We start from the raw sequence: 72089 nt of genomic DNA, 5'->3' as shown, positions 1-72089 counted from the left end.
ACCCACTAATCAAATGTTGTTCTTTCAAAGCTGAGAGCTTTGATTTTACTGATGGAGTCAGCTTCTCTGTCACTAATGGTGATCTCCTCTCCTTGTAACTGCTTCTGGTACCTACTAAAGACCATACATCAGCCAGAAAAAAGCCTTCATAAGTGAGAGCTTTTTCTCATCAAGGAGCAATTCAAGAAATCAAAGAGGAATGCAATAAATGTCGGAATTTCTCTCTATTGAGATGCGTAGCAAAGTTGCGTTGCGTGCTGTGGAACGGAGAGTATTGAGCGAGCTGTGTGTGTGTGTTTGAATCTTTGCTAAGATTCTACCTTCCCTGCAAATTAGTCAGACAGAGACTTTAAGCTTTAAAATAAGAAGCAACTACTTTATTCTGGAAGTACATGCTTGATAGGAAAGAGTTCTATATCTAGCTTAACTGGCTATGCTGGAGCAGCGAGCACTGGTTCCAGTACTCGCCCTCATCCTGGTTGAGAGGAGAGACAAAGAGAAGATGTCTGCTCCCCTCTCCAGAGAAAGAGAACACTGAGAAAGGCAGGAAGGAACTGAGATCAACATTCCTTTGCTTATCAGCCTAGCAGAAAGGGGACGGCAGGATCAAAGGAATAGGTATAGCCTCAACCAGCAAGAGGTTTATCTCTCTAGCTACCCCCTTATTAACCCCATGCAGCCTCAGCCTACCAAGTTGGAGTTGAACCTCATACATTCCCACAATAAACCCACATGCTGCCTTCTCCCTAGACCTCTTTAAGAAGAAGACTAGAGAATGCCAGGATACAGAGAAGGAAAACTCTGTCCACCTGACCTCAAAAAGCTTGGGGAGTGCAACAAGGCAGCAGAAGTTAGCTTCTGTAATATCCTGAAGTTCTCTGGATCTGAGACCTGATGTGTGGAAATATGTGCTCAGCCCTGGACCATGTGCCCAACTACACTGACTAACTTACTTGTTGATCTCCATGTAAGATTACACCTGTGGACTCCATACCACATCTTGAACAGAGGAACAGAACATTTTTACTTGCAACCCTCCTTTTGAATTGGAAGAGAACCAACAAACCAGACTTTTTGGCCATATTGATGGATGCACCATCTGTGATCAAGGAGGATACATGCATGAAATGCCTAGCTATCACAGATCCAAATGTCTTGCTGCTTGCATCCTCGACTGCATCCAGTACTCCTTTTGTACCACAACTGCAGGGTTCACTGGCACCTAGATCAGGTCCTCATCACCAGATTTTATAATGAGTTTTGCCTTTACATAAATTTTGGCACTTCTGGCCCACAGTGCCACCACACCTCAGGATCAGTGCCAATGTGTCAGCAGTCGATTTCTTGGTGAGGCTGTCTCTGTCCTTTTCTATAACGCAGTGTGGAGATTCCGTATGGGCAGCTGGAGTCAAGTACTGAAAGTCCATCTTGAGCTCACATACCGATTCTGTATTGTTAAATGGAAAAGCTGATGATGCTTTACTCACAACCACTCTTGGAGGAAATGAGTACATCAGCCTTTCCCAACCAGTGTGCCTCCAGATGTTGTTGGATCACAACTCCCATCAGCCTCAGCCAGCATTGCCAATGGCCAGGAAATATGAGAATTGTGGTCCAACAACATCTGGAGGCACACTAGTTGGGAAAGGCTGGAGTACATACTCAGAGTCAGTTCCTTTATATTGGGATATGCGTGCAGCAGGAAGGTGCTAACTTTGCTAGTTTTTCATTTGCCTTGGATATTGTTTTTCCTATAGAAGAAGTCTATAGGACTTCTATAGTTTTCCTATAGAAGACAGGTGTCAAGGTTGACAGTCAGACTGTAAATACATAAGTCACCGGATCAAAGCATTTCCATTAGCCAACCTGGAGGGGGAAGGGGTTGATCTGTTGATCAGTTGCAAAATCTCTTTGAAGCTGAATTTAAAACAAAACAAAACACTGAAGCTGCTCCCACCAGGTTTTACAGTAAAAAGGGTCAGGGTTTGACTAGTGTTGTGTGCCCCCATTTTCAGAAGAGAGGTGGAGACACACTGGAACTGGCAGAATAGTGAGTGTGTTTCTATCCTCAGAGTGTTTTAACACTTTCACTGTGGTAGGATTGCTCCAAATGCTTCTCACTTGTCTCCTTCCAGTAAGCAATTCCACATTCTTTTGCTATGGAGAGCACTTGGAAGCTGATTTATAATGCCCTTATGTCCTGATGTTCTGCCAGTTGTGGTTGACTTAGTGCTTCCAGCATTTCTGGCAGTGTGAGCTTCCCCAGCTTCCTCTTAATTGTTGATGGGGGCAGGCTCGTATTTGAGTGTTAGTGCTACAACAGTAGATGCTGCATCACTAGATTCTTGATGTTCACCAGGAGGTGCAGATGAGAACATGGCTGCAAATATTGTGTTGGCGGGTGGTGGATGAGGTACATTGGCTAGCATAGCCGCAGTAGGTGGCGGTGGTGGTGAACTGTTGGATGTAGTGCTGGAGGGGAGTTGGTTTTGCACCAGCAGTCTTGGATTGATGTTTTTCATTCTGGTACAAAGTGATACAACAACAGATTTGGGAAAAGGAACGTTTAGGTTGAAAAGATATACAAAAGATGAGTAACTAAAGTGGTTGAATGGAACGTATGGGTTCAAATAAAGCAGTAAAAGCAATTTTCCCTGTGTCCTATCTATTGTACGGTAGAAGAGTGGAATAGAAATATTTTAAACAAACAAACATCCCTACAGATACAAACATTCTTGTCCTAGCCAGCGAGGAACTCTTTCCAAAGGCAAAATGGTGCAATTTAGCATTCAGCAACCTGTTGTCCAAAAACTGTCTCTAGCAGCTATAGTTCTCCTCAGGCCTTGAAGTGCCTTCTTCCTGCTCGGCCCTTCAGTAGGCCTGGTAACACAGTTAGTTCTCTCTCTTTCAACAGAAAGCTTGGGAAACTACAGGACAGGCCCCTGACTCTTCTTTCAGTTCTTCGTGCAAGCTTCTTGTCCCTCCTTCTCCAACCCTACTGGGTTTTTTTTCTTAATTATAAGTGCTGCCGCAGCATAGGGCAGGTCTGTATTGTGTCATACTACATTTCCCAGGATTCCTGAAGCTTGTTGCTGTTTACCAGTATTAGTTTATCCTTCACCTATCCTGGAGAACTAATCCTTGAAGAAGACTCATATCATATGACTAGACTCCTAGAAAGTTCAGTTCAGTAGTAGACATCATCTCAGAGAGACTCACAGATTGAGACAAAGGCCTCCCTTCACTAGGCCCCATGGATTGAAAAGCTTTACACACTGAACATGGTCCTCAGAAGTTGATGGGCAGACAGATATAGTGGTATTAATAACTTTCTGTCCTCAGACGTATTCCAGACAGTGTTGTAAATAATACATGGGTTAGAGGCAACATGTATGCAGTTTTTGAGCAGCCATTTTGTGAAGACAGAGCCAGCGCTAAAGGGCAGCCAGGTAGGGCCCTGGCCGAGGGCCCTGGCCCTTGATAGGATGGGGAAAGAGTAGCGCCCCTCTTCCACAATCTGCAGCAGAGTAGCTGCCATGGATCACAGGGAGACAGCTTTCCAGCCACCCGCCTGTTCACTGGCTCCACCTACCTGTCTCTTCTGTCTTTTGCAACTGCGCAGGTTGTGCACTCAGGGTGGTGGCCAACGTTTCCCTAAGGTGCTGATGCCCCTGACACCATCTTGGTTGAAGGCAGGGATGACTGCGCATAGCATGCATGCATGCCAGCAGCCAAAATGGCGGCGGAGGTTTCAGCACCCTAGGGAAACCTCATCTGCCATCTTGGTTAATGGCAGCCCTGTGTGCACAGTTCACACAGCCGCAAAAGACAGGAGAGACACGTAGGTGGGCCACACACATGTGCATGTATGCACGCACGTGCCGGGGCTCGGGGCAAGCTGGTGCTCAAGGGCCCTGGCATGCCTGGCGCCAGCCCTCACAAGTCCCCTCTAATTCAAAGCTTTTATAGCTATGTATAGGGGGCTTTCAGACTTAATAAAAGGTTGTAGGAAGTGGTGCCTAGATATGTAAATTTTCAATTTATTTTTATTTAACAACATTTATATAAAGATTGATTGTGAAAAACCTCTTAGTGGTTTACAAAAACATTAAAATTATCAAGAAAAACAGTTAAAAACAAATAATTATAAACATTTTTTTAAAATGAATAAAAACAAAAGTAGACTAAAAAGTAGATTAAGACACATCAGCATCTATGTGTCTGGATTAGGCACATCCAATGAGAATTATCCTCAGCAGTGCAGTTAAGATAATAATGGTCTTTCAGAGGAGCCCCCTCTTTACATGGCAATATGTATTACTCAAAATGTGGCAAGCCAGTCTTGGTTTTGGAAGCCCTCCTGCTCATTCTGCTGAGTGGAGCCCAGGACCTCTGCCCCAAAGTCCTATTCTGAGGCAGCACTGATTACCTTTCAACCCTGGGTTAACCATAGAGTTAATCCTTAGCAGGGATGCAGGGCATATAAAAGAGTGGACTACACAGTTCCAGAGAGAGGGGGAATCCTGAGGTATGTGCAGCCTTCTTCCATCACCCAAGAACTGTTTACCACCCTGGGCTTCTACTGGAAGGGCAGGATATAAATCAATTAAGTAAATAAATTTGCAGTATATCCCATTGTTTTATAGTTCAGAATTTGAATTTGAGGTTATGATTGCAAGTGGGACAAAATGTCACAAAGTGTTGCAAAATGTTTAGTGTTCTACTCTGCCATCCATCCACCCATGCTCTCTTCCAGGCTGAATTTCTATTTTGTACCCCCTACCACTCAGGTTTAATGCCCCCCTGTTAGCAATTAGTCAGCATTCCTTAGTCATCAGACCTCACTTTGCCATCTGGAATAAGATCTCCCTCTTTTTTTAAACGAGATTCTTTTGTACAAGGTGTTTCTCAAGGTGCTCAGATATGGGAAGCTTTGAGTCTGCTGTTGTGTACAGTGTTAAGTTTGTGCCGTTTAATATTACTGCTTGATTTTAATATTAATAGTGCTTCATCAATTTTTTGTAAAGTGCCACATGATCCTTTTGGATGCAGGGCAGTTTAGAAGTTTAGTAACGAAGTATATCCATAACTTTTTTTTAAAAAGTCTTCTGCAAACCTTTGGACTTCATTGAGCCTGCTGATATCACCCTTTTGTGAATTGCTGATGCCATTTTAACTACAATAGCCTTGGCACCAGTGCCGCCTAGGCATTGGAAACAGAATGAGATACATGCTCTGTCACACGCTGAGCTGAAATAAAAATTTTGACAACCATTTTTGCAATATTTTAATGTTCTGTGAAAGGGAGCAAAAATGTTCTTTCATGGCTGAAAGCACTGCTCTCACTCTGATATGGCTCCATATAGCCATATCTTATTAGCTGTATAGCACCATGATTTCATCATGCTGACTTCACCATATCTAATTGCAGTAGCAGCCAGTGTGGCTGTGTTACTTACCTGGCTTCTCAATACCACACATCATGCATTGCTGCCAGTTGCTGAGAGGGGGCAGGGCCAGAGACCTAAGTGTGGCACAAGTGCAGCAGGAGTGGCAGATTGGCTCTGCTGCTACACCTGCACTGTGCTGAGCTGCCTCCCCCCCCCCCCCGATAACCAGCAGCAATGCAGTGTTGAGAAGCCAGGTCAGCAACACAGTCCTCTCTGCCACTACTGCCTAACTGGCAGGATCATATAGCCAGTAAGACATATTTGTCCAGGACCAAAATAGAGCATATAGTGTAAAAAAGAGGGTGCATGCAGGGAATGTTTCAGAGAGTGTTTTGGCCCTTCCAAATCCCCCTTTTTATATGAAAAATGTTAATACACACCCAAAAATGGTCCAGACCTAACTTGCCTTTTACTGCTTATGAGCTTTCTTATTTGTCCTCATAACAACCTTGTGATGTAGACTAGACAGGAAAATAAGAGATTTCTCCAAGGCTGAGCAACTGTTTGAACTTGGGCCGCCCACATTCAAACTCAGCATACTATCCACTGCAGTAGCCCTCAAGTACTTCCCAGTGTGGAGGTGGCATAGTCCACACCTGGCATGGTCCACCAGCTCTTAAATATTGTGAAGGATATAAAAAGACAACTTTGAAAAAATAGGATGGTTCTAAAGATACAATGTAGCTTGTCTCTCAAAATGAAGGATTAATCCATGTTACTACTGTGTAGTCTGTGAATCCAATTTGCACAAAAATCTCTAGAATACGTCTTGCACTCTGAAACATCCATAGCACCTCTGAGAGTGAAAGCCTTTTTGAAACCTGCTTAGCTTTTATTTTTATCTTGGCACCATCTCTTGACTGATAATGGGATCCAAAAGCAGCTGATGGAATTGTTTTGAGTAGGAGATAAATGGACATAGCATGTGGCTGTGAAAGTCCACGAGTGGTTTCAGATTCAATGTTCCTATGTGCTTAGTTGGCACACATTCACACACTTTTTTTTAACTCATCATCTTCATTGCTATTCCATTGCTTGCCGTCCACACATGGGTGGCGACTGACAAAAAAATCCTGTATATTGGTCCTCCTCTATCCTCCATTACCTTTTGGACCCTGGGCATATGCACAGGTATTTCTGAACCAATGCCTTTTTCCTTTTTTAAAGGCAAGTCCCCTCCAAAATATACAAGAGTAAACATTTCCAGCATTTTTCACAATGGGCAAAATGGAGTGTTATTTTTTTTTGGGGGGGTGCGCATATGAAATACTGTAGCACAAATACATTCATTTCCACCACAGTCTGATGTGGCTGTATTCAGTTATGTGCCATGCATTTCACTGCTTTTGTTCACATTAAGGTGGACACATATCAAAACCTAACAGCTGGTTGAGGGACCTCCTTGGAGGGAGTCATTCCAAGTGGGCTGGCTACCACTCTGTTTCAGCAACTCGGTGACCTTGCCAGAGCCATGGGCCTGACAGCATTGTCATCCTTTTTATTGTTTGCTGTCCTGCTTCTTCCTGGAATGGTCAAGCAAGGGGTTGCTTACTTTTTTACCCTACTCCCATATCTGATAGGTTGTTATATCTTAGTGTTTATATCCTGATGGGCCAATATGTATGGTATTTATATTTGTGTAATACATATTTAATATGGACGTATGTGGCAAGAACAGTAAAAACTGTATATTAAAAATATGGGGTGGTATATTATTATTATTATTAAATTTATATACCGCCCGACTAGCAATAGCTCTCTGGGCGGTGAACATAGAAATACAATAACATAGGAAATACAATAAATGACACAATATAATACAAAATAATACAGTCTAAAATCAATACAATAACATTTTTAAAATTAAGTCAGTTTAAATTAAAATGCTTCAGAGAATAGGAAGGTTTTAACCTGGCACCGAAAAGAAAGCAGAGTCGGCGCCAGGCGCACTTCCTCGGGGAGACTGTTCCATAGTTCGGGGGCCACCACTGAGAAGGCCCTAGATCTTGTCACCACCCTCCGGGCATCCCTATGAGTTGGAACCCGGAGGAGGGCCTTCGTAGTAGAACGTAGTGTACGGGCCGGTTCATATCGGAAGAGGCGTTCCGTAAGGTATTGTGGCCCCGCACCGTATAAGGCTTTATAGGTTAATACCAACACTTTGAATCTGGCCCGGAAACATATTGGCAGCCAGTGCAAGCGGGCCAGAACAGGTGTTATATGCTCGGACCGCTTGGTCCTTGTTAGCAGTCTGGCTGCCGCGTTTTGCACTAGCTGTAGCTTCCGAACTGTCTTCAGAGGTAGCCCTACGTAGAGCGCAGTGCAGTACCACAGCGAGTGAGTCCTCCAATAAAATCTGAAGGGCACAGGACACACCAGAGTGGATCTGTGTACCCTAAAATGGAGGAGAAATTATGCTATAAATGTGGTAGACCGGGGCACCTACATTTTCAATGTGGGGTTGCCAACCCCATTAGTAATCCTGCTCAGGGAAGGGCAGTAAAAACAGAACCAAAAGAGCTGGAAACAAAAAAGGTTCAATTCTGCCAGATAAACTGGACAGAAGTAAAAGACTTTGATACGAGTCTAAGAGAAGAAGTGTGTGTTCAAGGGGCAAATTATTGGGCATTGCTTGATACTGGTGCCGCTCAGATGTTACTGAGGCCAGATTTAATAAAATCTGAGGAAATATTACCTCAGGAAATGGTGACTATCCAAGGAGTGAGGGGTAAACCAGAAAGCTTACCCATGGCCCTAGTGAAAATGCAGTGGAGAGGCAGAGAGGGAAAATATAAAGTGGGTATTAATGCCCAACAACAAGAGCCAGTGATACTGGGAAGAGATGTAATGGGGGCGCAAGGAAAAATATATGTGGTAACCAGACAACAACTTGGCAGAGAAACAGAAGCCATGTTAAAAGGGGCTGAAGGAAACAGGGTGGAACCTGTTTTTGAGCCTACGGTCACCATAGCAACCCCTGGAAGGCCTGCTGAAAGAAACAACTTGTATCAAATGGTCTCTAGTGAAGAGGCAGAGCAGTTCAGGGAAGAACTGAATAGGGATACAAGTTTGAAGCAAATAAAGGAGCAAGCCCTGACACAAAAGATTCCCTTTACTGACAAGCTGAGGAATCAAATTGTGTGTGAGAATGGGATTTTATATAGACTGTGGATGCCTGCTGAGAGAAAGGATGAATGTGAACCAGTGAAGCAACTGATAGTACCTAGCAAATACAGAACCAGATTGCTAGAGGTAGCCCACGATGTCCCATGTGCAGGACATCTGGGAATAAAAAAGACCAAGAGGAGATTGGCTGCACACTATTATTGGCCAAATATCTCCAAAGATGTAAAACAACATTGTCTATCTTGTGGTATATGCCAAAAGGTGGGAAAAAGTGGAGTAAAGACTAAGGCACCCTTAAAGCCCCTTCCTATAATTGGACAACCCTTTTATAGAGTGGGAGTAGATTTGGTGGGCCCTTTTTCCAAACCCACAGTATAGTCCTATTCAGAGTTAAAAGACATGACTAACTTAGCTTCATTAATTTTGATGGGTCTGCTCCATGTAGGACTTAACTGAATATATCCCAGTAAATTAAAAGACTGGGATATGTACTGTGATCATGCCTTCAGCATACAGCAACAGGTGGAAATAGGCACGTTCACATCATTTGGGCTGCCAGAAACAAGATGGCTAGGTTGTGCTCAGGCAAGAAGCAAATGTAAGTAGAGATAAAAAACATCACCACACACAAGACAAACCATCCACCCAAAACAAAACAAAACATGCTAATGAGCATTCACACAGTGACTGCTGATGCATAACAGGTTGATTTTACTAAATGGATTGACTGTGGCAAGGTGAAATCTGGATTAAATGACAAAAAAATAGGCTGGCATTTTAATATCATCATCATTGTGTGACTGCTGCAAAAAACCTCCATGAGCAGCACTCCAATTAACTACTGTGTGGAATTGCACTTATTGTCATTTAAGCGTTTTGACACATATGGCTTTTTTTCTATTTGGAGACTAAATGTACGCCAGGCAGAGGACACAGTTCTGATCCAAAGCTTCAACTTGCTTACTAAGCTGAATCATTTCTATTACAATCTTCAGGTCTTTGAACTATTGGTTTCAACATTTGGTATGAGGACCCCACAACTGACAAAAGGAAATTAAAAAATACTCTGTGTTTAAAGAATGCAGGACCAGCTACCTTACTACCATATCCACATTTTTTAGTTTGGATAGCATGGGGATGAAGCTTTAGGTCTGTTAACAAATATCTATGCTTTTCATTTTGCACTTAGGGAGTATGACAAGAATAAGGGCACCAAACACGAGACAGATGAAACAAGGGTGGGGAACCTTTCCCCTCTGGAGCTCCAGATTAATTTGGGGGAAAGTGATGTGATATATTGAGAATGTACCATCTTAAAACAAATCTACAAGTTTGCAGGAATGAGTTTAAGAAGGTCAGGAGCAGTACAAGACCTACAATTTATTTTATCAAAATCAACAACGGTAGCATAAACTGAGTTATACTTCTAGTCATAATTAGACTCCCCCCCTTAAAGCAGCCACTGAGGTGAAAGGAGTTCCATTTTTTTTCTATAGCAGCAGCACTGGGAGAAGATGCATTTTTCCAATTGGAATCACTCCCTCATAGCTCCAATTAGCCTCACTAATAGGTATAAGTATTTGGGGAGAAAGGCAGATGCCGACAGAATGTCTTTTTTCGTCAGCAGATCGAATAGCAAGGGGGGATGAAAGAAGTGTACCATATATATTAAGAACTATTTCAGAAATAAGAGCAAAAGGAATATAAGCGATTCAGTTGGTTTTTCTTTGATTCAGGGTGTTTGGGAACTTTGCATCAAAAAATAATGCTTTGATACCATTCTAAAAAATAGAACATAGTAATTAATACTGGTTATTTGGAACCTGCTTGTTAAGGACTACAACTGTTTACACAATAATCTAAAATAGATAAAGTATCCAAAAACCATGCAAAACCAAACAATTCATGCAAGGAGATACTTTCTGCTAATTAATTTTGTTAGTAACAATTGCGCTTGCCCTACAAATTAAATATGCTTACATTAATTACCGGATTCCAAGTTCATTCAGAATATTTTATTTAGATTACAGTGTTACTTATCAATCGTCAGTACTCCGAATCTAGGAAGACACACCTAATCTATTTCATAATACAATACTGTGTGTGTGTGGCTATTTACTTAGCAAACCATTTCATTACATATAAGGTAGGAATAACTTTTAAACATGCATAAAAAGTTTTCGCAGAGCTCCAGGTAATATTAGATTTCAAAACATTTGAAAACGTTTATATTGTAAATTACTTATAAAAGGTACAATAGTATTTTTCACAACATAGAAAAAATTACAAAAGACTACAACTTTATCAAATTCCATAACATATGCATAAAAATCCTGTAGTGTATCAATGAACATTTTATCTGAAACATAACAATAACTTTGTAAACTGACCCACACAAATGCCAACCTCCTCTGTTAAATGAAATTGTTTGACAGAAGTATTTGTCAAAATCTACAGTTTATTTTGCAATCTTTAACAATTCTCAATATGAAATCTCTCCCTCGTGGAAAGGAACAGTCTCTTCTATGTAATTCCAGACTAAGAAGAAACTAAAGTTAACACAGAAAACAAACTAGATATCCTGTTTATGTTGGTATTATGTACATCACACTAACCATTATGGCATAAGCAAATATGCTGTGACTTTGTCATACATGCATAAGAGAAATTTATAATCAGCATGTGAGGAATTTCTAGGCTACCAAAAAAAGGCTCACACCTCCCTACAAAGCTTCATTAACAACTTCTTAAAGTACATATCAAAAGATATCCTTCAAATAAATTTTAATTCCCGAACAAAATGAAAATACTGAACTTGCATTATGAACAAAGTAACAAGTGTATTAAAATATAAACACAGCCATCATAATCCAGATTATAAATATTGTCTTTACAGGAATTAAGAATAAGGCAGATTTGAAGAGAAAGGAAGTAATCTTAATAGCCATTTTGTCATCTGGAATAAAAATTACATAGATTTTAAAATTAGACAACCCTAACTTTTCATAATGTGCACTTTTTTCTTTTTAAAAAAGGGAGCTTATTAACACATGTGGATCTATTAATTACCGTGGATTTTTATCTCCAGAGATACACACACTAACACTAGCCTAACTTAACGGTAAGATAACAGTCTCACTATCACACTGGACATGTCCCAGACACTCCGCAAAGATTTGATGTGCATACAGATCCCTAAATCCAGAGTTGCCCTTTCAATCAATGAGCTGGGGAACAATGTACACAAGAAAATCAGCAATGCATGCACATGGCATTCACTGACCCACCAAGCAAGAGTGTAGTAATTGTTTGCTCAGCCTGATCAAGAGGTTCTAGTGCAACAGCAGCATTTTTAGGCTTTTTATTTTGTTTACTAATTTGCTGTATCTTTGATGATAATCTAGAGCACCGGTAAACTATTTTAGATTTAGCACATTAAGTAAATAATTCAAGTCCTAGTAACAAGTCTGAAGTAGAAACCTAAGTACACCTTGTAGTCAGCAAATGTTTCCTTCTTATGCCAAATTCCTGGAAAGCCTAACATTTGCCAGAAACACACTGGTGCCAAGATTGAGATATTAAAAGGCTATAAAATAAGTATTTAAAAATTCACTGGGATTTCTTCAAGGATGCAGAAAACCCACAATCTAGGACAAAGCAACTGTTTAATGTAATGTTCTCCAAACTTCTTTTAAAAATAAGGATAATCAATCTTGGATGCTGAAAACTATATTTAAGAAACAGAGGAGAGATTAACCCTTTCTCTACAGACCATTTTCCAATAAAAAGTCTTCCCCATGCTGCTTTTCATCCCAACCTGGGGAAAAACAGGTACCTGTATCTTTTTCCCCTAAAAGGTAAAAGCAGCTTGAAGTGGGAAATTCTGAGTGGCAAAATAGCCTGCAGAGGAAGAGGTAAATGCTCTCCCCACATATAATTCCTCTTGTTCCAATTGCCACCTGAGGATGCTTTTATTCAAAATACTCATCAAGAAAATGTTACATGCACATACGTCCTTCAGATGAATTTTCAGCAGGCAGCTTTAGAATAAAGCGAGAGCCATTTGCTGCTTTTTCAACTTGGTAAAAACTAACCTACAAACAATCTCTGTTAGCAGCATCTTAGAACACATGAACAACAAATGGGTATGTCAAACTGGTGCACAGAAACAGCAAATGTCAACTTTTCAGCAGCAGAGGTCTTAGAAACCATTCTCACTTCTTGGTCCCATCATAGGGCACAATCCAACTTGTATTTATGCTGGGTTGAGTGGAGTTGGATATAGCAGATCCCCAGCTGAGCCGGGAGGGTGCCAACTCTGCTGGATGTCTACCAGGGAAGCCCAGCCCGGTGGAAGGGGTACTGGTGGAATCCGGTCGATGGCCCAAAAAAGGGGTGTTATGGGACCATGTTGAAGGAGGGGCTGAGGGGGGGGACTTGGCAACATCCAACTTCCATTTGGAGAGCTTCTGTGGGTCCCAATCTGGACCAAAGTTGTGCTGAGAAAAAGGTCAGCCTAAGAAAATAGTTACAATGGACATCTGTGGACAGCGCTTACTCACTTATTTTCATTAGGGGTATATGTGAGAGCCAGCTTTTTCTTTTGCATTCATGTGCGCAGCTCTTGGCTGAGCCACCGGTGCTGCAGCTCCCGAACAGCAAATGGATGCTGTAGACCTTCCCACTGGCTACTCCTCTGCTGGCTTCTAATGAGTTGGATTGCTCTGCCTGAAATCCTACTTCCTTTTCAGTCCCACTTTCAGTTAATTTTTGTTTGCTCAAAATGATATTCAAGCACAAGTTCTCTATTGACTAGTTAACATTTTGCCACAGTCACTGGCTGTGTAAGCCTCCTCTTTTTTTCTAACCATCTATTTATGCCAGGATTAACTTGAAAAACCTGTGAGAATGTTCCAGGGAGAAGCTTGACCAATAGATGTCAGTCTAGATTGTCAGAAACCAAGCACAGCAATTCTCTCCCCTTATGAAGAGGAGCTCTCCACAGCGTGTCTCGAGGCAGTGAGTTTGACAGCTGAATATAAGTACTGGAGAACTGCAGAATACACACTCCAGAAATAAAGCAGAACATCCTCATTAGAAGTTGATCATCCAAAATATTAGGCTGAGGCCAATTTGTACCTAGGAACTCTCCCTGCGATAGTGCCAATTTTAAATGTACTAGTATGGAAAGTGTATGGCTTAAATATCCCATGATATCCCTGAGACTGTGAAGCAGTTGGAAGCAGTAACTGGGGTTCCCCCACAACATAGTTCCAAAAGGGCACAATCTGATGGTTTTAGCAGCAACCGCTTTTCCTGCAGTTTGCCTTCTACAAGTTACCATCTTGCAAATCTTCTTGGGACACAGCATACTATTTAAATAATTAAAGCTTATAGAAAACATTAAAATTTTATTTAAATGTCATTTAAATGTAAGATCATTTATCTATTAGATTCCTCACCCTATGACATGGGCTACTTTCACTCCAAGGGCCAATTATATCCCTCATTCTTAAGATCTTAAATCTTGTTGAATTATCCAAGTTTTGCTATTGCTAAAAGCAACCAAAAAGACTGACAGCTGTATTGTATCTCCCTACTTTGAAAATTGCCTTAACATGTAATGAATCCTGGAACCACTGGGAAAAGAGTGGCCATTTAGCTTTAAAGCTCTTACAACCACATATCAGAATCCACATCCAGCAGCAATTAGATCTACTTTTCTGGCCTCCACTAATAAACTGGAGGCTATGTTCAAACTCTTCCCAATTCATGGCATTGCTACGACGAGGCTAAAAAGCTGTCAGATTAGTTCTTCTATAGGTAAGGTAGATCATAGAGGAGATGTTACTCTGAGACGGGAAAACTGATGGACTGAGTGAAGCAAATATCAACTGAGCAATCCACTTGGGGGAAAATAATCAATGATGTAACAGAGATTAAATTACAAAACCATTACAAGTACATATCAAGCTGACTAACAAGGCCTTGGGTACAACACCAGGTAAAACTAACGATGAGCAATATGACTATAAATACAAAGCACCAAAGCTTTGTCTTCCTGTTGTATAGAATTATGGTGACAGAGAGGTGTAAGTTACAGGAGAGGCATGGAGTTACTTTTTCATGGCTTCATCTCACAGCACTGTCATGTTTAAAAGCTCAGGACCACATGGATTAGTCTGACTGCACAGTTCCTTGCCACCTGATCCTCAACCATGATCATGTCCAGGCAATGAGTGCAAAGAAAGGTTCCTTAGAGCAGCCTTTCCCAACCAGTGTGCCTCCAAATGTTGTTGGACCACAACTCCCATCAGCCTCAGCCAGCATCGCCAATGGTCAGGAAAGATGGGAGTTGTGGTCCAACAACATCTGGAGGCACACTGGTTGGGAAAGGCTGCCTTTGAGGCTGGGCACAGTACAGTAGTACTGTAGGATAAAGTCATGACAATGTGGTGATACGGAGGGCACCTTATTCACACATTTAATTTCAGCCAACATTTTATAGAAATAGCTATACTGAAAATCACAAATTCATATCCCATTCCAAAAAGTAGTTTTGTCTGTCAAAAGTCTAAGAGTCAAAAAGCATGTATTGACCATGTGCACTGGATGGCTATTCTCTTGCTTTACTAGACATAGGTTTGCATGCATGATAGGAACAGTCTCAAAAGTAGAGTTTTACCAGTAACCAATATCAAATGGCCTCTAATGTTGGCCTTTGTATCCTGAGAAAGCACAGTAAAAGTGGGACACAGGCAAACTCTTGATAAAATTAAGTGGAATGGAAAAGAAGGGCTAGAGAGCCAAAAGTATTAAGAAGCTCTGGTCCTGCGAGTGCTTGAAAAATATACCTAGACTCATTTAGAAAACAGAACATAACATTTGTTTTACAGAAAAGGGTTTCTGTAAAATCTTCACAGAAGCCTCTGTGCCAGACATAATCATTTCATGTTATTTCATTAGGTTTTTCTACATTTGTTGGAAGTTCAAAGGTGTCTGCAAAAGATTTAAAAAATAAAAAATAAAAAAGGAAGTTTATGAACTGTGCTGGCTTCTAAATGCTGTTACCTATTTCTGCTCAGAACTCTAGAGAGATGGAACTTGGACCAGCATACATTCATATGGAAGAGCAATGTCACTTGGGCAGAAGTTCACATAAATAACATAAAACCATGCCCTACAAAGTTCTAGAGCCAGATTTATTTATTTTTAAATCCTGTGAGAGGCTTTCAAAGCAGCTTACAAAATATCTTCACATTTGATCCTACAAAAATATTCACCAAGATTAGACTAGACAAGGGATTCTCAGTGACATGAGAAACTTTTTCACCTGAAAGGAAGTTTGGTTAAAGTTAAATGTGTGCATGTGAAACAGTATGTATTCAGCCACACACTGTGATAGTATATGTGTTTGGGAAGTAGGTCTGGCTGCAGCTATGCATCACAACTAAAACATATTTATGCTATGTACCATGTAAAGCAGCCCTTAAGTGCCACAACAGAGGTTTGAAGTTGATTTATCAGGACTGAGTTGTGCTGATGGGTATTACTTGACCATCAGCAGCAGTTGGCTAAGGCAGTAAAGAATTCTGTAGTTTGTTTTCATTATCTCCCTACCAGAAAGATGAATGCTGAGCACAAACAAGAGACAGAGTACCACTCTTTGTGTACCTAAAGCCCTTATAATGTGTGCAACTACAGAAATCACATCATCCAGTTATATATATCACAGCTTTTACCTGTTCCTAAATCAACTCATTTGAAAAGTGGTGTTGGAGGAGAGCTCTGTGCATACCATGGACTGCGAAAAAGACAAATAATTGGGTATTAGAACAAATTAAACCAGAACTGTCACTAGAAGCTAAAATGATGAAACTGAGGTTATCATATTTTGGACACATCATGAGAAGACATGATTCACTAGAAAAGACAATAATGCTGGGAAAAACAGAAAGGAGTAGAAAAAGAGGAAGGCCAAACAAGAGATGGATTGATTACACAAAGGAAGCCATAGACCTGAACTTACAAGATCTGACAGACGCTCTTGGAGGTCACTGATTCATAGGGTCGCCATAAGTTGTAATCGACTTGAAGGCACATAACAACAAAGATATCCTCTGCAAAATCACTTACATAAGGAACACTAAGATTCCTTGCTGAATTAAACTGAGGACTCACATTCAACTTGCAATCATCACAGCCTAGAAGGGCAGAGTGTTCTTTGGGCAACACATATGGGATGAATTCTTGATGACATGTGTAGTAAAGGGGTTAATGTGCAACCCGTTCCCCTTCAAAACTAGAATGTGAATGTGTCCTCACACTTTCTCTACAAGTTAGGCTCTAATAATTGAGTATTAGGTTGCTGCTTAATGCTATGCTGTTAGAGATATTACAATGAGAAAACTATTTGTGAACAACACAATGGCACTGTTTACCAGAATAGGAGAAAACAACAGAGCTGGCTGCAAGAGGAGTGTATTTTAACTGTGAATGATCAATAGGAATGCCAAAGGAATTAAATGAGTCAACCCCCCCCCCAAGCAGCAGCGCAAAAGGAAGAGCGATAACGTAATGTGAAATGATTTGGTGTGTTTGAATAAATGTGAGGCAGGCTAGATTCTCAATGGGAATAAAGTTCAACAATGAACATCTACATTTTTATGATTTACCCTGCAGGTAAGACGAACAACTTTGCACTGAAACAAGCTAGTTACTTTTCTATAGGGTATCACTGACACAAGAATAAAATGACCAACCATTTATCTTCTTTTGGTACCAGTTGAGCTGAACATTAAGGTTTAGGTCTCTTCAAAAAATTTAAAAAATAAAAATAAAAAAGGCAATCTCGGTCATTTTAAGGTAAAGTTTTAGTGTCTTTCCAATATAGCTAGGATACAAGAAGCATACAAACAACAATTGACATTTTGTCCCAGAGTGTCCTAAGATCATGTAATAAAAAATGTTTGGTTGTGATTTATCGCTGGGTCATATTATAAAAAGCCATTCTCTGAATAAGCTTTGAAGTAAATTGAATTTACTAGCATTAACATCACCTTTAGGCACACAATTAAACATTTTGAACTTTAAATAAGCTAATTTTAATTAAAGGCTCTTTAAGAACTTGCTAGATGCTGAAAAGCAAAGACAAATATTTCTGATTAAACTTGCAAAATGCTACTCGATGTATTTGGACAGTTAATTTAAAGCCATAAAAAAAGTTCTCAAGCAGCATCAATGTCAGTTACAAATTAGTTATATTTTGTGTATTTCAGTAAAATTGGACCTTCACTGTATGGAAAAAAAGAGTATTCATGAACAGCAGAACATCCAAGCTTGAGGTAATAAGATCAAGTTGCACGTATAGAACACATGCTCTAATGGAACACTGCACTATTTTAAGGCCCCACTCTGGGAAAAAAAATCACTTGTGAAAATTGCACAATGAGCTACTGCTGCAATCATTGTAATGCAGGCCTCTGTCTAAGATTGTGCCCTGAACTGCAAGGATTATCATTCAGAAAAGTCTTTTGTGGGACTTCATTAGTCTGCCCAAGGCAGTTCTAGACAAACAGCTGAAGGCATTTGAGATAATATCTTTACAATAATGCACATAAGTATCAGACATGCAAACAAGCCTTTAAAGTAATAAAATCATCCTAAGTTAAGCACCACAGTTATTTTTATAACTCATACCATTAATATAAAGCATGTTATAATGCAAGGTTTTAGCAAATAAATTAAAAAGTAAACCAAAAGACTGATAAAGCATGTTTTCATGGGACATGCCGAAAATGAAGTTTCACAGAGTAATTTTTTTTAAATTACCAGTGCGGAAAGATACTTTCAATAGTCTACCAAACTTTTTATTCTGACAAATTCTCATTTTAACACTATGTATTATTTATAAACTTCTTAAAGCTCGCTTGGTGTGTGTGTAGTCTGTGCACAGTTGTGAACAAAATCTGGAGTTACTGAGATTTCTTGTGTTCTTCAGTAAGGGAAAGCACTTTTCTTCTCTGATGTAACATATGAAAATACAGCTGAGGGAAGACTGAAAAACAGAACAGAATTAGGTAAAAGTCAGGATTTTACCTATCTACAATTCAATTAATATTGTACAATATACATGTGAGAGACATTGAATGCACCCCCAAAACCAAACATATACTTTCTGTTCTCTTTGAGTATAATGGAGGGAAAACACAGAGTAGATACGAGCTGGGTTATTCCCAAACCAAGGGACCATGAAGGAATTTATCTTCTGTGCAACTTTATCCGCAAGATTTATTTATTTATTTATGTAATGCATGACACGTAAACATTGTCAAATGTAGTCAATGATCAGCTTAATGGAAATTTCTGCAAATAAATTTTTTGAAGAAGAATGCACACAACATTTTCCCTAAAGCCTAGCACAGAACTTTGACACATTTTATTCTATTGAAACTCATGGCCAAGGCATGGTCAGCTGTAGTCTAGCTGTGCTTGCTGCATCAGATAGGCATGTAAATATTTGCATACTTGGTGTAAGTGGTTATTCACTAATAGGCAAAAACCCCTTGTGGTTTAAGAAAGTACGTATAGCCAACAGATAATGCTACCAAACTATAAAAAGCAGGGAAATTGGGCAGCTACGGTAAATGGATCAGGGAAGCAGCAGACCTGACCTCTCTGATATTGTACTGCCCCACAAATCTGTAAAAATGCAAACACAATTTGGGTTGGTCATTCACAATCCAATCCACTTTTCATGGGGGAGGAGGGGTAGAAGGGTAGGGGAAGGAAGGAAGGTGGAGGAGAGAGGGGAGGAGTAGGGGGAGGAAGGGGAGAGGAGGAGATTTAGCAGGTGGGCACACAGCAGAGGAAAAGCCACTTTCCATTCCAAAAGGGAAACATTGTTAATAGTACCATTATTTTTGGGGTTCCCCCCACCTTTTTATTCTACAGCAGGCACATGTAGTCTCCCACCCAAATTTAAACCAAAGCTGTCCCTGGCTACATCAACACCAGACATTTATTCCACTTCAAACAGTCATGGCTTCCCCCAAATAATCCTGGGAAGTGTAGTTTGTGAAGAGTGTTGAGAGCTGTTAGGAAATGCCCTATTCCCCTCACAGAGCTACAATTCCCAGAATTCTCTGGGAAGAGGAGCTGACTGTAAACCACTCTGGCCACTGGAGCTCTGTCAGGAGAATAGGAGTCTCCTAACCACTTTCAGCAGTCTTCACAAATTACACTTCCCAGGATTCTTTGGGGAAGTCATGACTGTTAAAAGTGCAATAAATGTCTGGCATGAGTGTGGCTTCCTGATTAGCCAAGGCGTACAGCTGGTAGTCTGGCTTTTAGAACACCAACAGTCGGTTCTTACTGAGCATGCCTGCGCTCTCATAGACTTTAATGTTAATTTTCTTAAATTAATTAAAATCAACCATGCATTTTTAAAAACTTTTAGACAGCAGAAGATGAAGGTTGGAATATGGGGCAAGGTCAGTAACAGGATTACAGATGCTCTGTGAACATGTCTGATTTTAATTAATTTCAGCAAATTATGAGACCACTGGCAGAAAAAAAGTCCAACAGGGGTCTGGTTTTTTTTACTTGTGTTTCAGACTTTAAAGTCTGGATTCTCTCTGAGTGTTTTGTATATCGCCATGAAAACTTAGGGGGTTGTTAAGCAAGAGTTTCTGACTTCAGGACTATAAGTTTTGTAAGATTTTGTTTTGAAATTAGCTTATGGGAAACAGAAGAATGGCATGGGGGTATTTTCAATTTAACATGGCTGAATGTGAAAAATCCATGCTGGCTCTTGTGGCTGTATAATTAAATTATTCATTGCTCTACTTTTAGGTGTAGTTAGGATCTCTCTATTTTTCACCTCCTAGCCAACTATTCAATTCTGTAATATCCTCTACATTTTTAAAAAGTCCCTATTGTACATCTCAATTTGTTTAAATCAAAAATGAACATTTTACAGAGCTGCACAAACACACATGATAAGAAGATGAGATGGCTCTGTAAAACAGAGCAATATGTGAATTTTCTGCTCAAGTGTGAGTTCTTCCTGTCATAAACATTACTTTGGTAAGATATATGTACAAATACAACAAAATGCAGTAAAAATGAACAATGTGTCTTTCAATATCATCTTTCACTGAAAGCCCAAGAAAACTTGCAGCTGTTGTTGGTCACTCTGTGTATTCAATACAATGTGAAGTTTGTGCACTCCAGCTGACTTAGGAAGACGCTACCATGAAATAAACAAGAGAAATTTATCTAAGGGTTTTTGTACACTTTGAAAATGTGTACATTTGTCATGCAGGCCTGACAGTTTGAGTTTTAATAGATAACCATAATAAAAATACCTGCACAAGCAGATATGACAGAATTACATTCTTTTGTACATGCAATAAATGAGATTCAAACAATTCTTTTAGGTTGAACTTAAATGCAAGGCTTAAAAAAGTTACTGTGTTCTACTACATGAAATAGCAACCAAAGCTAAAACCAAAAATCTACTCTACCTGCAATTTTCTTTCAAAACTTGAAAGAAAAAGATCAATTGTAGCTAGCACTCTTCAAACAATCATATATTCCCTATGTTTTGTTTTTATCCCTTAGCCAGATGAAAAGATAGAGAAGGAAAAATTATCTATAGAAAAAATAAAGAGAACCAAGAATTCCACAAGTACCAGAGGCAAGCTAGTTGTAGGATCAGAACACAGTCCAAAAAGTCCTCTTTGTCCCATTTCTCAGAGATTCAGGATGTATTTAGATTTACTGTTATTTTTCACTATTGAAAACCCACCATTATTTTTAATGGTTGTTCATTCTAGAATATTGAAATGTGTGAAGCTACAACATGTTTACATGCATTCCAAACTTCTTTTAGTCAAACTGTTACAGGTCTCAAGGGTAGAAACATTTAACAGAGTGCTATACTTACTTGGAATATAAGATATCATAGTAAGGATCAGGAATGTATAGTAGTCAAATGAGAAATTGTACTTGTTAGGTAAACTAATAGAATATAAACTAGATCGCCTGACAAAGGGCAGAGCAGCATATATTGTGAGCAATTCTCCTGAAACTCCCATTGGATACAGTACGATGAACAACGTATATCTAAAAAACAAAACAAACATTTCAATAGACTAAGAAGAGAGAGAGATACACATAAGGGTATCCTTAGCATGTTTACTCAGAAGTACGTTCCACTGAGCTCAACGGAATTGCAGTGTTCATGAGATTAGGACTGCAAAATGGTTACTAATATAATGCAACTTAAGGTTTTTATATGACATTATATATGTAAATATAAAATAGCAGCCACTGGAGGTCGTTGATCAACAATGGGACTATTGCAAGCAGGAAAGGGAATTCAATGATTTCCTCCTGCCCTGCAGTCCTGCTATTTAACAGCTGAAGGAAGATCTCACTGGTGCCCATGGAAGCTTGCCTCCCATGCCACATAGCAGTTTCAGAGACAGTGGTTCAGAAAAACAATCCCATTTCCTAACATATGGTTTGAAGTCGGCTTGTTTAGAAACTGACCAGCATGTGTTTTAAACCACAATCTCTGGGTATGTAGCAAGACAGGATTCTTAAAATGAAACTAAATGCAAGCAAACTCCCTCTCTAAGCCATGCAGGAGGAGAGGGCATAGAGTGGTGGTGAATGAGCTCAAGGGTTCGCTCAAGCTCATTCTACCTTGTGCTACATAGCACAGAGGTGTGGAACCTATGGCCCTCAAGATGTTCTTGAATTCCAACTCCCATCAAACACAACCAGCAAAGTCAGCTGTCAGGAATGATGAGGACTGTCAACAACATCTGGAGGGCCAGTTTTCCCATCTCCAGTGTAACTCTAAACCATCGATTAGCAAACTAGCCCACTGATGACATACAGGTGCCCCTGACTTCCCAAACTATTTGAACGGCAAGGATTGCTGCTGCCTACTTAACAGTTTTATTCAGTGGAAGATATTTTAATTCATTCCACTGTATTTCAAGTATATTCCAAAGTACAAAAGATGCTCTTTTATGCAGGAGAATGTTAATAGTGCCTGGAATATATGCAAAATTTTCTGCTGCTGAACCCAAGCCTATGAATTTGTATTTGTTAACACTGTACATCAACATTTTCTTTACTTGCAAGAACGGATCTTTTGCTCTTGCAATTATTAGGGAAATATTCTCATTGATGTAATGTTTCTCAGGCTCGTAATCATGAAGTGTTGAAAATCCTTACCTGGCCCATTTGATAAGGTAAGGGAGGTGGTTTAATAAACTGAAGGTATAAAAGGAATAACGGATGATCTCTGTGATTGTCCAGGCAACAACAAAGAGGAGGACACTGTCTTCACTTTGTACCTATTAAAAAAAATACAGTTGCTGAAAGTTGAAAATAAATTATAAACCACCCCAAATGCCAAGCCATACCTCCATCCCCAAGCAGACACTTTATATATCATGAACTCTGCTGAAATGAGGCCTTAGACCACCTACCATGCCTTTTATTTTATTTTTCTTTTAAAAAGCAAGTTAACTTGGTTTTAAAAATATACTCTGTAGTCCTACTATGAAGCAACTTAAATAATAACTTGCTCAGAATTTTACATGTCATTTCTGAGCAACACCTGGGAGAACAAATAATGTGGGTGCATGGAAGTTCTAACCCAGAATTATAAAGCAGTACTATATGGAAATGTTATCTTCTTCCTGATCAATATATCTGCTTCTCTATGGACCTAGGCTACAAAGGTTCTTAATAGCAAGTGCAAATATGCTTGATGCATCTGATGCAAATATGTTACGAGTGCTCTAGCTAACCCCCACTTTGGTTCATTTGGAGTCAAAGGGAAGGCCCTGGAGTATTTTGGACAACATTTCCTAACCCACAACCCACTTTCTGAATCATTGTGCCTTCCTAAGTACTGTGAAATGAGGACAAGAAGTAAGGGCCATCTTTTGGCACTTTCGGAGGAATGCAAAGACCAGGATTAAATGTTATCTCATTTCTTGGCAGATTTCCCTCATGCCCAGCAGAACAATCCCATTGTTCAAAGACAGCATTAGAAAGTAGAACTAGCTTTTCTGACATTTAGCAAGAAATACATACACAACATGAGATCGTCTCATATCCAGACCCCTCTTCACTTTGATTTGTAAGAGGAAAAGTGTTTTTAAGAGCAGGGTTTGAGACCCAAGGTGGCGATCTGAGCTCCAACATGTATAACTATGCTCTCAAGGAAGCCAGACTGCAGGCCACAGAATGGGAAGGGAGTCTATGTCTTGGTGCAAAACTTGAGGCAAAGAGATTCCTTCTTGCTTTTTGGTCAGAGCTCCTTCTCATAACTGCAGCTGTATTCCGCTACCCACTACCTGGGCCTAGGACAGGTAATCTCTGTGACCTGTCATTCCTTAAAGCAGAAGGAACCTTTTATCTCTAGTTTAGAGTTATGAATGGATTAGTGTACTAATGAGTAATGCTGCCAAGCATCCAGTAATTTTGTATTGCTATTCTTCTCTTTTCTCTCAATAAAAGAACTTTAGTGTGGTTTGGACTTGCATTTCTTGGGTTATACACACACTATTTAGGCACATTTCAGGGCATAGCGTCTGGTTTATCCCTAGCAAAAGATCCCCCTCCTCTCAAGGAGGCATGTTTAATGGGACACAAGGGTGGCAGGTTCACACACTCAGGTTCCCAATAGACATGTGTGTTAACACATACCCTTGACATAGAAAATCAAAATGATTTCCCAGAAAATCCTACAGCCAATTATCTCCAGCTCCAGATTTACACAGTACCCTGTGCTCCCAAGTTTCATATATTAGCCTACCCTTCCATCAATACATTAAATGAGTTTCTCTTAAAATGATGAGCATTCAGCTCTATATAGACATTTTTATTTTTTTGTCATATTTCCCCCTAACCTTCCCTCTCCCTCATTTTACCCCTTTGATTTCTGTGTCTTCCAATTTCTCTCTACAGCCCTTCCACTTTCCCAAATTAGAGAAACCAGGCAGAGTATCTGCATTTTATTTTTAAGAATATTATTAATCTTTTTTTAAAAAAAAGCCAGGATATAGGAGCGCAGGAAGCTGCCTTATACCCAAATATTGTCAGCACTGACTTGCAGCAGCTCTCCAGGGTTTCAGACTGGGGCATTCCAAGCCCTACCTGGCGAGGCCAGGGACTGACCTTGGGGCTTTCTGCATGCAAAGCAGGTGCTCTACCATTGACCTATGACTCTTCCTAAAAATGAGGTCGGATCAATTGAGACTTTGTTACAGAGAAGGGGGGTTATCCACACTTTGCTCCCCAATGTAGATTTCTAACAGAAATAAAAAATCCCAACAAATGACATGCCTACTCAGAGGTAAGCCCCACTGAGTTCAATGGGATTTACTCACAGGTAAGGAAGTAGAGGATTGCTGATTAACCTATACCTACAAATTATATTGCTCACAAAATAAGTTAAAAAGCCAACCAGTGATATTCAAAAGCTTGTACAGTTTTACTGTGACAACATAAGGTTTCTACATTGGTCAAGATTTCTTTTACTTAAAAGGGCTGGGGCCAAGAGGGAGGAGTGTAATCTGAGGAAGAAAAGGACAAGGGGCCCACTGGTTGTCTATGCCCAAGGGCCCTCAGACACCTGAAACTGGCCCTGAAAAACTCATAGGAAGACAACAATTGCGTGATGATGTCCCATAAATGTATGTGAACAAACCATGGCAATTCCACACTACAGTACACTCTGTGAAAGTATCCCTGGTTTAGCTCATGTAATGTGTGTCTACTTTCTCCCTTGCACATATACACCCTTCCAAAAATTAAACTGGTCTAGGAAGACCTATACTAGCCAACTCAAAACATAGGGCTGTTAAGTATGCATCAGTTGTCAGACTGTAAAAAAAGATGCCATTATATAACAATTTATGGCAAGAGACTCCTGCTAACTCTTGCCTTATCCCACAATCACTTGTCATTGCTTTCTATATGAAACTTCAGCAATTTGTTTTGAGTCTCCAATCTAGCCCTCAACAGATTTTGTACTTTTGAACAAAGATAAAACTCAAGAAAATGGCTCTGAATTGTTCCTTAAAATAACGGGTCCTAATCCTTAAACACTGACCGCATCATTCTTGGTAACACAAAAAGAAGTTGACAGAAAGTACAAGTTGCCCTTTTCACTATGTTGTAGAATGGAACTTGATAATAGGGATTTGGCCACTTACATTTTAAAGGATAATTTCTTCTACTGTTTCTATGTAAATCTAAAATTGGCAAAGCTTATTATCAGAGGACAATTTTGTAAAAATTGTACATTTCATGGTATTTAGTGACACCTACTGGTCATATTATGAGTAGTTTTAGATGCTCGGTTCAGATATTTTCCCTCTTCCATTGAGAAATGTAAACTGTTTTATAGTTATCAATGGTATTAAATTCACTTATAACTCACTGCTAAAAATGAAACAGTTATACCTCTATCTGCAATTAATAGATTAATGTTATCTTTCTCCCAAGAATGACATACACATATGCTTCCTTTCACAGACAACCAACAATGTAGAGGTAATCTTGTCATTACTAACACAACGGGAAAGAACAAACAGTAACTCAATCAGAACTCAGAATGCATGAGATCTGTCCTCATTAGCTTTTGATAACAACATGGTGCTAATAATGTTCTGGCCAATGAATCTAGAAGTTTAGAAAAGTCTTGGCCAACTTCTTCAGCAGCTAGGTCTGCATGGAAATATACGGCAGAAATACAGTGTAAATATAATTTACATAGGCATTTTATGTTTGTGAACATATTGCACATCTGTGATGCTATATTATTCCGCAAGTTTAATGGTGATGTTTTCTAAAAACTAAAAGCAACCAAATTATGGCATCCTGGAAACTATGACAAGCCTTGATTCTCCCCTTTCCGGCATCATCCATGAACCAAACTGGTGAAAATAATCTTAGCAGTGCCAATGCACAACTGTGAAGTAAATTTTAAAATAACAGGATTTGAAAATCTGCTTTCTGAGTGTTTTAGCATCACCTGCAGCTATGGCAGGACAGACATGTGTAAACTGCAAGATCTTGAGGAGCTCAGTTTTTAAAATTATAAACTGCTTTGGGCTCACTCCTGGCCCACGAAGCATAGCAGTCATCAGAGGAGACCATGCTGGCAGTACCAGTAACTGGGCTGCCATCTGGAAACTCTTAGAGATGAGCATTTTCCGTTGTAGCACCGACCCTCTGAAGCACCTCCCAAGAGAGATCCGGGAAGCCCCATCAGTTGGTTGTTTTAAATGCCTTTTAAAGCATTCTTTGCTCAGGGTTATCTTGGTGTTTAGGACAGTTCCTGTTCTGTTCTGGACTATGCTATTTTAATGATAGAATCTCTTTACTGTATTTGTTTTTGATCTTTATTAGTAATACCTTATGGCATTTACTGTGCTTTGTTTTGTTTGAAATATTTGTAACCTGCTTAAAGATTTTTCTAAAATGGAAAGTGGTATATAAATTACCTAGAACATGTTGCTTATCTTCTTTTTTTAAAAAATAACGTTTTTATTGGTTTTGGGTAGAACAGAATACAAAACAAGAATAACTTATACAACAATGAGAGAAAATAGTGCAGTTGACAATAGGCGTTACTGTTCCTATAATGCTCTAGGGAGGAAAGCACATATTAAATGGTTATTGTCCTGAATTGTTTTCCAGATAATTATCCCTTAGGCTAATGCTTTGGTTGGAAAATCAATAGCACAACCATAGTTCCAGAAAGCTGCCCTTGAGAAGGCTGATACCACACTGGTGTCTAGATGAAGAGATTTATAGCATTTGGAACACATACATACATATATATGTATATATAATGAGAAGAATGTGAAACCTGGTGGTACTAAAGCAATGCGCAACACTTCAAGTAAAACAAAGCACACCCTAGCTTAATTAACTGTCTATTTTATTACTTTTATTTTTAATGTATATTTTGAAATGTTTACATTCAAAGAAAGAGCAGAAACAGGAAAAACAAAAATAAAAGGATAATCAAGGAGCGAGGGAAGAAAAAGGGAAATTACATAGTGATAGTCTATTATATTAACGTGACAGAATTATAAGGAGGTACATAATCTGTTACTTTATCATTCCAAAAATTGAAAAAACAGGTCCCATCACTCAATTAATTTATCTTGCTGAATGTCATTTATAGCTTTCTTTTTGTATGTCAATTTTGTCATCAGTGCTATCTCCCAGATTTTCCTCAGCCACTCCATGCTGGTTGAGGGATCTTTGTTTTTGCATTGCAAAGCTATAATAAAGTCTTGCCACTTTCAAGAGACTTGCTGCTAGTTGAAGATTGATGTTTCTGACTTTTGACCAGAGCATACCTAGAAGAATGGTTTTTGAATTTCTAGGTAACACATATCCTGTTATTTTTATTTATTTATTATTTGATTTATATCCTGCCTTTCCTCCCAGCAGGAGCCCAGGGTGGCAAACAGAAGCGCTAAAAACACTTTAAAACATCATAAAAACAGACCTTAAAATACATTAAAACAAAACAACGTTAAAAACATTTAAAAAAGCTTTAAAAACATCTTTAAAAAAAGAGTTAAAACATTATTAAAAAAACATATTAACAAGCAATTCTAACACAGATGCAGACTGGGATAGGTCTCATCTTAAAAGGCTTGTTGAAAGAGGAAAGTCTTCAAAAGGTGCCAAAAAGATAGCAGAGATGGCGCCTGCCTAATATTCAAGGAGAGGGAATTCCACAGGGTAGGTGCCACCACACTAAAGGTCTGTTTCCTATATTGTACAGAACGAACCTCCTGATAAGATGGTATCTGCAGGAGGCCCTCGCCTGCAGAGCACAGTGATTGACTGGGTATATAAGAGGTAAGATGGTCTTTCAGGTATCCTGGTCCCCAGCTGTATACGGCTTTGTACACCAAAACTAGAACCTTGAACTTGGCCTGGTAGCAAATGGGTAATCAGTGTAATTCTTTCAGCAGCGCGGTGACATGTTGGCAATACCCTGCCCCAGTGAGCAGTCTTGCCGCCACATTTTGCATCAGCTGTAGCTTCCGGACCAACATCAAGGGCAGCTCCACATAAAGCGCATTACAGTAATCCAGCCTGGAGGTTACCAGTGCATGGACAACAGTGGTCAGGCTATCCTGGTCCAGAAATGGGAGCAGCTGTTTTACCAGCCGAAGCTGGTAAAAGACACTCCTAGCCACGGAGGCCACCAGGGCCTCTAGCAACAAAGATGGTTGCAGGAATACCCCCACACGACGGACCTGCTCTTTCAGAGGGAGTATGACCCCATCCAAAGCAGGCAATTGACCAATTATCCGAACTCGGGAACCACCAACCCACAGTGCCTCAGTCTTGCTAGGATTCAGACTCAGTTTATTGGCCCTCATCCAGCCCACCACCGAGTCCAGGCAACGGTCCAGGGCTTGCATGGCCTCTCCCGATTCAGATGTTACGGAGAAATAGAGTGGGGTATCCTGCAGCACCCCACAGCAGAACTGCTAGGGGGCCGAAAGACAGTCACCCAATGCTATTCTCTGACAGCGACCCTGGAGATAGGATCGGAATCACTATAAAACAGTGCCTCCAATACCCATCTCACCAAGTCGGCCCAGAAGGATACCATGGTTAATGGTATCAAAAGCCGCTGAGAGATCAAGTAAGAATAAAAGGGTCGCACTCCCCTTGTCCTTCTACTTATAGAGGTCATCTACCAGGGCAACCAAGGCTGATTCAGTCCCATAAACAGGCCTGAACCCAGACTGGGATGGGTCAAGATAATCTGTTTCAGCCAAGAATACGTGCAATTGCTCCGCCTATTGTGTATTCCACATTCCAGTCCAAAATGATTTTATTTTTGCAGAGTTCCAAAAAACATGCATATAATCTGCTTCGCTCCTCTTATTTCTCCAACAATGGAGTAAGGCTTCACTGATAAATTGATTTAAAAAAAAAAATCTTTCAAGTTTGCAGTTATTAAGGTTGACAGAATATTTTTAAACAACCAATCCCATTCTGTGACATAGTTAAATTAAACTTTGTTAAGTCCAGTTCCCAGTTTCTTTTATATGTTGGTTGCAGTTGTTTCCTTCCAACTGAAGTAAATTTCTATATACAGTAGGGCCCCACTCATACGGCAGGTTAGGTTCCAGACCCCGACCCATGCCAAAAAGTGAAAACCGGCAAAAAGCAGATCAGCTGTAGTGCGTGAGGGTCTGGAACCTAACCCACTGATTGCACTGGAGGAGGAGAAGATCAGCCATAGCATGCTACAGCTGATCTTCCCCTCCTCCGGCGTGATCAGCTGGAGTGCGGGAGTCTGATCGCTCCGAGAAGATCAGCTGATCTTCCCCTCCTCCAGCACGATCAGATCAAGCGCGTGAGTCTGATCATGCCAGGAGATCAGCTGTAGCGCTCTACAGCTGATCTTCCCCTTCTCCGGCGAGATCAGCTGGAGAGATGGGAGCTCCAGCCCCCCCTCCAGCTCATCGCCCCACTGGCGCCTTATTAGTGGAACGCCGAAAACCAGGGCGCCGAGAAGCGGGGCCCTACTGTATATTAAATTCTTTTTATTATTTTGTAGTAATATTCTCAAAAGGAGTGCTAGGCCATGGTATTCCATATTTTATTAGTTTCTCCTCTATGTGTCTTAACTGAAAACACTGAAAGAATGGCGGGCATGTTTAATTCATTATTATGAACAAGCTGTAATAGCAATGGATCCTTGTTTAAACCATTTGCTAAAATAAAGCAAGTTTTCCCAAGTTGAAATGCTATTATTTTGTCATGCCTGATTTCTTATCAATTCATTGGTTAAGACTGAAGTTTAAGGAGATGAGCCTGGGGTAATTTTTGTGAACAATTACTCCAAATTCTAAATACTGCTTTTGTAGATGCAAGAAATATGGTATCATTTAGATTTTTCTTAGGTTTAAACCAGAGTAGTTCCCATAATTGTTTCTTGTATAATTCCTTTAATAATATATTATTGCTATCTCCAAACCAATCAACAACAATTTTATGGCTTGATAATATCTTATCATGTTAAGTATAGCCTGACCTCCATTGCTCATCTTTTGATGTAAATTTTCATTAGCTGCCGTTCTATTTGATTAATTTGACCATATGACGCCCTGGGCTCCTACTGGGAGAAAAGGCAGGATATAAATAAATAAATATGAATTTCATTATTCTTTTCTGTAACTGTTTGAGTTGAGAATTTTCTGTTAACAAAGGAAATGCTATAAATAATTAAAAATTTTAGCGAGGATAATCATATTTTACTACTTTTAAATTAAGGCACATTGCCTTCAAAGAGGCACATCAGAAAGTATTGGCTGTATTACCATTCCATGGACAGAATACTTTTCACAGTTTTAGTCCGCTTGCCAATATTGATTTAGGAGAGAATCAAAGAAGGTACGCAGGTTATGATGTTATTTTGACACAATTTTCCTAATTACTTAGCTTTTTTTGCCAACCCTGCTCTAGATTACTTTTCTCTACTCTATTAATGAGAGCAGTATTCAAACTCAAGCTTCGTGTACTTGCCTGAGATTTCACATATCAAGGAGAAAAAAGGCCACAACATGCAAGCAAATAGCTAACAACTTCACAATTCCAGGAATAAGAGCAAGCATGTTCTTCAAACATTACTGAACTGTCCCATGCAATTGCCATTAAATATTAGGGACTACGCATCCAGAAGGAACATGTTAACAGGAAAAATCATGTTTCAGATTCCAAAATAGGTAACCACTTGATCAGGCTAATCAGATATAATGTAAGACAGCAAGAAGACTAAACAAGCAGAATATTAGAAGTTTCTCATTAAAGAAGCATATGGAAGGTTTAACTAAAAAAACCAAGCACACACTATTCATGCATCCACATGTCATCTTACAAAATCTGTAACAGTTGACTTGTTCAGGGAGCTCAGGTATGTAGATATCCCTTTAGGGGGGAAAAGCAAAAACCTTTCATAACAAGATAGGCAACACTCATCTCTCACAGAAAGGAATGCTTAAATCAAGCTGTCAACTAACTCTTCATTTGAGATACTCGGGAACCTTATGGCATACAGTACAATTAAGACTACTTTTAATACCAAATTACTAGAACTAACACACATTTGAATTACTCTAGCACAAGATTTTGAATTCTAGTTGCGTATACCAAATATGTTAAACACTGGGAAAATACATTCACTTTCTCTCTTGCAAAGATACACTTCCTTTGAGCCAGGAGGGGCTGTAATATGCAGGGGCATCACTAGGGCGGTGCGGCAGGTGCGGGCCACACCGGGTGACACCACCAGATGAGGGTGACACCCAGAGCCGCCCCCCCCAGGCACCGCCTAGGCACCAACGAGTCTTTGCGTGGAGAGCCAGCTGCCTTCCTCGGCTGTTAGAAGTTGGAAGCGGAGGCAGACAACAAGGCGGCGGCATGCTCCCAGGCCCTGTCGTTTGGCCGCACGCACTCAGCCGTGAGCTCCTAGAGGCCGCGCGCACGCTCCGCCGCGCACGCAATCGCTCGGAATCTGAGAGAGAAGGCGCTGCGGGCCGCACCGGGTGACACCAAACCTAGTGACGCCACTGGTAATATGCTGCTTGTACAATAGCAAGTAGTAGTAAAAATGGGTAGGTACTTTTTATTTTAAAAATACTTTAAAACAGTCTTTCTATTTTAATCATGTAAATAAAATGACATGCCATAACTGCCCAGTTCAGCTAAAGGGAAGAGATCTATTTGAAAGTGGGAACTTTTGATTCATCGTCCTTTTTGAAACAATAAATTGTTTAACCTACATATATAGCCTCCAGCTCTCAGCAAGCCAAGTGAATCTTGTTTCAGAGATACTAAATGGCTATATGAAAATGGGTATCAGAAAAGGAAAATACAAGCAATTTAAGCCAAGTTGCAAGTCTAGAACAAGGAAAAGAAGATTTCAATAGCACAGAGGCTAGTTTATTTATTGCACATGTAGCCTATTGTCATTCCGCACCCACACCCAATACCACTTCTCCCCACACTACCTATCTGCACTCTAGCGGCAATTAGGCAAATAGGCAGGGAGCTAGCACAGAGGTACAGTATAGATTATGAGTGCTGGACACACACTCCACAGAAATAGCTCATCCAGAGGTGCCCATCAGAAACTCACACAGTGGATCCAATGTAAGGAACAGGAGACTTACAAAAGAGTTCAGATACCTAGTTTTAGGGAAGAATTGGATATTTTTCTTGCACTTTTAACTTACCTCTTTTACACTATGGGTTACAGCCCATGTGAGAAAAACTCTTGACATCACCTGGAAAGCAGTCAGGACAACAGAAGATGGAACAATCCCTGAAAAGACAGTTTAGGATTGATATATATGCTCAGTTTTAGCGCCCTAGAAAACTTCATCTTAATCACATGATCTGAAAATGATTTTTACAATGTAGCATTGTTAGAATGATTTTATTAGTTTTTTTAAATGCTCTTAAATTTTCTCCTGATTGTGTAAATTAGCAGCCAGTATCATGCAATGTTTTTCCCCAAAAAATATTTGCTATAAATTTGAAACACCGTACAACACTGTACCAAACAAAAACAGTTGCTTAAATGTCTAGCAATGCAATCCTATAGTGTCTATGAAGAATTTAAGTCCCATAGAGTCCAGTGAGGCTTACTTGCAGGTAAGTGGGTACAGGATTATAGACAAGAACTTTAAAAAAAAATTCCACATACAAAATAAAATAAATTCCTGTCATGGAAGTGAGCCTATCAGAGCCATCAGTTATTTTCCTGTGGGAACAACAACACAAATGTCTATACATTGTAGCAAATTTTTATCAATGCCTTCTGAAGTACTAAAACCAGAACCATGCATTTTAGTAGCATTTTAGTAGCATTTTAGTAGTTACCATAACAAATGTTTATATAGGAAGCTGCCTTATATTGAGTCAGACCATTGTTCATCTAGCTCACAGCAACTTTCCTATATTTCCTATATTTCATGCAGGGACCAATCCCAGCTCTAACTGAAGATTGAACCTGGGACCTTCTGCATGAAAAGCACATGCTCTACCACTGGGCCACGGCCCTGGTTCATGCTTTACCAGGGCCTGAACTACAGGGAACAGCCGTAATTTTGTGGTTGAGCATCTGCTTTGCATGCAGAAGGCCCTAAGGAACAGGCTGACTCATGTAGGCAAGCTTCACATAATGAGGAAAAACAACAAAAGCATAGGCACAGGTGTTTTTCTTTAAAAATATGTGTTTGCTATAATTAGAGAAAAAGGTGTTTCAGTGTTTTCTGATCCTTCAAAGTGTGTCTGTGTTTAATACTATTATTTTCCTCTTTATTTGATATCAATAAATAAAATTTCCTCTCAAACACTTGGAAGGAATAACTTTAATTCTTTATCTAGATGTGTTTCTGGGCTTATCTGACCTCTGAAAAAGATTAACTGGTTATCTAATTTTCCACAGTTGGATTTAAAAATAGAATCCATATTTATATTTGTTATAATGTTCTTTGAATGCCCATTTTGGGGGTGAAATTGAGTAACTGTTTAAAAAATAAAATATGAGGACTACAAAGATGGCTGCTAAAAAGTAGCCTAGAATCAACCATGAATGAGGCTGAAAAGATTTAGTTCTAATGACATTTTATATTTAACAAAGCAAAGTTAAATCCATACCACAGACAACAGAGAAGACAGGTTAAATAACCTTATTTGTTGCATGCTTTAGAAAATAATCATCAGAAAGGATGCCCATACTACTGTGGAAGAACATCATTTGTGACTTAAATTATTTTTTGTAGAATAATGGATGATGCTAGCTAATAATTGAATTTCCCCCCCTGTCAAGCTCCCATTTAGTTGAATAACTAAATAAATCCAGTAAAAAATAATCATGGTCTGGTTAATGATCCTGGAGGATGAATGGCCGTGAGCCTCAGGCTTACACAAACTTCTTGCCTCTCGTCCTCCAGTGAACATAAGAACATAAGAACCTGCTGGGTCAGGCCAGTGGCCCATCTAGTCCAGCATCCTATTCTCACAGTGACTAACCAGATGCCCATGGGAAGCCTGCAAGAAGGACTTGAGTACAAGAGCACTCTCACCTCCTGCGGCTTCCAGCAACTGGTTTTCAGAAGCACAGTGCCTCTGACTACGAAGGGAGAGCACAGGCTAGAAGTCATCGATACCTATATCCTCCATGAATTTGTCTAATCCTCTTTTAAAGCCATCCAAGTTGGTGGCCATCACTGCCTCTTGTGGGGAAACCAGAAGCTTCTGTTTTACATTAACCATAGCTTAAAATTACACCTGAATACTAAACAGTGCTTAACTTTAACTATAGTTAATGAAAAGGGCAGTTTTGTTTCAGGTTGGACATTGTAACAAGTTGTGTTTGGTCTAAAGCACAAGTGAAAGCTTCTACACTCATACTTGTGGTCATGCTGGAAAAGGAATGGGGAGGGAGGCAGCACATGAGCCTGAAGCTCACCGTAGCTTAGCCTCATAGCATTAAACCAGTGATGAGGAAACCAGTGGCCCTTCAGATGTTGGTGAATTACAACTCCCATTGCCCCTGCCCACTGGCCATGCTACCTGGGGTAGATGGGAGCTGGGAGTCCAACAACATCTGGAGGCCACAGATTGCCCACTGCTGCACTAAACCATAGTTTAGCATTATGTACAAATGCCATCAAAGATGACTGATGAATCCATGACAAGTTTAAAACAGACTATATTATACAGCCACGAGAGTGGCTGTATACCATAGCCAGCGTGGATTTTTCACATTCCACAATGTTACATTGAAAATAACCCCCATGCCATTCTAATGCTTCCCATAAGCTCATTTCAAAATAAAACCTTACCAAACTTACAGTCCTGAACTCAGAAACGCTTCCTTAACAACCTTCTCAATTTTCATGGCGATACACAAAACAGTCAGAGAGAATAGAGAGTTCAAAGTCGAAAAAGAGAGAAAAAAAAAACAGAGCCCCTTTGGACTTTTTTCTGTCAGAGTTCTCATAATCTGTTGAAATTCATTAAAAATCAGCCATATTCACAGGGTACCCGTAATCCTAATACTGACCTTGCCCCATACTCTGACCTTCATCTTCTGCAATTTAAAAGTTAAAAAAATGCCTGGCTGATTTTTAATTAATTTAAGAAATTTTGGCTTGAAGCCAAAGATAACGCGGGCATGCTCAGTAAGGACCAACTGTCAGTGCTCTAAAAGCCAGACTCCCAGCTGCTTGGCTTGCCTAATCAGGGGGCCACACCCACACCAGACTGATTTCACTTGAGACAGTCATGGCTTCCCTCAGAGAATCCTGGGACGTGTGGTTTGTGAAGGGTGCTGAGAGGAGACTCCTATTCCCGATGGTTTAACAGTCAACCACTCTGATTGAAGGTCTGTGAGGGGAACAGGGCATCTCCTAGCAACCCTCAGCACCCTTCACTAACAACACTTCCCAAGATTCTTTGAGAGAAGCCATGGTTTTCCAAAGTGTAATAGAGGCCTGGTGTGGATGTGGCCAGGGACAGCTTTGGTTTAAATTTGGGTGGGAGGCTACATGTGCGTTCTGTAGAATAAAAAGGTGGGAAAGCCTGAAAAGCAATTATACTGTTCACAATGTTGTCCTTTGGAAAGGAAAGGGGCTTCCCCTCTGCCCAGTGCCCACCCAGCCAATCTCCTCCCCTCCCCCTCCTCCTCCCCTCCCTGCCCCTCCCCAAGGACAGTGTTGGACTAGAACCTGGGAGACCAGGGTTCGAATCCCCACACAACCATGAAGCTCACTGGGTGACCTTGGGCCAGTCACCGCCTCTCAGCCTCAGAGGAAGGCAATGGTAAAACCACCTCTGAATACCATTTACCACGAAAACCCTATTCAAAGGGTTGCCATAAGTCCGGTTAACTTGAAGGCAGTCCATTTCCATTTTCAAACATGATTGCACAGAAACAAATCCCACTGAACTCAAAAAGTATGCAAATGACCAAACCCACCCTTCCTTCTCCTCCCTCCTATCCCCTCCCTCTTGCTCCTTCCCTCCCCCTTCCTTTGCCCCTCCCTCCCCATCCCTCCCCCTCCAATCCCCTCCTTCCCTCCACTTCCTCCTCCTCCCCTTGGTCAGTTTTACCTGATTGCACGGAAGTAAATACCATTGAACTCTATAAGCATGCAAATGATCAAATATCCCCTCCCCTTCCTTTGCCCCCCTCCAATACGCTCCTTCCCCTTCCCCCTTCCTGTCTCCCATGGTCAGTTTTACCTATCCTAATCATGATTGCACAGAAGTAAATCTGATTGAACTCAATCATGCAAATGATCAGACCTGCCTTTCCCCTCCTTCTCCTTTCCTCTCCCTTCCTCCTCCTCTCCCTTCTTCCTCCTCCCCTGCCCACTACAGCCCTCCTTCCCTCCCCCCGGTCAGTTTTACCTATTCTAAGCATGATTGCACGGGAGTAAATCACACTGAACTCAATAAACATGCAAATGATCAAATCTGTCCTTCTCCCCTCCCCCTCCTGCCTGCTCCCATCCCAGTCCTCCCCTCTGCGTTTCTTCCCCTCCCTCCTCCCTTCCCCATTCCCTGTGGTCAGTTTCACCTATCCTAAGCATGATTGCAGGGGAGTAAATCCCACTGAACTCAATAACCATGAAAATGATAAATCCATTATCAGCAAACTTGCACAGGATCACATTTCTTACCCCCTGGACTAAAAAGCAGGGAAATTCACTAACAGGCAAAAAACCTTGTGGTTTAAGAACGTACCTATAGCCCACAGCTATTTCTATCAAACTTTAAAAAGCAGGGAAATTGGGCAGCTATAGTGAATGCACTAGGGGAGCAGGAGACCTGACCTCCTCTCTGAGATATTGTACTGCCCTACAAATTTGTCAAAATGCAAACACAATTTGAGTTGGTCTTTCACAGTCCAATCCACTTCCTGTGTAGCTTGGAAGAATTTGGTAACATGTGCCTCACCTCCCCACCCTTAATTCCCTTCATAACAATTAACTTTCAAGATTTTATAGTTTTCTTCTCTGAGGAATTTCCATTCTTAAGATGTCTACTACAATCTGAATGGATAAGGCACTGGTCCGAAACTAGCGTCCGATGTAGCAGCCAAGATAAAAGGCCACCAGTCCGCTTCAAAAGAGTCCTTAATTTTCTTTTTTTCCTTCTGCCAATCTTATTTTCTGTGTTAACTTCTCTAATAGAGCCATTTCTCATAGTTTCCTTTGCCAATTTTGCAGTGTTAAACTGTCCAAAGTTTTCCAATATTTTGCAATCGCCAATCTGGCGCTGCCAGCATAAATCCTATTAGTCTTTTGTATTGTAGATTTGTGTTCTGTCCCATAAAAATGTTCAATAAAGCTAATTCAGGCCTGAAATAACATTGTTGTTTTGTCAGTTTCTGTATTTCTTCCCACACTTCCTGCCAAAAGCCCTTGATTTTATCACATTCCCACCACATGTGTATATATGAGCCTTGTGCTTCACATCCTCTCCAACACTTTTGGGTGCTATTTTTAGAAATCCTTGCTAAATACAGGGGGGTTAGATACCATTTTTGTATTTGTATTTTTAGAGCTGTTTCCCTGTAGGAAGTCGAAATGGATCTGTATGGGAATTTTGTCCACATATCATTCCAGTCCTCTTCTTCAATCTGGCATTTCAGGTCTGATTCCCATACTTGTTTTAAAATTGAATTGGAACCCATATCCTTATTTACCAAAAATCTATATAATTTTGAAATCATCCCCTTTTCCATTCCCTCCATACTTAATACTAGTTTCTCCCCTTCTGTTAATTGTCTAGTACCCTGAGTTGTAATATGTTGTTTCCTAATAAAAGTACAAAGTTGATACCAACAAATCCATGACAAGCCCATCTCCTTGAATTTATTTTTCCATTCATCTCATGGTATAGGTAACCCCTCCGCGCTGGATCATCACCTTGTAGTGGTGAGTGGGCTTGTGTGTTCCAATGAACTCTGTGAGCGATGCCGTGGGGACTCATGTACTACCAAGCAGGGTCACCCATAGCGGTAAGGTCAAGGGAGAGGAACCAGACAAAGAATGATCCAAGAATGTCCACAATGGCAGAACAGGCGGAGGATAACAATGTTACAATGGCTGTGAAGGCAGATGAAGGCTGCAGCAGATAAGACTTCCAATCGTCATGGTATCCATGCTACTGGATCAAAGCCTTTTTCTGTCAAGATTGTGTGTTGATAGTTGTGCGCCGATCTCCCCACATAAAACAAATTCATGCACAGGCATCTTCCAACCAAACCAAACCAAAAGTCCCATAGCAATTGGCAAATGGTGACAGGGGCAGGACTGTGAAATCCGGAAGCCCCTAGTCATGGACTGGCACATGGGCAATGGATACAGACACAGTCATCCTGGCTCAAGGACCAAGGCAGTTGAGTAGTTCGGCAGCTATATCCACGACTGAGCAGTCCTATTCAGGATCCACTCTGCTCACCCCATATCGGGAGGGGGCTAGAAAAGGTGCCCTAAGCATAGTCTGCCTCATCTCTCTCCCTGACTGGATTACCACGTCCAGTGTGGTCACCACTTAGCAGTTGCAAAAGACAATTGAACTTTGGAACATGGAATATACGGACATCGCTGGACAATACAGATAGTGAACATCCAATGCAGGACTGCCATCATTGCGAGGGAGTTGAGACATTTTAATATTGACATAGCAGCACTCCAAGAAACTCGAAGAGCAGGAGGACAACTGAAGGAAGAAAAAGGAGGTTATACCTTCTTCTGGAAAGGACTGCCTGAACAAGAATGACGAATACCTGGAGTAGGCTTTGCTATTAAAATTAATCTTGTGAAGCTCTTGTCAGAAGTTCCTATTGGCATTAATGAACGAATCTCTCCGGTTAAAACTTCCCAAAAACCAGCAGACAACTATGCTTAGTGCTTATGCACCAACATTAGATGCCGATGAAGACATCAAGGAAAAATATTATAACCAGCTGGACACCATCTTATCAGAGATACCTAAGGAGGATAAAATTATCCTCTTGGGCAATTTCAATGCAAGAGTTGGGCGTGATTTTGATTTATGGCCAGAAACCATTGGGAAAGAAGGAGTTGGCAATAGCAACCTGAATTCTCAAAGAAGGTGTCAGGCCCAGGGTGAGACTCAGGAACCAGACCAGAGGTTGTAAGTAATTCGTGTTTTATTAAGGTAATGTCCAAACAAAGACTGCACCTTCTCATGAAGCATTACAGGGATACAGGTCCTGCGGCATTGGGAGAAAGTTGACAGAGCAAGGGACTGCTTCCCGCCTGTTCTTTAAGAAGGGGCCAAACGGGTGCGCAACCTTTCGCTCCTCCTTAACTGCCCCTCAGGTACTGCCCGCCTTCCCCCCCTTCTCTCCTGCCTTTTCAGCTGTCTACGTGTGCGCGGTGAGGGGGGAAGCATCACCCCCTCCTCTTCTGAAGTTTCCGATTCCACTATGGGGGATAGGGAAGGAGCTGATGGTAAACTGTCTCTCCGCTTTTCTGCTGTGGTCAGCCCTCCCTCTTGCTCTGAGCTGCGGAGAAGGGGGGGCATGAGAATGTCCAGGGAGGATTCTGAAACTCCAGAGCTCTCAGGCTCCCCGTTGCTAAGCGACCCTATCACTGGCATTTCCTCTGTTTCGTCTTCACTCCAGAGTGGGTAAGTTCCTCCCCCTTCCCTCTGCCATCCATCTGAATCCTCTTCTCCCAACTCCCCGGGACCCCCGGGACCCCAGCTCTGCCTCTCGACACCATCCCCCCTCCCAAGCTGTGCCCCCCTCCCCCTGTCTGGCTTGGGGCGGTGGGGAAAACGTTGATGGAAAAGTTTCACCAAATCTGGAGCGTGCACATCAGCTGCATCTTCCCATGATCTGTCAGCCACTCCATAGCCTTTCCAGTGAATCAAGTACTGCAGCTTGTGGCGTCTGATCCTGGAATCTAAGATTTCCTCAACTTCAAACTCAAGCTGCTCATTTATCAGGAGTGGAGCTCCGGGAGGCTCCTCCGGCCGCAACTCACTGGGAGGGGCAGCTTTCGTTAAGAGGGATCGATGAAACACAGGATGTATTTTAAACGTGTCAGGTAGCTTCAGTCAGTACACCACGGGATTAATTTGAGTTTCTATTTCGAAAGGACCCACCCTCTTGTCTTGTAATTTTCTACATTTGCCTGGCATCTGGAGGAAGCGGGTGGACAGCCATACCTGGTCTCCCGGTTGAAGGGGGGGGGCTCCTTCCTGTGCAGGTCAGCAACTCGCTTGTACTCCGTTTTGGCTTCGTTTAACTGCTGTTTCAGTGTCTGTTGCGCCGCTTGCAATTCTTTAAGGAAGTTCTCAGCTGCCGGTACCAGCATTCCTTCTGAGCTGCTTGGAAAGACTTTAGGATGGAATCCATAATTAGCGAAGAACGGGGTTTGTTGAGTGCTGGAGTGCAGAGAATTGTTGTAGGCGAACTCTGCAAAATGCAAATATGATACCCAGTCAGTCTGTTGATAGGACACATAACTTCGTAAATATCTTTCCAAAACGGCGTTCAAGCGTTCCGTCTGCCCATCTGTCTGGGGGTGATGGGCGGAGGAGAGTTTTAATTCCATCTGCAACTGTTTCCACATTGCTCTCCAAAATTTGGCTGTGAACTGAGTTCCTCGGTCTGAGACTACGCTGTTTGGCAATCCATGCAGCCGGTAGACTTCTTTGATGAATAACTTGGTCGTTTCTTTAGCCTCTAAGGCCCCTGCACAAGGAAGAAAATGCGCCATTTTGGTAAGTAGATCTACCACTACTAAGATGGCTGTCATTCCTTAGGACTTGGGTAGATCAGTTATAAAATCCATGGATAGGTCCTTCCAGGGTTCGTGTGGGACAGGTAACGGTTGTAACAGTCCTGCTGGTTTTCCTGTTTGTGTTTTTGTCCGCAGACAGACAGAGCAGGACTTTACATAGCTTTCAATATCCCGACGCATTTTAGGCCACCAGAAGTCCTTGGCCACGTTCTGAATGGTCTTGTAAATCCCAAAGTGTCCCGCTGTGATGGAATCATGGCACTGGCGTAGGATTCTGAGCCTTAATTCCCCTTCTGGCACATATCTGGCTGTTTTGAACCATAATAGTCCATTTCTCCAGTGAAAGGTTACTTCTGAGTCTTGACCTTGTCCCGTCTCCTGCCGATATTTTAGCATGTCTGCATCTTCTTGTTGTGCCTTTTTGAGTTCCTCTTCCCATGAAGGCTGGCATGATCCCAACATTAATTTCACGTACTGAGGCTGGTCCTCGGGTTCACTTTCTTTGTATTGTGGCTGTCTGGATAAGGCATCCGCTCTCTGGTTTTTGGCTTGGGCATGGTAAGTAATCTTGAAGTTAAACCTAGTGAAGAACTGGGACCATCTTATCTGTCTCTGGTTCAGCTTTCTGGCTGTTTGGAGGCTTTCAAGATTCTTGTGGTCGGAGCGCACTTCAATCTGATGAGAGGCCCCCTCTAGGTATTGTCTCCAGTTTTCAAAAGAATCCTTGATGGCCAGCAGTTCCTTCTCCCATACCGTGTAGTTCTTCTCTGCAGACTTTAACTTCCGAGAGAAGTACGTGCAGGGGTGCAGCTCCTTCCCTTCTTGGTCTAATTGCAGAAGGACCCCCCCGATGGCAAAATCAGAAGCATCTGCTTCGACGACGAAAGGGCGGGTCGGGTCAGCAAAGCGCAGAATGGGCTCGGAAGCGAACCTTCTCTTCAACTCCTCAAAGGCCTTGGTGGCATTCTCTGTCCATTGAAACTTCTTCTTTCCCCTTAAGCAGTCAGTCAGAGGAGCTGTTAATTTGGAAAACCCTGCAATGAACTTTCTGTAATAGTTGGCAAACCCTAGGAACCGTTGTACATCCTTTTTGGTATTAGGCAGGCCCCAGTCAAATATACAACTTACTTTCACTGGGTCCATCTCCACTCCTTCCGCAGAGATTCGGTACCCAAGGAAGTCCAAAGACTGGAGGTCAAATCCACATTTCTCTAACTTGGCATACAAGTGATTCTCTCTCAGTCTCTTCAGCACTGTTTTCACATGCTGATCATGATCTTCCTGGTTCTTTGAGAACACCAGGATATCATCTAAGTAACAGATTACATACGTGTCCAACAGGTCTCTAAACACGTCGTTCATGAACTTTTGAAAAACTCCTGGGCTTCCACAAAGCCCAAACGGCATGACCAGGTACTCAAATTGACCATAAGCGGTCAACAATCCCGTTTTCCATTCATCTCCCTCCTTCATTCTGATCAGATTGTACGCTCCGCTCAAATCCAGCTTCGTGAAGATTTTTGCAGAGCGCAGTCGATCCAGCAACTCTGAGATCAGGGGCAGCGGGTAGCTGTTAGGGATGGTGATCTGCTTCAATGCGCAATAGTCATTACAAGGTCTGAGTCCCCCGCCTTCTTCTTCACAAACAATAGTGGCGCTCCAGCAGGGGACTGTGAGGGGCGTATGAATCCTCGCCTCAGATTTTTATCCAGGAATTCCTTCAGGGCCTCCCTCTCAATCTCTGTGAGAGAGTAGATTCTCCCCAATGGGATGCTGGCTCCTGGCACGAGATCAATCGCACAGTCGTAAGGGCGGTGGGGGGGTAAAGTCTCTGCCTCTTTTTCATCAAATACATCTTTGAATTCTTCATACTTCGGCGGCAGGGTCACTTGCTCGATCTCTTGCACTGCCCCCGCTAAGGTGTTCTTGATTCCTTCAGGTTGACAGTTCTCCTGGCAATACTGTGAGGTGAACCACACCACCGCCTCCTTCCAACTTATTTTGGGTTCATGCTTTGCTAGCCAGGGCATTCCCAGAATCACCTCAAAGTTCGAGAGATCTGACACGTACAGCGAAATGAACTCTTCATGCCCAGATATTTGAAGTTTCACTTCCTCCGTGGCTTGTGTCACCCCTCCTGACTTCAGGGGTCTCCCATCGATGGTCTCCACGGCTAGGGGAGCATCCAGTTTCCACCGGGAAATTCCATGACGCTTGACTAGTTTTGCATCAATAAAAGTTGTGGAGGCTCCACTGTCAATTAAGGCCGTGGAATTAAACACCACTCCTCTGGAAGTTGTAATCCGAATAGGCAAGACCAACACCCCTTTTGAGGGAGGTTGAATCATTGGGGGGGCCTTTATACAACGCTGCCCCCAGTCCACCGGCCTGCACGTGGACTGGGTGTTCTAGTTTCCCGACGGCTCGGCTTTCCCCCTTTCAGTCCACAGTCTCTGGCCACATGGCCCGGCTTTGAACAATAAAAGCATAAATGTTCCCGGCGTTGTCTTTCCTTTTCTTCTTCCGACAGTCTTGGTCTAGCCCCTCCCTGTCCCTCAGTTGCATTACCTGCCATCCCTGCAGTGGGAAGGGTCTTGCTGCGGGATGCCGAGGCTGAGTATCTCGGGACCTCCTGCTTCCTTTCCAGGCGCCTTCCTTCCATCCGGTGATCTATCTGTAGGCATAGCCGGATGAGCCCTGGTAGGTCAGCGGGGGGGGGGAGGTCCTGGCCAGCTCATCCAGGATTTCAGCATTTAATCCACTCCGGTACATAAACATCAGGGCGGCGTCACTGTAACCAGTTTCCTGGGACAGAATTTTAAAAGCGTTAGTGTACTCGGAAACAGTCCCTTTAGCTTGCTTCAGAGCGCCTAGCTGCCGCGCTACTGTTTCAGCTCTTTGCGGGTCTTGGAACATCTCGGTCATCTCCTGTATAAATCCTCTGTACCTTCTTAAGACAGTATCCTTTCTCACGAGATACGGAGTCACCCATTTTGCAGCTTCCCCCTCCAGGAGGCTAATCACGAAGGCCACTTTAGCCCCAACGTCTGGAAATTCTGTGTGCCTGACATCCAGATATAACTCACATTGAGCCACGAAAGTTGCCAACTGATCACTTTGTCCCGCGTATTTTGGGGGCAGTCCAATGGGGACCTTTACTGCGGCAGCTGGAGGGGCTGTTCGCATCTGGTCTATCGTGGCCTTCAAGGTTTGATTATCCGTCTTCAGCGCCTTGACTGCTGCTAGCAGGGCTTGAACATCCGTCTGCAAATCAGCTTAGTCCTCAAGAGTTTCACTTCTTCCGTCTCAGAAGTGGGGTTCGTCCCCCCCGCTGCTCCCTTTGACATCTTGTCCCAGTCAAGTGAAGAGAGCGTTGAGGGTGATTTAGGTGGCTCTGTCAAGCTGTCAGGCCCAGGGTGAGACTCAGGAACCAGACCAGAGGTTGTAAGTAATTCGTGTTTTATTAAGGTAATGTCCAAACAAAGACTGCACCTTCTCATGAAGCATTACAGGGATACAGGTCCTGCGGCATTGGGAGAAAGTTGACAGAGCAAGGGACTGCTTCCTGCCTGTTCTTTAAGAAGGGGCCAAACGGGCGCACAACCTTTCGCTCCTCCTTAACTGCCCCTCAGGTACTGCCCGCCTTCCCCCCCTTCTCTCCTGCCTTTTCAGCTGTCTACGTGTGCGCGGTGAGGGGGGAAGCATCACCCCTCCTCTTCTGAAGTTTCCGATTCCACTATGGGGGATAGGGAAGGAGCCGATGGTAAACTGTCTCTCCGCTTTTCTGCTGTGGTCAGCCCTCCCTCTTGCTCTGAGCTGCAGAGAAGGGGGGGCGTGAGAATGTCCAGGGAGGATTCTGAAACTCCAGAGCTCTCAGGCTCCCCGTTGCTAGGCGACCCTATCACTGGCATTTCCTCTGTTTCGTCTTCACTCCAAAGTGGGTAAGTTCCTCCCCCTTCCCTCTGCCATCCATCTGAATCCTCTTCTCCCAACTCCCCAGGAGTTGATAGCTCTGCCTCTCGACAGAAGGGGTGCATTTCTTTTCCTTTGTTTTCCAGTCTCCCTGTTCTGCCTTTTTCGCCTGATCAGTTCAAAATCCTCATTGTCCTCTTCAAATTCTGCTTCTCCAACCTGATCCCTTTTTTCTGATTCTCTTTCTCCTTCTGGTTTTTCCAACTGTAATATTTTTAATATATTTGCTACCACTTTTTCTGTAGATGCCTTGTGTGTAATCCCTTTGTAGGGAACTATATGTTTAAATGGGAACCCCCAATAGTATTTTAGCCCTGCTTTTTACAATATCAGTGTGTAAGGCCTCAGATTTCTTCTCTCTAACATCTCTGGGGCAAGATCTTGCACTACCATAATTGTAGAGTCTTTATATTTAACTTCACCCTTATCCTGGATATTTTTAAGTAAAGACTCTTTCTTGGAGTATTTGGCAAAACAGACTACTATGTCCCTGGGGCTTTCTCTGCGCATTGGTCCAAGGGCTCTATGAGCTCTTTTGTCCTCCTCCAGAGGAAAGTCTGGCAGCAATGTCGTCAGCTGTTTTGTAAGAAATTTTTTAACATTGTCCTCTTCCTCATTTTCATCCACCCCTCTAAAACAAAGGTTGGATCTTCTATTTCTGTTTTCCAGATCTTCCAGTTTAAATTTAATAATTATGTGGTCTTTCTTTAACATTTTAAATTTGATATCTTGATCCCTAAGTGTCCCCTCTGTTTGGGTCATAGTTTTTCCCACTGTGTCTATTCTTTTAGTCACACTTCCCAGTTTTTTCTCTAGTATTGACAGCCAGCTAGCCATCAAATCTTATTTAAGGGACTGAAAGTGCTTTGAAATTTCCTCCTTAATTGTTCCCGCAATTGTTTCAGGGGTGCCCACCTCTGCCTCTGTTTTTGTACCCATAGAGGTTTTATTCACGCTTGTCGCCATTTTGGAGTTAATCGGGAGTCTGTCTTGAGCCGGTCTCAAAATCAGTATCCGTCCCATCGGTTTAAAATATCCTGGAAGGTCCAGGTTTTTATTTCTCTGCTCTCCCCAGAGCATGTCCCATAAGAGGAATTTGTTTGATAAACGAGCAAACCATTTTTTTCTGTGATCAAGGGCATTAATGATATATCAGGCTGGGAAGCTCTCCCCCTACGCCGCCATCTTTCTTGGTGTCCAAGCCCCGCCCCACCAACATTAAATGTTTCTAAAGGGGGCTGATGCTAGCCTGAAGACTTCCCATGTGATGAGGCAGCAAGATGTATTTACTGGTGATACACATTATGAGGACAACAGGGACATGTAATCACACAGATGCTTTTCCATGTGGTACAATATGACATATGGACAAACCTTCAAGTTTTTTTCAAAAAAAAGATTATAAAATCTAATGGAGAACAAGCTGTTCAGTGTTTCTTTCTGAACATCAGATACTGGTGACAAAAAGCAGGAAATAGCAATCTCCATCATGCCCTATTTGTGAGATTCCCAGATATATCTGTTTGCCTATTGTTGATGCCAAGAACTGAACAAACTAACCTATGGCTTGATACAACAAGGCAATCCTTGTGTTCTTACAAGAATTGCATTGTTGCACAACATTTTTTGCTTCACAACCAACCCTTGTTTTGTGAAACATCACTTTCCTAAGATAATACAAGAACAATGGCAAATCTGATGGGTGATGAGTGAATGTTCAACTACCCTTGACTGATGCTGGTAAGGGCAGAATTCTTCCATGTATTTTATATATATATTGGATATAATTTCATGCAGGGATGGTTTGTGGAACTATTATTTCAATTCCACACACACTTTCATTGCAGTAGATAAATATGCTAATTAGCGTCAGTCTAAGACACAAATATATTTGTGCCTCGCCTACAGCTCTTGTCCAGTAAAACCTCCCCAACATCATCTGAAGTGTTATTAACTGTCATAGGAATAGGATGTTAGATTGCACAGAGATGAAACAAAAAAAATTTCCCTTGAGATGATCTGGGAGATGGGTCTTTTTCATAAGCACAGTCTGACTAATCACCATATTTGAGGTTTAAAAGGAATTTTGCTCTAGGTAAGTCTGGGGTCTTGGCTTTGTTTGTCTTACCCTGAAGAGTGGTCATGAGTATCTCAAGCAACTTGTTTTCTGCTTCTGGCAGTCTCTAGTCTGAATTGTTTTGATTTTTCTGTGGAGGGACTGATAAAATGGTGGTAATATACTAGGATGGCAAGCTGGAGTGAACCTTTTGGTCCCTTTCAACATGGATTCTACATTGCTTCAAACTACCTCATTATACTTCTGCTCAGTACAACCATTTCTAGGAGCAAGCTACCTAGCTGTTATATGTATTATAAAACAATCCAAGCCACTGGATGTCTGGGCTGATTTATTAGCTGGTCGTTTTTTCAGTCTTTCCCAACACCTCTTGGTGATTTTAATTTCAGATTTCACTATGCAGGTATAAGATTGAGTATTTCTGAAAGATCACCACTGCAATTTTCTAGGGTACCTACAGGATATAAGAGAGAAGGTAGGTTTATTTTGTCCAACTTTAATGCCAATTTGGGAGTCTTTCACTCACCATATGCATAAAGACTAATGCATATGCATAATGAAAAGGGTTGATAGGTAGGCTCATGCATTTTATAATAAAGAGAGCAATATATATTTTCCGACAGTATTAAAGATTCAATGCCACAACACAGGCCACTCCTATATGCAATACATGTAAAAAGCTGTAATACTGTACATATTTTATTTATTTATTTATTGTTTGATTTTTATCCCACCCTTCCTCCCAGCAGGAGCCCAGGGCGGCAAACAAAAGCACTAAAAACACCTTAAAACAATCATAAAAACAGACTTTAAAATACATTAAAATGAAACAACTTTAAAAACATTTTTAAAAGCTTTCAAGACATCTTAAAAAACATATTGTTTAAATTTTTTTTTTAAAAAACGTATTAAAAAGCAATTCCAACACAGATGCAGACTGGGATAAAGTCTTAACTTAAAAGGCTTGTTGAAAAAGGAAGGTCTTCAATAGGCATCAAAAAGATAAGAGATGGCACCTGTCTAATATTTAAGGGGAGGGAATTCCACAGGGTAGGTGCCGTCACACTAAAGGTCCATTTCCTATGTTGTGCGGAACGAACCTCCTGATAAGATGGTATCTGCAGGAGTCCCTCACCTGCACAGCGCAGTGACTGACTGGGTATACAAGGGATAAGACAGTCTTTCAGGTATCCTGGTCCCAAGCTGTATAGGGCTTTGTACACCAAGACTACAACCCTGAACTTGGCCTGGTAGCAAATGGGCAGCCAGTGCAATTCTTTCAGCAGCGGAATGACATGTTGGCGATACCTTACCCCAGTGAGCAGTTTTATCATTATTATTGTTTTAGGGTGGGTGGCCTGTCTGATTGGCGAACAGGGACAGGGGCATGTGCAAATCAGGGAGGGATGTGACAGGGAGGGTGAGGGGCCAAACTATAGAAAGAGTGGGCGGCAGACACTGGAATGGTACTGTTGGCAGACCATGCCAGATGAGGGGAACACGGGATAGATGTGTAATACCCATCCCATGTTCCGGGTCTGTTCAGAACCAGACGACAACTGGGGGATGCAGGATTCCTACCGACCTTCGATTGTTGTTGTGTAATGCCAGGTCTGTAGTACAAAAAAATCGCATATCCATGATATAATCTTGGATGGGCAAGCAGACCTGGCATATATTACGGAGACCTGGCTGGATGAGGCCTCAGCTCCCATTCTTGAGGCCATGTGTCCGCTGGGTTTCCGTTATGCACAACAACCGAGGGTGGGAAGGCGGGGAGGGGGTGTGGCAGTCATCTATCGGGAGTCTCTAGTTTTTGCCAGACCTCCTCTTCATAGGACTAAGTTTGTTGACTGCATGTACTGGAGGTTGGGCCCAAAGGGCAGTTTGGGGATCCTGCTTGTGTACCACCCACCCCGCTGCACAGCAGACTTCCTGGCCGAGGTGCTAGAGGTGGTCTCGGCTGTACGTGCGTTGTCCCCAGAGCTATTAATTCTCGGGGACTTCAACGTACATGCTGAGGCCACTCTCGTAGGAGCACCTCGGGATTTCCTGGAAACCATGGCTTCCTGGGAACTGCACCTTAGTAATATTGGGCCCACCCATGTAGCCGGTCATGCTCTCGACCTTATATTTGTCCTGGGAGGGAAGTGTTCTGAAGTTGGGGGTGGCTTCTTCCACCCCTGTGTCATGGTCAGACCACTATCTGGTAAATATAGACTTCTCAATACCACACACCCTCCGTAGGGGAAAAGGACCTATTAGAATGGTCCGCCCCAGACGCCTAATGGATCCAGAAGGATTCCTGACTGCGCTAGGGGAATTGGAACCTGCTGAAGGCAGCACGGTCGATACCCTGGTGATGGAGTGGAATGAGGGGATCACCAGGGCTCTGGACCGCGTGGCGCCGAAACGTCCTCTCCCCCTGAATAGAACTCAGTTAGCACCATGGTATACTCCACGGTTGCGTAATCTGAGACAGGAGGTGAGACGACTAGAACGCCGGTGGCGGAAATCCCGTTCCGAAGATGTCCGGACACAGGTTAGAGCAGCAGTAACTGCCTACCAAGTGGCAATAAAGGCAGAAAATAAGAGGTTCTTTGCTGCCTCTATTGTGTCCGCAGAGTGCTGTCCCAGGAGGTTGTTCCAAGTGGTCCGAAGCCTGGTCAGTCCAGTTGCTCAGGAACCCTTGGAACAGTCTAAGGCCTCCTGTGACTAATTAGCAAAGCACTTTGCCGACAAAATCGAACATTTACGGAGCTCGATTCCATACGCCATGGATACAGTAAATGAAACAGAGTTGGCCAGTTGCAACCTGGTCAAATGGGATCGGTTTCGACCTCTTCCTTCTGAGGATGTGGACAAGGTGCTCTCGACTGTGAAGCCTACCACCTGTCTAACTGATCCTTGCCCATCGTGGCTCCTTGTGAGCTACAAAGAGAAACTGGGCGAGGGGATTAAGGCGGTGGTCAATGCATCCTTGGAGGAGGGTGTAATGCCATTAGCACTCAAGGAGGCAATTGTAAAGCCCATCTTAAAGAAGTCCTCCTTGGATCCCCAAGTTTTGAATAACTTTCGCCCAATTTCGAATCTACCATTCCTGGGCAAGATCATTGAGCGAGTGGTGGCTAATCAGTTGTCGACACACTAGGATGAAACGGATTATTTGGATCCATACCAATCGGGTTTCAGGACTGGACACGGAACTGAAACAGCCTTGGTCGCTCTGGTAGATGATTTGAGGAGGGCATTAGATAGGGGAGAATCCACCTTTCTTGTCCTCCTCGATCTCTCAGCGGCTTTTGATACTGTCGACCACAGTATCCTTTTACATCGCCTGGAGGAATCGGGAATAGGAGGCACTGTACTACGGTGGTTCCATTCCTTTATTTCCGATAGGCATCAACAGGTAGCATTGGGGGAGGAGGTTTCAGACCCTTGGCCTCTCAATTGTGGTGTGCCACAGGGCTCTATTCTCTCTCCCATGCTATTTAATATCTATATGAAGCCGCTGGGGACAATCATCAGGAGATTTGGGCTGCAGTGTCACCAATATGCGGATGACACTCAGCTCTATCTCTCGTTTAAATCTTCACCAGAGTCAGCTGTGGAGACCATGTCCAAGTGCCTGGAATCCGTGAGTGGATGGATGGGAAGGAACAGGCTGAAGTTGAATCCTGATAAGACTGAGGTGCTACTCGTGGGAGACAAGGGAAGGTTGGGAGATGTTGACCTGGTGTTCGATGGGGTGAAATTGCCCCTGAAGGACCAGGTCCGCAGCCTTGGGGTTGTTCTTGATTCCAAGCTGTCCATGGAGGCTCAGATTTCGGCAGTGAGCCGGGCAGCTTGGTATCAATTACACCTCATTCGTAGAGTGCAGCCCTACCTCCCTGCTCATCAGCTCCCACTGGTGGTACATGCCCTGGTCACCTCTCGGTTGGATTACTGTAATGCGCTCTATGTGGGGTTACCCTTGAAAACGGTCCAGAAATTACAACTTATACAAAATGCTGCGGCTCGACTACTTACAAACTGTCGCCGCCGGGAACACATCACTCCAGTGTTGTTCGACCTACACTGGCTTCCAGTTATTTTCCGGGCTCAATTCAAGGTGTTGGTATTAACCTTTAAATCCCTATACGGTCTCGGCCCAGTTTACCTGATGGAGCGCCTCCAGCGCCACCAACCATGCCGCCCAACAAGATCAGCCACACAGGACCTTCTCTCAATCCCGCCAACTAAAACAGCTAGGTTGGCGGGGACAAGAGAGACGGCATTTTCAGTGGCGGCCCCCACTCTCTGGAACTCCCTCCCGTATGACCTTCGGCATGCCCCTTCCCTGAATGTATTCCGCCAAGCTTTGAAGACCTGGCTCTTCAGACAGGCCTTTGGGACTTCCGGGGAGGGTTAAATTTTTACGACGAATAGCCTAGTACTCTGTACTGGAATTGTTTTATTGTTTTATTGTATTTTATGATGTATTTTATTATGATGTAATGTATTGTTGTTAAATTGTACGTCGCCTAGAGTGGCCATTGGCCTGATAGGCGACCCACAAATTAAATTATTATTATTATTATTATCAGTCACACACTCTACAACAATGCTGCTATTAGGGACTTTGCCTTATTCCCCCTGACCCCAGCCATTACTAACAAATGTCCAGGTGGACAGTCAAGCCTCAGCCTCCCTGTATATTTCTATGTCTCTAAAAGATCACAGCCCTGTGTTGATCCCCTGTAACCTTTTACTCTCTAGGGCAGCCTTTCCCAACTAGTGGGCCACCAGATGTTGTTGGACCACAAGTCTCAGCCAGCATTGCCAATGGTCAGGAAAGATGGGAATTGTGGTCCAACAACATCTGGTGGCCCACTAGTTGGGAAACACTGCTCTAGGGTAAAGTCTCTTGCCACTATTTGATACTGTTTCCACCTCTGTTTATGATTTGCCAACACCTGCACTCTTTGCAATAGCTGGCCAAGAATCCAGTTTTATATAACAAAAGATATGAATAAACAAGAATACTTTTAACTCAGATCTCAACCGTCTAGTTAGATTGTTGTTCTTCAGTTCACATAAAGTACATTCACTAACAGAGCAATCCAACTCAGGGGAAGCTGGCAGAAGGGGTGCTGGCGGAGGAGAAGCTGGCAGGAAATTCCATGGCATCCATTTGTCATTTGGTAGCCACTGGGCCGGCAGAACGTTGGCACAGCCGGGAGCTACACGTATGAACAGAAAACAAAAAGGCAGTTCTCACGAACCCCCTTACTGGAGAGTAAGCGCTCCTTTTGACTTCCATTATAATTATTTTCTTAGACCAACCTTTTTCTCAGTGTAATTTTGGCAGGTTCCAATCCATGCAAGGGCACTCCGAACAGGAGTTGGATGTTGCATAAGTCTCCCCCTTGGCCCCTCCTCCAACACGCTCCCAGAATGCCCCTTTCTCAGGCCTTACACCAGCACCCCTTCTGCCAGTCTGGGCTTCCCCCATAGACCACTGGCTGAGCCGGGACAAGGGGCTTCTGCCAGAGGAGCCCAGTGGACCACCACATCCAACTCCCCGCAGCCCTGCATAAATACGAGTTGGATTGCACCCTATGTTCTTTTAACACTGTAAGTACAACCCTGCTACCCACTACTAACCACCCTTCCAACCCTATCCCTCTCAAGTCTGGGCTCTAACTCAAGTATCATTTTCTCAAATATAAACCAACTATCCGCCATTCTCTCAGCCAATCATACCCAGCATTCACCAACATTCCATCTTACTTGCTCCTTCTCCCTTTACTAACACTTACCATATATAACCTAATACTAACCTCTACTGTAAATATAATGATATATACACACTGAAGCATCACAGGGCGGCAGAGAGAGAGAGAGAGAGCACGCTGTACTGCTGTGCTGTGCATAAAATCATTAAAAGAACAATATGTTCGAGGAAATATTTGAGGGGGGCGGGAATCCAGTGCCAGTAGAAAGCTGCTGAAGTTTGAATCATATAGGATCACTCTGCAAACAGGGAGAATATGCAGATGGTTGAAAAATCTGATGCTAAATTTGAATTCAGTAGAATTTTCACCCACCCCTAGTTGGCACTGACAAAGAGAGCTAGGCAGAGAAACACCTCCACTCATTTCATCCCCCCTACCCAGAGTAAGCAGCCTTTGGATTGCTCCTTAAAACAGACAGCAGGAAGACCAAAAAGGGTGAAACTGGAAATGTATACTATGCTTTATATTTTTGCTATTATTTTTAAGAGATTAAAGTGAAGAAACTAAATGAATCCAAAAACTTACCTACTGCACAGTGCAGGATCTAGAACAAAAAGAACATACAAGTCAGCCAAAAACAAGATGTTTTAAGTTAGTAACATATTCAGGCATACCCCGCTTAACGTTGCTTCACTTAACGTCGCCTCGCTATAACGTACATGCTCCATATGCCTGTATTTCTCCAGAAATGCAGCGCAGCAGCAGAGGCTTTAGTGTGTAGGGGTGGAAATAGACGTGATCGTGCCACAGCAAATCAGCTGGGAGATGCAATCATGATCAGCTGGGAGGCACGGCAGCGCAGCAGCAGAGGCTTTAGCGCAGGGCTTTGAGGCTCCGCATGAAGGAGAGGTAAAAAAAGTTTTAAAAGGTAGTGCTTCACTTTAAGGACACTTTCGGTTTACGTACTCGCTCTGGTCCCATTGAGTATGTTAATGCAAGGTATTACTGTATTTGGGTTTACTACAGCAGTAGTGTGTATTACTAAGAAAAATATTTCATATATAGCACTGCTACTAACTATTTTTGTCACATGTGCATCTTTCATCTATTTAGCGACTAATTTTCTCACCTATATTTTTGCTTCTCTATGTGCCAACTTGCAGAAAAATGTGTTATTAGAGGACAGTTTACTTAATTCCTCCAATCCCTCTTAAAATATTTCTGGGACTTTCAAATATTAATTTTTCCCTGGGATGGTCCCTGAAGAGAAAATGGAAGCAGGCCTTCAGCTTCCACAAACTTAAAAAAAACAAAACCCATCCTCTGCACCCATCACTGCTGAGAGAAGTGAGTGAGAGAACTGGGATATCCTCCATTTATAGAAATGTATGCCTTCAAGAAATTAAAACCCCTTTAAAGGTTTTAATTAAAAGAGATCCCATGATCACATAACCACAAGATCTTTTGGTTTCATGGGGTGGAATTCAACATAGCAATGAGTCCCTCCTAGCACAACAGAACGTTCTACCCCTCTCCTCTCCCTGCATGCCCCCTAAGTCTATTCTAGGGGTTCCCCCAACCCTCTGTGGCAGATTTGGAGAGGGTTACAGGTGTGCACAAGGGAAGGAGAGGGGGTCCTGTAGCACAAGTGGAAATGATGGGCACAGTAGTTGAATACTGCCTATAGTTCACTTCTTCCAGAGTAAGGGAAAGGGTGGTATTATACAAGAGTCTCTAATGTTAAATATTTCATTCATGTAAAGTAACTAAGTCTATTTTTAATTCAAATTATGCTACTGAAGAATGATTTCAAAGGGGCAATCCCCAGAGAGCAGAATGTCAGAAAACAAATTAACTTGAAAATCATAATTTCACTGCATAATCTCAACCGTTCTCTGTTGCTATTGTTTAAGTATTCATGCTTGAAATATCACTTCTGATATGAAGAAGAAAACTGTCACTTACCAGTGGTCTACCTATAAAAATGGATAGCATTTAATGCACCACCACAGGAGTGAATTAGTGACAAACATGTACAGGAAGGACCAAGCATTATTTCACTGCCATTAAAAGGGCATATTCTCTAACACACCTACCTCGAGCAAAGCTCCAGTTTGGAAGAATTTCAAAGGCTTTTCTATTGAATAGTAAAGGTTGTGGTAGCTACCCTTTGTGAGGTATGCTCTGACTAAGCCAACCGCTATAACAAGCCATCTAGAAGAAAAAGAGATAGCAAAATGATCTGTTAAGAAACATAGAGATAGCGCAGCTAATGACCTTCTGACTGAAAACAGGAACCAGTGCCACTCCAGTTTTCTGAGGGGCCTTTCAGCAAGACACCTGCAATGGACCCCTTCCTCAGTGAATCTAGCCCCTCACCACCATTGTTGACAGCTGCTGAGGTTGCTCTTCTTCCTCATCATTGCTTGCTTGCCACCCAGAGAGGCACTGAATAAGCAGGCAGCAGGAGTGAATCCTCTGTCTCACCACCACTGCTGTTTGCTTGCTCATCCCCTCTGGGTCAAAGCAAGAGGCAGATGAACAAGCATACTGCAATGCAGAAGGGGAGAAGCAGGCTCAGGGAGCTCTTGTCGGTGGGCCCTGTGCTGGCGTGAGAGCTTTTAGCAGATGTCCAACCATACCAACCCCTGAAGTTGGTCCTGGAAGAAACACTGCTGATAGGGGCCAAACTAAATGGCCATAGACGTCTCTGTTTAAATGCTGGTTTGTCTCAGCGGTCTATAAACCAGTTCTTACAGACTCTGATTTTAACAGCAAAGGAGGCATGCAGGCAGGGTGGCGCTAAACCAGGGATGGAGAACCTCCAGCCTGTGGGCAAAACTGGGCCCACTAGGCCTCCCAATTTAGGCTGCGAGGCCATTTTGGTGAAGCCATGCCCACTCACCATAAACGTAATTTAATTTTAATTTAATTTACTGGATTTCTAAGTTGCCCATCTGGCTGGCCATCCAGCCACTCTGGGTGATGTACAAAATGAACAACATAACACAAAATGACACACCAATACAATAACATTAAAATCTAACAGCGATAATGATAAAATCTAACCCACCCCAAAGGCCTGCCTGAAGAGCCAGGTCTTCACAGCCCAGCGGAAACTCATTGTAGAGGGGGCCTGGTGGAGATCATTTGGAAGGGAGTTCCATAGGGTGGGGGCCACAATTGAAAAAGCCCTCTCTCTAGTCCTCACCAGTCTAGCTGTTTTGACTGGTGGGATAGAGAGAAGGTCTTTTGAGGCCGATCTTGTTAGGCGGCATAGCTGATAATGCTGGAGGCGCTCCTTCAGATAGACTGGGCCAAAACCGTGTAGGGATTTAAAGGTCAAAACCAACACCTTGAATTGGGCCCAGCAAGCAACTGATAGCCAGTGTAACTCTCTGAGCACTGGAGTTATGTGATCTCGCCGGCGGCTGCCTTTAATCAGGTGCGCTGCTACGTTCTGAACCAGTTGCAGCTTCCGGATCATTTTCAAGGGTAACCCAAATAGAGCGCATTACAGTAGTCAAGGCGAGAGGAGACCAGGGCATGTACCACCAATGGGAGCAGATGATTGGGAAGGTAGGGGTGTAGCCTCCGTATCAGATGGAGTTGATATAGTGCTGCCTGGCTCACAGCCAAAACCTGAGCTTCCATGGCCAGCTTGGAGTCAAGAATGACCCCGAGGCTGCGGACCTGGTCTTTTAGGGGCAGTTGTACCCCACTGAGCACCAGGTCCAAATCACCTAACCTTCCCTTGTCTCCCAAGAACAGTACCTCGGTTTTGTCAGGGTTCAGTTTCAGCTTATTCCTTCCCATCCAGCCACTCACTGACTCCAGGCACTTGGACAGGGTTTCTACAGCCAACCTCGGTGAAGATTTAAATGAGAGATAGAGCTGTGTGTCATCCGCATATTGGTGACACTGCAGCCCAAATCTCCTGATGGTAGCCCCCAGCGGCTTTATATAGATGTTAAATAGCATCGGGGAGAGGATGGAGCCCTGCGGCACCCCACAAGTGAGAGGCCAAGGATCCGAAACCTCATCCCCCAATGCCACTCTCTGGTACCTATCAGAGAGGAAGGAACGGAACCACTGCAGAACAGTGCCCCGTATGCCTAACCCCTCCAATCGGTACAAAAAGATACCGTGGTCAGCGGTGTCAAAAGCCACTGAGAGATCCAGGAGGACGAGGAAGGTGCCTTCACCCCTATCCAACACTCTCCTCATATCATCCACCAAGGCTGTTTCAGTCCCATGTCCAGGCCTGAAGCCCGACTGAAATGGATCCAGATAATCCGCTTCCTCCAAGTGCACTTGCAATTGCTTCACCACCACCCGCTCAACCGCTTTGCCCGAGAATGGTAAGTTTGAGATTGGGCGAAAGTTGTTTAAATCTTAGGGATCAAAGGAGGGCTTCTTTAAAATTGGTGTTATTACTGCCTCCTTGAGAGCTGATGGCATCACGCCCTCTTCCAAGGATGCATTTACCACCGCCTTGACCTCCTCACCCAGTCTATTCTTGCAGTTCATGATGAGCCACGATGGGCAGGGATCGAGTAAGCAGGTGGTTGGCCTTAAGGTTGAAAGCACCTTGTCCACTTCATCAGAAGGAAGAAGCTGGAACCGATCCCACATCACCGGAAAACCACTGGCCAACTCTGGCTCACTCACTGTTTCCACAGCGTGTGGAATCGTACTCTTTAGACCAGTGATTCTCAAACAGTGCGCCCAGGCACACTGGTGCGCTAAGATGTGGCTAGGTGTGCCTCAAATATTATGCAAGTATATTTTAAAAATGAGAAGAAACCCATTTGTATAGGGTAAGTAATAGTTTTCTATAGTTTAAGTTATTTTATTCATAGTTTAAAATACATTAATGTTTTAAATTTTGTACACGAAGTGCACCAGAAGATTTTTGTTTTACAGTGCGCCGCGAACCAAAAAAGTTTGAGAACCACTGCTTTAGACGATCGATTTTATCCACAAAGTGCTTTGCAAACTCATCACAGGAGGTTTTAGAATGTCCCATCGGTTCCGAAGCAACTGGACCGACCAGGCTTCGAACCACTTGGAACAGCCTCCTGGGACGGCACTCTGCAGACGCAATAGAGGCAGCATAGAAATCCTTCTTTGCTGCCCTTATCGCCACATGGTAGGCCGCTGCAGCCGCTCTAACCCGCGTCCTATCGTCCTCGGAGCGAGATTTCCGCCACCGGCGTTCTAGCCGTCTCACCACCCGCCTCAGAATTCGCAGCCGTGGAGTATACCACTGTGCTGTCTGAGTCCTATTCAGGGGGAGAGGGCGTTTCGGAGCCACCTGGTCTAATGCCCTGGTGATCGCCTCATTCCACTCCTTCACCAGGGAGTCGACCGAGTGCCCGTCATATATGACATCAGGTGCGGGGTGGGAAAAGGCAAAGCTTCAAAGACCAATTGGCAGCTTAAAAGGAGCTCCTAATTGCTTCTTTGCTGGAGCAAGGTGCTCTGTCAACCACCTATCAGCTGATGGGTGGTAGGAACCTGTCTTGCTCAAGAACGGGGTAAGCAGTTTCCATTCAAAGGGAGAAGTGGTTTCTCATTTCTCCATCCCAGCACTGCTCTCAAATTGGAGGCAAAGCATAGGGCAGACAACACTCCTTGTGCTGTGATTCTCAAGCTTGTGAACCCAACAAAAAGGATTTTGACAGGTGAACAGGACAACCCACTGTCGATCATGTCGTCTCCAGAGCCAAAAAGGTTCCCCACCCCTGTGCTAAGCCCTCACTCAACCTGCATCTTACCCCCTGAAACGTCCCTCATTGTCACTTTCCTCTCAGTTGGGCTCCAGTATGCCTGGCTGATAAAAAAGCACCCAGGGAGACAGACTGCCTTAAGTTGCAAGTAGTGGAGGAGTTTAACATTCTCCTTTTAAAACTGGACCCTCAGCCCCCACTTTATTTGTAGTTGGGTAGAACCCTTATTTAAAGAGAGAGGTTTTAGGAACAGGAGATGAAATACAATTGTATGAATAACATTGTATGAATTGTATAAAAAAGTCTTTTAAACTAATAATTTTGACATTTTCATTCTCATCTTCACCAGTACCAAGTAATGATAAAAAGAAGCTGTTTATATTTAGTGTAGTTAAATATAGTTTATTACATCACCATTCAAACATGATACAATTAAAAATGAGGGTGGTGTTAGCTTCAGAGAAAACAAAGCAAACTTCCATGATAGATGGACATTAGGGAATGCAATTATAAGCATGACACATACTGGGGAGCCAAAATAAACTGCACATGTAGTGTTATTAGCTGAAACACACAGTAAGTATTTGGATATGCTTTTTACTGTAGCTTTTAAAACTACCTTATAGACTAAACAAGGGCAAGATATAATATCTCCCCAAGAGATTAATATAAATTCATTTTCTACATATATTCTGTTATTAATGTGCAAAGTCCTAAGCAATTATTCTGAACAGATGTCTAACACATAAAAACATGCATGAATGCATTTATGAGCAATACAACTTTTAAAAAGTCATGTTTACTATACAGGTGACAGAATGTATCAGGAAACAACAAAACTGCAGAGGTTAAAACATTCTCTCTCCTAGCATTACCTGCTCAGATATCACTAATAATGTCAAGCCTCATACAGGAACCTTTCAGAATAAGTTACTCAACATTTTATTCCTTTTTCAGTCTGTTTGCTTTGTAACAAATGAAAAAGAGCCAGCTGTTGACTAGTGAAAAATTAACAGCATCAGCTTGGTGCAGTATTAGCTAGGTAGTCTATAGGCAACACTAAAATAGGTACATGGGGGCCTTATCACGAATAATACCACTGATATAGTGGGATAAATATAGTAACAGTAGACAATCTGTCCTCTCGTGCAGATGTCTCTCCACTGTATCAACTGAAAGATTTTATTACACTAGAACGATACAGAGATAATGGCTAGATTTTTGCCAATTTGGGGGCAAAGGGAACTATCATAGCCTAAAAGTTGCAATTGCACCAGTTAAAAAGGAACCATTTCAAAATGCTTTTAGGAAAGGTAGATAGCATGCATGCTATCTGTACACAATGAACAAAACATATTCTCAAGCTATTAAGCTTTGATCAAATGCCTCCGCTTTGCTATAATACAGAGACATTGTGCGATGCCTGGCTACAATAAAATGGTTACCTAGACTAGAATGGAGTTTTAAATATGCCCAGAATGAAGTAGAGCCTCACACACACTGCCACACTACTGTATACTACCAAAGTAAGAGCTCAAATGAGAGACGGGGTCTGAGGGCCCTTACTTTTGTGATGGCCACCTTTGCTAGTTTTTCGAAGGAGATGATTTGGCTGGAACTTGTGGGGAGTCAGGGTGGAACTTGTGGGTTTCATTAAGGGCTATATTTTCGTCCAATTGTGAGTATTGGCTAGAGATAGGAAGGGGAAAAAAATCTGGAAAAATTTGGAAAAAAAGTTTTTTTCCTTTCCCCCCCAAAGCCTTTGTTCCCCCACCCCCCAAAAAAAACTGAAAAAATGAAGAAAAATGGATTATGGAATGTTTTATTTTAGCATGATGAATAAAATGTTTCGCTGAATCTTGGTTCCCCCTTTTTCTCAGTTCTTTTTATGGGAATGGATGCTTTATGTCTGCTTGACACTGTGGAGGGCTAGCGGAGACAGAAATAATTTTCTTTGTTATTAATGTTGATGTTCTGTTTTTTTAAAAAAATGTTTTTTGCCTGCTCATAAACTGGCAAAATGAAAGAGGTTCCTTACAGTTCAGGTGCTCCTTACAGTTCAGGATCTTGTAGATCCATTTGTTACAAAAAAAAGTGAAAAATTAAAAAAGTAAATTCAATTTGTAATAATTGTTTGAATAAAATGTACTTTTAATATACCAAATATGATAATTTTATGCCAAACCAACTTGTACATAATTACATTTGATGTTCCTGAAGTAACAAAGTGACTTTCAATCTGTAAAAAGTGCTAATATTGCATTTTTTTTCAATTTTCCCAAAACTTTCCATTTTTTTCTGGAAAAAAACAAAACCCCGTTTTTTCCCATGGCTTCAAAATTTCCAGAAATTTTACATCTCTAGTATTGGCCAGAGTACTAGTCAACAATTCCTTCATTTCAACCTTTTCATGCCATGCTTTAAATCTGTACCTTGCATCATTAAGTTATTAACATCTCCAGGTTGGACTGGGAAAGGCTCCTATCTGAAACCCTGGCCAGCTGCTGCCTTGCAATGCAGAAAATACTGAGCCAGTTGGATTACTAGTCTGATTCACTATAAGACAGCTTCCTATGTTTCTATGTACCCTGGTGAGGAGACATCCCTAAACACTTTGTATAGTACTACATGCTCTCTTATGTGGGCTTCAGACTTCTAGAGCTGGGTTATTTTCCTACGGACTCTATGGGACTTGAGAGGAAACATCATCAATTACAGTTCCCACAGGATGCTGAACTACATGTACCTTTGGACTGATCTATCACAGTTTGTCTTAATCCAAGAAAGATTACCTCAGAGTTCATGTATTCCCACTTGTATGGAAGACTGTCAGATATAAAATGTTTCAAGTCACTGATGCAGATATTAACTGCAGACATGAAATCAGACAACCCCAAACTAATTTATTTAGAAAAGCAGAGTATATACATGGATTTGACAAACCCAAACCTGAACTCCCACTATTATTTCTTTTTAGATCATTCCAATTTCACCCTCCTACACCCCCTACTGATTTTCAAGGCAGTTCTACAAAATCGTGCTATCATCTCTTTCACATTCAAACTGTTTTCAAATTGCAACACCCTTTCTCCTGACCCTGTTAATGTACTTGTGAGAGCATATCAAGCCATGGCAAGTTTAACACACTGTGGAGCAATAATATATTGCATCAGAAACAAGTCTGAGTTCTTCATCCAGTCTCTTCTTGCCAGTGCAGTATTATTTTCAGAATTACAAAAGTATATTTGCGCATATACAAAACTGAAACATAAAGTGAGCTAATGGCAAGAAAAGTAACTGTTCTAGGTTTTAGTGCAAGAAACCTTAAGTTCAAAAGTGATTTAAAGTAGCAATTGTCAAGTAATCATCTCATGAATTATTTTCACACATTCCTCTATAATTTTAAATGCAAGTGCCAAGTATCTACAAGGAATGGGTATTACTTCTAGGGACTTCATCCACTCTTTTCTTCATGGCACTAACATATACTCTTTATTCAAGAAATGAAATGGTAACAGTCTTGTCCAACCATATTTAACCATATCCAAAGGTCAGTAGCAATTATTCTATCTTCTACATATGCTGTTATCCCATAAAAAAGAAATTCAGAATGTTGTTACTGAGCCACAGACTATGTCCAAGATTCAGCCCTCAGAAACTGAAGGGCGCAGAGATTGAATTATGTGACATACATGAGGATAATCAAAGCTAATATCACTCCCGCTCTCCCAAAGAAAGTACAATGTTGAATGGGATTTCCAATATCCTTCCTCTGTGCAGCTTATGCCACCTGCAGACTTTGTCCCTGCCCCCACCTTTCACCTTTTATTCTGTGCAATATGTGGCCAAGCAGGACAACAGCATACGTTGAGGAATCAGACTAGAAAAGATAACATGCAGAAATGTCAAAAATTCTCACACCACTTTACAAATATCAGCTCTGCAGCGATGTACCAAAATTCTCATGGCTGCAGGGGGGAGGGGGGGAGGGAGAGAGGGAGAGGGAGAGGGGGGGGAGAGAGAGAGAGAGAGAGAGTGCACACAGGGCAGGTGTGGAGAACTTTTGGTCCTCTAGACATTGCTAAATAACTGCTTTTATCATCCCTGGACATTGACCATGCTTGTTGGGGCTGATGAGAGTTGACTTCAGCAACATAATGAGGACCAAAGGTTCCCCACACCTGGTATACAGATAAAAAGATAAAGAAAGAGATGGGGCTCCCAAGATGTCGTTGCCGATGTTGCAGCTTCAGCTAAATGAGGGAGCCCAGTAGTGTCCTGAGATGGACACAGGATTTCAGAAACTGACACAACTCAGGCCTACTTCACACATTACATGACAGCAAATGTGCGCTTGCCAATCCCAGCTTTCTAGTGCATGTACTTTAGTACCCTGCAGGTTTGTGGTGTGCTTACAGAGGCACATTAAACTCCATTTATTGTTTTAGTATTTCTAGGTTCCAATGACTATATGGATATGCACTGCAGTCCAATGACCAGTTTCTGACATTCATTTTAGTATGACACATGTATACATTATTCAAGTATTTACTTATTTATATTAAAGTGTGTGTGTGTGTATAAAATGTCCTTAATGAAATGCCCCTCAATTAAAATAGGGGACCAAAGGAATAAAGTACTACTCAGATACCAAGACCAAGAGCACTGTTAAGCCAGCCCCATTTCCAACTGAGATGGTGGGAAAGGACCATAATGATGAGAATCCTATTTATAGCTCTTCTCCTTTACTTTAGTAAAGTATATCATGTCTTGAAAGGTACCATCCCTACCCCCTGATCCTGTATGACAGAAGGAAGCAAGTAGGCTGAGGGACTGGGGGCAGGGAGGAAGGTTTGCAGAAGCCTCTCTCTCAGCCATAGTATGGTATGGGGAGGGGGAGCGAAAGGAGAGGACGGCGGTGAGGGGTGGTTCGGTTTTATTCAGAGGAAGGGAAAAACTCATGGCCGGGTTAAAAACGCGAACACCCAAGTCTTAATTAAGACGGAGATCTCTCTCTCTCACGCACACAGCACCCTATTCCACCGGTGCTCACTCACCCGGCTGTCATGACCACGTTGTAAATGACCAAGTAGGCCGTGGCCAAGGGACCAGGGCCTTTCCGCCGCCGAGAGCCCGCCTGCTGCTGGCTACTGGCCCCGTAGCCGTTATCCGCCCGACGGCTGCTGCTACCGCTGGAGGCCGCCATGGTACTACTTCACCCACCCGCTTCTTCCTCGACGAGCGAGAGCGGCTGCGGCTGTGCCAAAGTCCCCCGCCTTCTTCTCCCAGGCAACCCGGGGAGGCGGCGCTGAGGCAAAAGTCCCAGCGAAACAGAGCGCGAGTAGGCTGGGTGGGCGGGAAGGTGGGCCGGCCTTGCCTCTGCTGTCGAGACGCGCTCTGTCTGCTGAGGGGCTGCTTTAGGGCAGGGCGGGGCTTTAAAGGGATAAGAGCGAAGCGGCGTGCTGGCGCTGTTACTGCGGCCGTCCAAAAGGCTGCTTTTGTTTATGTAGAATTTTGTGGGCAACTTGCACGTACAGCATAAACCTATTACAGCCGATGCAGTGGCATGACCGTATACGTATCAGGTTGCATTATTATTATTGTATCATATTATATTTCAGTATTATAAAGGTGTACATGACAGGTTTGTATACCGCTTGCGTTTGCAGTCGGCCCGCTCAGCAGACATTTCTACCTGTCCAGATTCCCCAGTGCGATACACCTACCTGACAAATATCCGGTTAAGTATATAAGCACCAATGTATTTATTTTGTAAATATAAGTTATTCTTCTAAGGACCTGTAAGTGGTCTAAATGGAGACGATCCCACAATTTTATATTCACGACATTCACCGGAAAATAAGAGTCTGCCGCTACTCCATGGTCGCCCAGTCAGCTCTGAGGCTGGCTGACTGGGGTCTTGAGTTAGTTGCCAAGTCTGCTGGCTCCTAGTCTGCCACTACACCATTGGGCTTCAGTGGCACTATAACCACATGCCTGTTTAGGGTGCAAGTATATTCTGAATCTGAAGAAGTTTAACGTCTTCTGAATTATGCCAGACTCAAAGGCATACACTTTGCAATTTCCAGGGCGGGGCGAGGAAAACTAGGAAAGGGTGGGTGCAGCCAGTGGTTATAACTGTATCTCAGTAGTCTCCCACTGTATCCTGTCTTTGAAATTCACTTTTAGGATGGTCACTTTATGATCTGCAAATGTACATGCATGTACATAGGACAAACTGGACAGTCTCTATGCAAGAGAATAAATGGATGGAAATTTGACACCAAGAAAGGTAACACAGAAAACCTGTAGAGGAACATTTTAATCTTCCTGGTCATTCAGCTGCAGGAGTCTTGTTTCTCCATTCAGAAGGGTGACTTAATATGAAATTGACTAAATTGTAGCATCATGGGTGCCTTTATTTGGTAAAGCCATGGTTGAGTCTCTGAGCCATTGAAGAGTGCAAAACAGTTGCTATGCACTGGCTCAGTTTCTGAGCAATGTACAGAGTTCAAAGTATGGGCAATCTTCATTTCAGACTCTTAACCCCGTATTCTGTGAGTGCAAGTAGATTTTAGGGCAATTCCTAACAACTGTGAAGGGCATCATGACCACCCCCATAGCCATGCCCACAAGGAAAATCCAGAGTTATATCACCGGGATTTTATATATGCTTTTCTAACACACTGCTTAAAAACTTCACCTTCAAAACAGGCATGCAAAACAAACTACTAATAAAATCTCATAATTAAGTTTAGGGAGAATGACTGCAATCCTGTGCATAGTTACCTAGAAGTAAGCACCATCAAACTCAGTATAGGTTCAACTTGTAAAATACATTTGGCTTTAACATGTCATTTCCTGCTGATGTCACAATATGCTTTGTCTGTTACTAAATCATAACAGAGCCACTCATAGGTTCTTTTCAAAGTATCTCAGTACTGTTGTCTTGGCTTTCCCTTCACATTAGGACTTCTCATCTTTGAAGATCTCCCTCCCCCCTTAGCTAAGGTTCATGCTAAGGAAGAAGTGGTGGAGATTCCCTCTGGCCTTGCATTCAGGTCTCCATTGCAGGGGGGTGAGGGCTACCTTTGTTCCAATGGTAACATATCTTTTCTTGGCCAAATCCTTACACGTTAATGGAGCACTTGAGGGACCTGCCTGGACCCATTCATTTACAAAAGGTTCTGGCAGGGCCAGTGGCAGGCATGCCTGGGCCCTTGGGTAGCAGCCTCCTCTGGACCCATAGCACCATAGCCCAACACCCCCCTATACAGGCAGCGTAGGGCTAACAAACCCACCTGCACACCCCACTTACCTCTCACACAGCATTCACACTGATGGGAGAAGTTGGTGGGTTGTACATACAGTCTTACTGGGGGGCTGCTTGGGAGCTTCCTCTCCACAATCCGTGGCAGTTGGATTGCAAGACTTGATGCCATCACAGATCACAGGAGTGCCATCCTTCCCTAAGGAGGGACCCTTCAGAGGTCCTCCTCAACCAGGGCTCAACCTGGCTGCTCTCTCGTGCTAGCCCCTGGGAATTGGTTTGACTAGTTCAGCAGGTTTTCTCTGCTAACTCCATCTATACAGATTCAAAATCAGAGGCTGGAAAGGGTACCCAAAGACATCATCCAAATCAATCTTATAAGAATAGCCAACTTGCTGGATATTCAGTTACAGGAACACAGGAGCGTAACTGTTGTTTTTCATGATGGCTGAAAGACACCCCCCCCAAACTGTGACAAAATGTTTATTGTCCCTGTAAAATATGTTGAATATTTTATTTATATTTAATATTATGGAGGCTCTTGACTTACCTAGTTCAGTCTCCTTTACAGCTTTGCGGTCTGCTGGGCCCAACTGAGGCCTTCTAGTCAGTTACTCCAGAAAAAGTAGGTGGAGCCAGGGTTAAGGAGGAAGCTACCCTGAGAGGGCCATAGACTATTAAGGCAGGGTATAAAGTCATAATAAACAAACACATAATAAATACTGGCAAACAGGAAGAAAGCCCCAAAGAATCATGGAAATTGGAGCATGACAGATGGGACAGTCCTTTGTAGCAGCTGTTGTTGTAACTAAGGGCTCATCCAGACAACCATACAATGTGTGACATGATCACTTTGTGTATTCATTTTTTTCGGTCATCCATATGACGTTGCACGCTTTTGCGCATTTTCGTGCAGTTAAATCCGCTGTTGCATTACCACAAAAAAATGCGATTTGCTTTTTTAAATCGGGAATCATCCACTGTGCCTTCAGGCACTTGGATGGAATACCGCGGACTTAACAGCTGTGGGCATGTGATGGGCAGTTCTTGGGCATTTCCCCATACCCCTTCCCTCATTCTCAGCCAATCACGTATTTCCACTTTTGCGCATGTGCGCGAATGTCCGGGGAAAGCCCGGGAAAACGGAACCAATCAGAGCAATGGTGTGGTGTTGCAACTTCTACTGCGCAGATGCAAAAATCTGCAGTTGCGCAGAAGCAGCAAGAGCAGTTTATTTTTAGCCAGCCTGCGAACTGGGCAGCTGCTCTGGGTGAGATCTGGAATTGTGGTTGTGTGTAAAGCCCCCCTTTTCCTGGCTGCTCTAACTCAAGTGCGGCTGGTTGATGCAGGGAGCTCGCTTTGCTCTTTCCACCTCACTCGGAGACAGAAAGACACACACAGGGGAGAAAAGGCGAGCGTGGCGCTTTGCGAAGGGCCACGGGAAGGAAAGGGAAAAGGAGGGGTGGGTGAAGGCAACGGAGCATTAAGTTTTGCCCAAAGTGGTTGGGAAGCTGCTGGGAAGCCTCTGCCACCTAAGCGGAGAGAGAGAGGCAGGCAGAGCAAGAGAATGTGGAGGAGTTGGGAGCCGCCGCTGAGCGCTGCACTCTAGAAAAGCTCCTAGACATGACACGTTGTTACCTGCGTTTCTGGAGAAATAAGTGGAATTGCCAGCCGTGTGTATCTTCAGAAACATTAATATGCATAAAGTAGAAAAGCATACAGTCGGTTTTGCGAAATATCGCAAATACAGCATGACCCAGGGGCGTAATTGCGCTTCATTGCAAAGGGGCTCCTTCCCTCGCAGACCTTCTGAAATTGACATGCTGCCAGCGGCTTGAGGAGACGGGGCGACAGGCTGCTCCTTGTGCCCCGCAGGGCTCCCCTTTCCCTCCTGCCACCTCTCCAAGGGCTCCCCCCAGCAGGTCACTTCAGGGAGGCTCGGAAAGGGGGCCTCCCCCCTTCTCCATCTCTCCCTGGACTGACTCAGTGCAGGTAGCAGCCACAAACGGGGGGTTCGGCAGCCTTTTTTGCCCTTTGGAGCACCCTGCTTTCACGAGCGGCTCCCTTTGGCACCCCCTTGCCTTGGGTGGCTTCCCCCGTTGTCCTCGGCACCCCCCACGCCCCTCAAACACTGCCTCATGGAGGCCTCCCCTTCCTCCATAGGCTCCTCCGTGATCTTGTCAATTTCACCGCCGACCAGCTGGCTTTGCTGGCTGGCTGCAGCTGCCACTGCAGCTGCCTCCAAACAACGCTCCAGGGGGGGGGTTTCGCTCAGACAGAGAGGAGGGGGGGAAGGCTCTTCTGCCGTTTTTGCCGTTTGCTGCGCAAGGGGGCTGAATCGCAGTGAGTGGCTCCCTCACCCTCCTCTCTTCCTCCGTCCCTAGATGGAGCATTTATAATCGGAAGTGATGGGGTACTGGATGGTGATCCACCCACCGCGCTGCCCACTTCCTTCCCAGACATAACACGCAGTTCTGGAGAAATAAGTAGAATTGCCAGCCGTGTATCTCCAGAATGTTTACTATGCATAAAGGCAAAAACACATACATACGTTTTTGCGTAATATCACAAATACAAGCAAACAAAAATACAGGAATTATTGGCATATAAGCACCTGGAGACACACACACCCCACCGGCCTTGCTCCAGAGTGGCCAGCAGCAAGGAACTCCATTACATTCACAGGAAATTCAAACTTTTGTGCTCTTAAGTTCAAGTGCATGCACGTTATTGTGCTTCATTGCAAAGGGGGAGAGGAGCAAACGTCATATTTTGCGGACCAATTGGCTGATAGGGGGTTGTTTTACAAGCGGGGCTGGGAAAGAGCAAAAAGAATGTACGGGTCTTCCTGCTGCGTGTGCGGGCGCAAAAAAAGCATTTTTTTAAAATCAGGAAACAGCAAACAGAGGCATAATGAGGACTGTCAGATGACAAACCGAATATGGAAAACATGGATTATCCCTCTCTGTTTGGATGAGCCCTAAGTCAATCATGTGAGCCTGTCAATACTGCCTGCACTGGTTGCTGACCCTCCCCCCCAAAAAAAATCCAAGGGAGTTTGCAACCAGCAGCCCCCGAAGTTTACATCTATGGCCAGACTAATACCATCAGAAGCAAGGCATTAAATATTTTTTGTGTTTTTCATGGCTACTGTAGTATTTATTATGTGTTTCCCATAGTAAATACATTAAGACTAAAATCCTACATGTACTTACTAGGGAGCAAGACTAACTGCATCAGATTGTTTTTACACAAAGATAAATGATGAACATGCTTCCCTTAACATGAAGTAGATCTTCGTTGAGTAGGACTAGCATTGCAACCACCCACACTCTTTTTTCTTTTCTTTTTATAGCTGTGTTTGCTTCTGGGTGTTACTGTAAATACAGAATATAAAAAATACTACACAGGGCCTTTCTTTAATAATTAGTGGTAGTATTTATTAAATGACATGTTCCCACACACTTTCTTTAGCATCTCAAAAAGGCCACTGCATTGAAGTTTAGCCTTTAAATAATATGCAGATTTATCTAAAATTAATTTGTTAGTTTACAGATGACTAATCAATTAAATATTCTTTAATTGATTGGCAGCCTTAATTGCAGTGCTTTTATCCCAACATATGTACACCAAGTGAAAAATGTTCATAGGCAAATATAAAACATTTATACTCTACTCTCAGCTTTCCTACAAATTCCCACACCAAAAATATTTTGTAATGTGTGAAGCAGTCCTAAGAGGAAATCGCATCCGATGCAAATTCTATTGTTATTAAAATCACTGTGATGGTACATGTTGCTCCTATAGCTTAATTTGAGTGAGTCAGTGGACAGTTCTTAAGTACCCAGTTAAGCCCTAGAATATATAAATGAAAGAACGTTCGCTATATCACATATGATCTATGGTCAGCTGTCAGACATCTGGAATTATGAGGCAGAGATTAACATAACAGCCAATGGTCCATCTAGTCCAGCATCCTGTTCTCTCAGTGGCCAACCAGAAGCCCACAAGTGGGACCTAAACACAACAGCACTCCCCACACCTGCGGTTTCCAGCAATCTGTACTTTGAAGCATACTGCCTCTGACTGGCAACAGAGCATAGCCATCATGGCTAATAGCCTTTGAAACCCTTCTGATTCCACTTCTGAAGCTTTGTCATCCACATTTATTTGAGCCACAGCTCCTCTTTATTGGGAAATCAAAACCTATCTCTGGTAAAATTATCTTTCCCGAACAACTATCCTAATAATGAGGAGATATTTGAATTGATTCAAAATATTCCTAAATTTATACTAAAAGCAAAACAAAACAGAAACAACCCAAAATGTTTCATATTGTCAATGTCAATGTACGGCCTTCAAGTCGATTCCGACTTATGGCGACCCTATGAACAGGGTTTTCATGAGGCTGAGAGGCAGTGACTGGCCCAAGGTCACCCAGTGCGCTTCATGGCTGTGTGGGGATTCGAACCCTGGCCTCCCAGGTCATAGTCCAACACCTTAACCACCACACCACTTTATTCATCACTATGCGCTCTAATTTGGGCTTTTTCTGGTAAAGCTGTTGTTAATTAGGAAATATTGGTTAATCTGAGATGCAATATAGCTCAAATGTAACAAGCAAGAAATTGTAAAGTCTTTTTACAAGGCATTAGATTTGAGCTACTGTGCAACCAAAAGTTATTTTAGCTAACTTGCAACAAGCTGGAAAGTCTGCAGGGGAACTCTTGCAGAATTGTTTTGATCAAGTAACAGCAACTAAGTTCTACAATGTTCCTTGTATTTATTTATTTATATCCTACCCTTCCTCTCAGTAGGAGCCCAGGGCAGCAATTTATAATGTTGCTTACAAAGAAACTGACAGGGAGAATAGTGAAGCCTCAAAAACATTTTTAAAGTGGACAGAGAGAGATCAATTATAGCATGCAGTATTTTACTGCAGTTGACTGTTTTCCAGAGAAGTGTAGTAGGTGGAAATTTATTGGCTTAGGATAGGACTCCTAATAGCTCACAATGGCCGATGGGTCAGGAATTATTACATTTATATCCTACTTTTCCTCCAAGGAGGAAAGTCCAGTACCTTCCGGAAGGCCACAGGTTCCCCAGCCCTGTCATGGGGGAATAAATTTTGCTCTCATTGGGCTCATCAGAGGAAAGGGGCAGGTTTTGATAATCCCATCCCAACAGTATACACCTGCAATTATATCCCCTTACTTTTGCCCTATATGGATGAATGTATTTTTTTTCTTATGGTAAAAAATAAACCACTGCAGTTGGAATCCTTGTTGCAGTGGGCAAAAAAATGTCTGGTTTCCCATTACTAGGATAGAAGCAAATTGTTGGGTAGTTGGCACTTTTTAAATTAAAAGTGTTAAACATATTTGAATTCACATAGAAAATCCTCCACTACCATACCCTTACAACTCCACCACCACATTTCTGGCTGCTGGTCTTGAATACTCGAGTCGACAGCTCCCAGGGCCATGTGAGGTCGAGTGTGCTGTCACTACTGATATGAGCTGAAGAGATTGCTTCTTGAATTAAAGGAGGCCTCCAGAAAGCAGTAACAGTCACTGGAAATTTCTTCCAGCATAAAAATATCTTTTGAGTGCCTTTTATGGAGCTTCATATGAACTCTCTTATCTACTGATGGAGGAGGCATGTTTGGACAGAGAAGAGGGTCGAGTTGTAGGTGGGAAAATGTTCCATGTAACTTCTTATACTGCTTCACATAGGCAATATGCCTGGCATGCTACAAAGGAAAATCATTACATGTAGCCAACAGCAATAGTCATTCTAGATTGAGGACAGAAACGGCAAGAATCTGCTGGATAAGAGTGAAACAAACTGGAGTTTGTGC

At 42.6% G+C, this 72089-nt stretch overlaps 2 protein-coding genes across 12 annotated transcripts in view; both read right to left on the bottom strand.

The window, feature by feature from the left end:
• Nucleotides 1–14911: 14911 nt before the first annotated feature.
• Nucleotides 14912–64337, bottom strand: HACD2 (3-hydroxyacyl-CoA dehydratase 2). The gene is made up of 7 exons (XM_061609081.1): nucleotides 64017–64337; nucleotides 55324–55441; nucleotides 53813–53831; nucleotides 32897–32985; nucleotides 22830–22951; nucleotides 21526–21704; nucleotides 14912–18633 (listed from the first exon to the last, which is right to left on the bottom strand). Exons 1-7 carry the CDS (start codon nucleotides 64163–64165, stop codon nucleotides 18551–18553), a joined length of 759 nt encoding a protein of 252 aa, XP_061465065.1. The 5' UTR covers nucleotides 64166–64337; the 3' UTR covers nucleotides 14912–18550.
• A 7239-nt stretch (nucleotides 64338–71576) lies between these two features.
• Nucleotides 71577–72089, bottom strand: part of MYLK (myosin light chain kinase) — a 323824-nt gene continuing 323311 nt past the window's right edge. For 7 of the 11 annotated variants that reach the window (XM_061609072.1, XM_061609074.1, XM_061609073.1 and 4 more), the window contains one exon: nucleotides 71577–72089. This exon is cut by the window's right edge and continues 2382 nt beyond it. The gene's annotated coding sequence lies outside the window, so the exon portion shown is untranslated. The other 4 variants (XM_061609077.1, XM_061609078.1, XM_061609079.1 and 1 more) reach the window with 3 other exon arrangements.

This window comes from Rhineura floridana, chromosome 2, assembly GCF_030035675.1.
Source record: "Rhineura floridana isolate rRhiFlo1 chromosome 2, rRhiFlo1.hap2, whole genome shotgun sequence".
NCBI classification, from domain to species: domain Eukaryota; kingdom Metazoa; phylum Chordata; class Lepidosauria; order Squamata; family Rhineuridae; genus Rhineura; species Rhineura floridana.
The sequence above is the reverse complement of the archived record's forward strand: the minus strand, read 5'-3'. Positions and strand labels throughout refer to the sequence as shown.

What these genes read in the sequence shown, in the direction of transcription:
- HACD2 (XM_061609081.1), bottom strand. Translation starts at nt 64,165, where the DNA reads ATGGCGGCCTCCAGCGGTAGCAGCAGCCGTCGGGCGGATAACGGCTAC. An exon ending in AACGTGGTCATGACAGCCGG is followed by an intron (nt 55,442 to 64,016) that starts GTGAGTGAGCAC and finishes TTTTTCTTCTAG; the next exon opens with ATGGCTTGTTATAGCGGTTG. An exon ending in TATGATATCTTATATTCCAA is followed by an intron (nt 18,634 to 21,525) that starts GTAAGTATAGCA and finishes TCTGTTTTTCAG; the next exon opens with TCTTCCCTCAGCTGTATTTT.